Source organism: Lycorma delicatula, chromosome 9, assembly GCF_047948215.1.
Source record: "Lycorma delicatula isolate Av1 chromosome 9, ASM4794821v1, whole genome shotgun sequence".
Taxonomy (NCBI): domain Eukaryota; kingdom Metazoa; phylum Arthropoda; class Insecta; order Hemiptera; family Fulgoridae; genus Lycorma; species Lycorma delicatula.
In genome coordinates this window covers 42377258-42449189 of record NC_134463.1, presented here as the reverse complement: position 1 = coordinate 42449189, position 71932 = coordinate 42377258, and the positions used below count along the sequence as shown (strand labels likewise).

At 28.8% G+C, this 71932-nt stretch overlaps 1 protein-coding gene across 1 annotated transcript; it reads right to left on the bottom strand.

Annotated features, from left to right (window-relative positions):
• Positions 1–21728: 21728 nt before the first annotated feature.
• LOC142329982 (uncharacterized) lies at positions 21729–63224 on the bottom strand. The gene is made up of 7 exons (XM_075374973.1): positions 62900–63224; positions 56757–56909; positions 35097–35548; positions 34386–34521; positions 24500–24856; positions 22730–22955; positions 21729–22174 (listed from the first exon to the last, which is right to left on the bottom strand). The coding sequence occupies exons 1-7, from the start codon at positions 63035–63037 to the stop codon at positions 21873–21875; spliced, it is 1764 nt and encodes a 587-aa protein (XP_075231088.1). The 5' UTR covers positions 63038–63224; the 3' UTR covers positions 21729–21872.
• Positions 63225–71932: the final 8708 nt, after the last annotated feature.

Here is a 71932-nt window from a genome sequence, read left to right as displayed (position 1 = left end):
AGAGATATTAATAAATATATAACTGAATATTTACATAGGGTTGTAAATTATTAAAAATAAAATAGTGACGGGTAAAATTAATCCCTTAATGGTTTATGAAATATTACATGTGCCAAAAAAGGGGTTCAAACATATGATTATGTTCATCAGTTTTTGCCTATTTTGTTTCACTTAATGATGATATATTTTGTTGCTGGCTTATTCCTCTTTTTTCTGTGAAATTCAGAAATGCTATTGCAAACTATAAAGCAAATATCTCAATCTAAAAAAACTGATTCTCTCATCAATTTTTTCATAGTTGATAATGAAATATTTTTAGTTTAGTAAAGTTCTGCCTTGTACAGGTAACTTTGTGTGAGCTAGTTTGTAATTATTTTTGTGATTTGTGTCGTGTGTAATTTCTGTTTTAGTTGTGAGCTACTTTTTGTTTCGTATCCTAGATTTGAGTGTGTGTGAAAGATAGACATTGCAGAACTTTTGTGTCAGCTTGAATCAGATTTTAATGATAGCGATTCTGTTAGTGATGCATGTGTTGTAACTGAGGATGATGAATTAATTGTAGAAGACAAAATAATTGATGATGAAAACATTTCACTCATGGAATATCATATTCCAGTAACCGAGGTTAATCATAAAACAAGGTTAAACAAAGGTTATTTATAGGTATGTAAACTTCCACTATACCAATAAATTTAATGTACCTTGAAGGTTTACTACTGTGTACCTGGTGTTAATGTTTCTATAATGGATTGTAATAATTTCTATGAATTATTTAGATTATTTATAATCGATGAACTTGTAGAAGAAATTATCAGACAAACATATATGCTGAAAAATTTTTATCTTAAGAGTTTAGAGCAAGTTTTTCATGTCTCAAGGCTTTGAGACATGAAAACCGACCAATAGATGAAATATTTGTTTTACTGGTAGTTTACATGATAAATGACCATGTATGGAAGCCCGAATTAGATGATTAATATACAAAGAAAAAATGTTTTTAACAACAATTTCATCTCTAATGCCTCAGCAGAGTAAAATTACTTTCTACATTTTTGCATTTTTCTAATAATTTTTAAATCCCCATAAATAATATCATATTTGTAGACACTTGATCAATTGAATGATTTAAGTTTTGAAGCATGGGCTCTCCTAGATAAGGGTTACTGTGCACAAAAACAACTATTACTGTAGCTCTGAACTTTCAGTGCAGCTGAACCAGAGAAATACTGACCTTGTAGAAACAATGCGGCAAAAAAGAGTATGTGTTCCCCAAGAATTAGTTAAGGCAAAACTTGAACAAAATGAATTTACTGCAATTACATAAAAAAAATAAAAAATGGCAGATTTATGTTGTTAAAGTGCTTGGATAAACATGAGGTTCTCTGTGTTTCAGTACAGTTTATATGGTAAATTGTACTGAAGTATAAAGAAGATTAAAATGTGTTGTGCCTACAGTTAAGTTAACACAATTAAAATACAATGATGCTAAAATACAAGGTAGATCAGATGCTGTCAGCGTATTCTGTCGAAAGAAAAGAGAAAAATTGTGGTATAAAAGTTTTGACATTGATAAATCTATGTATTTTCAATGCACATATGGTACATAGAAAAGGGGAAGATAAAATAAATTTTTAGAATTCAGGGAAGCACTAGTAGAGGTAATCACTGAGAACCACTGGGTACAAAAATTAAGACTACTTGTGAGAGGGTCTTTGAGCTCAGAAAACTCTCTTCGTCTCCAGAAAAGGTATTTTCCAGAGTATATTTACATTACAGGGAAGAAACAGCATCTGAACAGATATTGTGTCGTCTTTTGTTTAAGAATATCTAATTTCTTTTGTAATGTATTTTCTGAAATAATGACATAAAAGTGCCAGAGTATTTTTTTATAAATAGATTATTATTATTATCATTTTCTAACTTCTAGTGCTGAACTGAATTTGAGGCGAAAATAGAGAACAATGTATGGAATGAACATGATGATGGGAAATATATGAAAGGAAAGTTTTATTTTTATTTTTCAGGAAAACGATTTTAGTCTTCCAAGATTTAATTTTAGTTTATAACTGCTCAATAAAAGAGTTTCTCAAAAAGAAATTAAGCAAAATAACATCATCTTTGCCACTTAAAAGTAAACCATTAAGGAGTTAATTCATGAAACCATTTAATAAAGAAAAATACACATAAATGTTGCAATTATTATATTAAAACTTTGGATGCAAATAGAGCAATTTTACAGCATCATAAATATCAGGGATTTTGCAACCGATTTTTATGTTTGAAATAATCAAATATTCCTGTTGAAGTAAGCTGTCATATTTAAAAAAAAATAGTTATAAATAATTTTTATATCAATTAACTTGTTGACAGAGTTAAACAACAAATTAACAAAACTTCAGATGTTTTTAGTGTAATTATTGTTTGATGTCCTGGACAGTTTTGAATTTATATAAACTTGCTTTATTTTTTTCTGTCAGCACATTCATAATTTTATTTGTCAGTTTTTTAGTTTTGTACTTTATAAAGGAAAATAAAAATAATAAACAAAATTTCAAAGTTAAGAGTATAATAATATAAATGTACAGGATAATATCTGAGGTGCACATATTTATGATCATTAAATTTCAAGATCTTTGTTAACAAAAATTACAAAATAATTAACTATTATACACCATATTAAACAAATTTCAAGGAACAACCATTATCTTATTTTTTACTCTCAAAAATTCTAACTAGATTTTTGAGGGTAAAAGTTCAATCCATAACTGTTAAAATTGCCTAGCATCAGTGGAAAGGGTCAAACTAGCCTTTGTTCATTACAGCTTATATCCTCATAAATTCAAGGATAAAAATTACTTATATTACACTTTTTTTTTGTCCACAACAGCTGGTCAAACATATACAAAGACATAGCACCCTAAGTATTCAATAAAAAAAAAAATATATAAATATATAAATAAATGTATAGAATTTATACATTTAGTCAATAGAATTTATCTTATGATAAATTCTATTGACTAAGCAGTTAATCTCTATTACATACCATAACGTAATAGATATTGAAAAAAAATTAATGAACAATATAAAAAAAGTACAATGAAGTATACAATTTTAATTTTTAATTGTATAATTTAATTTTAACATGAAATAAATTATGTTTTTGAGATTAAAATATAATTTATGCAACTAAAAACCTAAAATCAATTAGGCCTTATACAAATACTATTATGAAAATAATTTACATCATGCTACAATTCAGAACTGCAAAGAAAAAAATACTAATATTCAGAAATCCCTCTTATTTCTCAGAAATACTCTTATTTCTGTAACAGACCTTTATAAATTAGTTAAAATTTATTTAAATATGATAGTGTTATCGAATGTCCTGATTGTACATAATTTTTTCACTCATGTACTTAGAAATCTAAATATCTGCTATTTCTATATAAAGAACCAAACTGTTTAATATCCTTTTTTTGACATATTCCTTAAGATTGTTTGAAAATTTATTTATTGATTACTTTTACTCCTAGAATACAGAATACACATATGTTAATGAAAGATAGGTAGCAAGAAATCATGCACAAAAAAGTCACAAATACCTTTGCCAGAAACAAATCTGAAACTAGCAGATTTTACTTCAAATTGACAGATAGCATATCTTAGTTTATTTAATGTATTCAACATTTATTTTAAATCATTTTATTTTCACAGTAAAGAAAGTAATGTAACTTTACAAGCTTTCTCTAAAATCTCACGTTAATATTATTTTTATGTCTAGTTTTTAACTATTCAATGGTTAACCAACAATTGGTGGAGAAAAAATTACTTTAATGAAGTGCAATGGATATGTAGCTACAAGTAAAAATGAAAAAAAAAATTGAATAGGCTTACAAATTTTTATATTGAAAAAAAAATCAGAAGTAAAAAATTAGTTAAAAGTAAGATATGTATAAAAATAAAATAAAATAAATGAACTAAGTATATAAAATTGTATTTTTGAATTTCAACACCTATGATGGAGCTGAAAAATTTTAACCTGTCGACTATAGTACACATCCTGTTCAACAAAATTAATCGTTATGAAAATTAAACTAATTAACAGACTTCTCAATCGATCCAATTTAAATGACAAATAATTTACTCTTTGTTCAGAGCTAGCATTATAGAAATTCTAGTGCATTACTTATTAGTTAAAACTGGTAATTTGATTAAGAGATAAAAATATATTTGCAAGTATACTGGAAAGGAAAAAGTGACTGAAAGTCAAGAAAATCTTATACATGTATGTATATATATGTTTATTGACTCATTTATGTGTATATGTACGTGTTAATCTATAATTTCTTTTTAATCTTATTTTGCATCAACCTTTAGTAAAATTAATACTTAAAAATGGCAATAAATTTTAGATAATTTTAACTTATTTTAAATCTGGCTTCTTGTATACTAAAATAATTTTATGATGCTAAACTTCATGCAACCCAAATAATGTGAATCTACAATTGTACTGATACATGGTTAAGATAATTTATTCAACAATTAAAATTTCCATAATTACATTTAAGAGATGCAGAGTTATTACACTTTTGTTCCTTTGTTCTCAACATGAGCACAAAAGAACAATATTTAGGTCTAGGAATGCATAACAGCTTAAATTTGGTGTGGTACAGTACTTAGAATATACTGATATATTTGTGTTCTTGTTAACGCATCTACATTTATGCAAAGTGTACGATAGTAAATAAATAAATATAATGACTAATAAAATTATAGTTCATGCTGCATAACTGAAAGTAAAATTCAGACTATAATCTAAACAAATTCATCCTATACAGGAGAAGTAGCTTAACTGTTAGGGATGTCCTAAAAACGAATGCAACATTTTCTAAATCAGTACAGAATAAACCTTTCATAAATTAATAATCGAGACTATTATCTTTATGAATAATCAGTAATAAAAAAAATCAAAAATAGATTTGTAACCAATTTCAATTACTATTACAATGAACAAATAAGTAAACCATCAGAAAACAAAATCAGTCGGCCACCTGATAGTAGAAGGTCTAAAACGTTTGAGAAACACCGGTTTGGAATTTAGAAATTATGATTAATGCAAACCAACTATTGTTACAAGTTAGATTCATATAATACCATATGAAAAATAATAAAACTGTAGAATACAAAAAATTAACCATGAAATACAGGACAGTAAGTAAATTACAAGAAAATGATTGTAAATAAATAAAATCCATAAGAAAAAAAAATACTAAGCATAAGACAACACAACACAAATTGAAAATATAGTCATACTGACACAACAGGGACAGAATATTAAAATCTACTCAACTTTTGTGAACTGACAAACTAAGAGTTCCAGCTCCTGATGAAGGTTGTTCGGAACAGCATAGCTGGGTTCAAGTTCCATCACCGGGGGTTTGAGGCAAAGGGTGAAGGAGTAAAGATCTGGAACTGGTAGGCCAACCTGTCATGCAGGACTTACAGCTGGTAGGCCCATTAGAGTCGGAGGGACATCCCCTGGGATTGAGTATTATTAGTTGCTTTGATGCGGATAGAGAAAAAAATAAGTTAGAATGATATACATAATACATACACAATAACGAATAGGAATAAAATTTCCAATTACAATGGAATAGCCCACTTCTAAACCAGTATTTAAAAAGAATTTTTAAAATTTATTAATGAATTATTAACAGATTTTTAAAAGCAAGTTACTCAAGTTGATTTATTCATGAGATGATTATTTTCTTAATGATCATACGAAACACACATTTTTTTTAACATTAAGTTTATTTAATAAATTTTTAATGTAAATTATTAATTTATAAATATTTATTACAAATTAATAATGGAAATGCGAGGAACTTCTGAACAGATAAACATGGGGTACAAATTTCACTTATTCCACGGTACTCAACAACGTAAAGTATTTATTTAGAGTAATTTTTATTTCTGTTTTTTTTTTTTTTAATAAGAGATTCCATCACTACATTATAATCTTATTTTACATAAAAAAGAAAATACATATGCATAGCTTAACTTAAAATTTAATGCAAAAATTAGATCCAATTTAATAAATTAGAAAAAAAAAATTTCTACACAAAAGGAAATATTATTACCAGAAATTTTAAAAGAAAAATAACTATCAATAAAAAAAAAATATATATATAAAATTACAAATAGTTAATTATTTAATAATTATCACATACCCTGAGAAAATTACTAATAAACAAACACAAAAATAAAATAAAAATTGAGTATGAAAACACTAAGAGAGCATATAAATGATTATAATAATAAAATACTAAATGCTTAAATAATATTAAAATAGAAAGTAATAAAAAAAATTAAACATTAACTTATATCATGTATAAATAATAACACTGCAATAAAAAAAACTTAACTTTAAAGAATTTAATAATAATAATTAAAAAAGTACTTAGAGAGTAACAAATAATATTAATAAAAATGTTAAAAATAAATGAGTATAAACGTTAGTATCAAAAAAGCATCTAAACCTAAAAAAATTAATTAAAAAACAATTTATGCACTAACAAGAGATTACATATAATTAATAACTATAATTAAATTGTCATGCAGAATAAAAACAAGATTGCATCACAACCAAGGAACTTATTAACAAAAGAATACAAAAAAAAAAGTAACAAGACTTTTTTTCATATTTCAGCAGCAATAAAATTACAGTAAAATTCCATGCTTACTTGATAAAATACCCTTTGCTTTTTTAACATTTTACATTAATAATTCTTTTCCAGTAAAATATTCTTAGAAAAATAAAACTATGCGACTGAAATCCCTTATCTACTGTTGGCTGTCAGGCTATCAGAAAGAAAATTATATTTCCAGATTCTCCTCAAATCTGGTCGCCTTGTGGTACCAGTTATCCTAGATTAGAAAATTGGAATTTTACTGTAATATCATTGAACGATTATCACTTTCAAAGTATTTACATAAACATCATGTCAGATTGCATGTAGTAAAAGCAACCTCATAAATAAGAAATCAGTAAGTTGTTACTTTTTAAAAATGAATACAATTTGACATAATTAAAAACAGAAATAAAATTTTCTCATTAACAAAAATAAGAGTAGTAGCAGTCAATCATTATGTATTATAATTTTCTTTCTAATACATATTGCTTTTATTTATAATACTAATTATTTTATTAAATTAACTAATTATTAAATAAATAAGTCAACAGTGAGTAAAAAAGTACAATCATATAGTAATAGTAATAATAGAGTAACAAAAAACAGATTTAACAAAGTAATATTACAATTAAAATTATTATTTTTAAGTAATATTTTTAGCACATACAATGTATCAAACCACATTATTATAACAATTTTTTTTTACATTTGAAGAACAAAATAAATATTTACGATAAAAAAAAAATCATTAACTTATTTAGATATGTACCAAATATAATTTTTTAAATATTTATGTTAAAAACATCTTTTGCGATCACTTTTTAATATTAAACTAAATATGTCTTTTGAGTGTTGGTATGAAGTATAAAAAATAACACAGGAGGATACTCTTTTACAAGCCAATTACAGCATGCCTGATCAAATTATAGAACCAGTAAATGTGAAGCAATGGTTTTGGATACCATTATTCGTTCAGAAAATTCAAACATTTTTAGATATGCTCTAAAAAGAATTTTTTGTTTGTAATTTTAGTTTGTACGGGTACTGACATGTATAGGTGATGCATATCACCTATATACAGATATAGGTGTGATACATAAACTGACCTAGTAAATAGATGATAATTTAAAAAAATACTTTGATCAAAATTAGTTACAAAAAGTTTATATCTAAGTATAAGCATCAGGGGCTGAAGAAGATATATTGTACTGGTAATCAAAAAGATACATTAATGAGCCTTAATTGTGTTTTTAACTTTAACAATAAAAACGTTTAGTCTATTTTCCAGTTCATTGTTCTGATTTAGGCAAATGATCGCACAGACTTTGGAAACTTACCTCATCTATGAACATGATACAACTACATTAGAACAGTTTCAATATGAAAAATTCATGATTCAGACAAGTATTAAATTGAGCAAAGTACGTAAAACTGTGTTTAAAAAAATAATGAATAACTCCCTGTTTTTAACAATAAATTTTCCATTAGATTCTTTATCATTTGAATTATACTTGCTTAATACATTTGTATCAAATCACTGACAAAAAAGATCTTAAACAAATGTAGGATGCAAGTTAAAGTTACAGAAACATTTCCAAATGATAGTCATTAAGCCTGTATGAGGATAATGGCTAGAGAAGGAGTGTAATGGAACTGAAAAAAGCTTTCATAAGTCATGTGGAAAAAAGAAAGTATATAAATAAATTATATGAAAAGAAAATTAATCTAACAAATGAGAACACTTCAAGTTATTAGAAAATACAGACGCAATACAATAAGGGAATTTGATTAGGATGAAAGTCGATTTGGAGAAGAAACAATGGAAACAGATGGTGTGAAGGAGATTGACAACACTATAAAAGCAAATTTAGTTTAGTAAAGAACAAGAAATGAGAAAATCCTAAATATGAGACACAGAATAAGTATAATAGTCGATATTACTTTTCAGCAAATAAAATAAATCTGTGTCAACTGTTGCATAATGGAGTTAAAAATTCTCAATAGTTTATTAAAAGGTTTTGTTTATTCAAGTTCATGTATATATGTACATATATTTAAATTATACATATAGATATGATATGGCCAACAATCTGTCAAATTTCTGACTTTACTAATCTTGAGAACATTTTTGGGTCACTAGGACACATTTTCATACATTAAAATAGCTGGCATAAAAAACCTTTGTCAAAAATAATATTTCTCTTTCAACTAGGTTTGAAGACTTTTTACAATCACTGCTATAATATAAAAGAAATTTTAATTAGTTTCAGAGTCTTGGCTATGACTTGTTCTAGGCTAACTTTTTTCAATCAGATTTTTGATTTTTTTTAAATATTAATGGGCTAAAAAATTAAAATTCTGATTCTGTAACGATATAAAAATTAATGTGGTTGATACAATAAATTAAATCCTTAACATGATAATAAACAAATATGCAATTAATTAATAAATAAGCTGCCACAATTAAATAATAAATATAATACAAACAGACAAAAATCAAGAAAAAACTTACAAACTAATCATACTGAAAAAAAAACATATTTACATCATAATGAATCAACAGTATTTATCATTATCCATAATTAATAATTATAACCTTCTGTTTTAATTTATTGCCAAATATAATACCGATTGATGTACAGTATATAATTAATTAACTGCTAATCTAAACTACATATTACAATTATTTAATTAACTGTAATTCTTCTAAATATTTATAATATATATTTATATATATACAAAACACATGAAATGAACTTCATTTCATTTACAGGAGGCACACTAAAAGGATATTGATATTGTTATTAATTTAATTAATTATTTTTTATAACAAAAATAACAAAATTTTAATAACTGTATGGTTGATCTGCTGATCTCATTTTTCAAAATGATAAATAAATATGATAAACAACCTTACACCTGAAAGTAAGACAGCTTACTTTATTTAGTAAACAGTGTGGCCAAATATGGACGGTAACAATATTCAGAACATCAGATTTCTTTACAGTTCTTGACTTAACTCAATTTTAGACAATGAAAAGACGATTCCCTCCTGGAATTAACTTATGCTTATTTTCACAAGTCCTTTAAAATCTCTCTTGTGCAACCAGAAGCTTTGGAAGTACACATACAAGTTCCAAGCTTATCGTTAGTTTTATAGACTAATGAGCTTAAGGTTTGAGGCCATATGCGCAAAGAAAGCACATACTTTCTGAAAATTATTTAAATGAGAAATAATATGAAAGGACCAATTTAAGAAAACATGTCACTTAAAGTTTCACTAACAGCAAAAATTAATTAAATTTTCAACAGCAAAAAGTATTATTCCTGATAAAACTTCACTTGATTCCAAGAATGCTAAATAAAGGACAGATTTGTAAGAATACTTCTACTTGCGTTACTGCAACTAGAAAGACTTAATCCTTTACGGGCCACACAACATAGCAATAATCTTTAAAACCAGTTTTTTTTTAATACGAAAAATATACTTTCAGAGTGTAACTTTATTATTTCTTAATGGTGAAACAAAAAATATCTACATATTTAATACAAAAGAAATATTAACAAAAATTTCACATGTTTTTTACAGTTTTGGATAATTACAGGTATGGTTTGAGAGTTGTGTTCAGATTTGCAGGTAATCGTTCAGTTAGAGACTGTTTTTACAGTTTGTCTCCATTCATCATAGTTACTAAACATAAAATTATAAGTATTTTTTTGTTGGTTTTCTATTCCTCTTTACAGGAATTTGAAATATCATTAAAATATTCTGATAAAATTTTATAGTGAGATACAGTGTTAAAACTATTTCTCTAGTCCTAAAATGTTCTCAATAACAAAACAAGTACACCTTCTGGTGAATATAAAATATGACAGATTCATATGCACAAACAAAAAAAATGTTAACAAGAAAATTCAAAAACTTCTCACTGCATAATACTGCTGCAATTAAAATATTATATTTTATGTTTACTTACTAAAAAAAAAAAATTACTCATCATTACATGTTAGGAAATAATATTCATTTGAGGTGTAGAAAAATATATAAAGTTATAAGATTATACAGAGATAATATCAATTTGGTAATTAAACATATCCTACCTACATGTGCACTAATAATTTATCTGATTTAATTAAGAAACTGAATAAAATCAAAGAGAAATCAAAGAGAAATTGAATAAAATCAAGAGTCACAACGGAGAGATGTTAGTTTAGTTACTATGTAAAAAACACTAAGTAACACTGACTAGTATAAACTAATGCAGCATATAATTAATAGTGTTTCCTGATATAGTTAAGAAATAATTTGTTACATAAATCTTTATGAATAAAGTTATGAGTTTATTTTCATTTCCAATTCTGTAATTAGTTAGAATATATCCTTTCTCATTTATAAAACATCTTATTTTCTTATGTAACTGTAAATTATTGCATGTCAATCTAATAACAAGAAAGTTTCTTATACTACATAAAAAAATATTTTTTGACCAATTCAGCATTAATTTGATATGCACTACAGTATTTTGTGCAAATGATTGTAAGTCAATATTAGTGTGTTTAAACTATTATGTATTTCGCTTATAATTAGAAAAAACACATTATTTGGAGATATTATATCATAAGATAAATTATCACGTATCAATTAAAATGTAATATAAATTTATCTCTTTTTCCAATTAATTACTTGTGATTGTGAATAAATGAATCTTTTTGATACAAATGGTTCATGAATTTATACACCTTATGTTTCTACATTATTAGGCATAATGTGATAAAACAGTATCGATGAATTCACCACATTAATTATGTACTACCGTAGATTCAAATTATATTTCATCTACACAACAGAAAAAACTGTCCTTTATCATAAAATTTATATATTTAATTTTATTTTAATATATTTATATTTGTGTTTTATACACTTTTCCTACGACTACTGTAATAGTAGTGTATACTACTGTAATATGTGTTACAGAATGTTTGTCCTGTCTTATTCTTATAACTAATTTCAACATAGATTTTACATTTCAACATAGTTTTATGGTGGTAGAATTTTTTTTGTGATAAATATCTAAAAAGTATAATTGTAGTCCAACCTATAGATATTTTCTTATCTAATCTGCCATAAAAAAATCATTAAACTATTTTTTTTAAATTTATAAACCTTGTTTGTGTTCTTTTTTAATAATTTGTTACTCGGATAATATTTTATCTGGCTTTTATAATATTTATGTAATGTTGAATTTTAAACAAACAATTTCAATTTCCAGTTTTCAAATACAGATTTTATGTGAACTTACTCTAATCGCAGCATTCAAAATAAAGCAGTGTTTAACAGACACTATGTTTCAGCCATTTAAACCAAAATTATAATTCTAATCATATGTATAATTAAAAAGTATAAAGCAATTTGTATCTTTATAAGCTTATATTCACAAACTATTCTATAAGTAGAAAAAAGCGAATGAGTGAATTTCAATTAGAACCTTAAACACGAAAAATAGGTAATGTGTCAACTAAAATAAAACCTAGATTTTTAATACTCTACTGAAAATGCAAGTTACAAACATCAGAAAAAAGTATACATCTGGTAAACAAATCAACCACACAATATTAAAATAAAAACAGTAAAAAGTTAACTTAATCGTATAATTTGATTTCATAATTTTTTTTTAAAGATACTAGGGAAGTACCCTCAAAAGACCCTGTTTCAATTTGTTTTATGTTGTTATAATCATAACAAATTCATCATTTAAATAAAAATAAGAAAAATAGCAATATTAGAAAAAAAAGAGAGCATACATTAATAACACCTGAGACATGTGTAAATTGTTGTCATATTTACATATCAGCTAACATAATTTATTAGATATTAAAGAAATAATATACATAATGCAGAATATATCAATAATATTTATCCAAGCACATATTAAAAATATTAGTAACTAACAGAAGATATGTGTATTATATTAAAATCATCAATAGAAAATTTTAATTTTAAGTCACAAATCCAGAATATAACTTTTCAAAATACATAAGTTTAAAAAAATACTGATTAAAAAAATCACAGATTAAATATACTGATAGATTACACACAGTCATGCTTTTGTTTTAGAAAACCGCACTCGTGTAATAAAATTAAAATTATGTATAAAAATAAAATACTGAAAACCTATCCAAAATAATACAATCACAAGTACAAACATAATAAATAACACATTAAAGCACAGATAAATACATACATAAAATTCGATAGGTACAATACATAATTTAAAAATATGTTAAAATAGAATTGTACAGCTAGATTTCAATTTTTATATAGAAAGGAGTGACGGCATAAAAATGAGTAAAAAATGTTTTAAAGTTAATTGTAGGCAGAATAATGAAAGAAGATATAGTAATGTTTCATCTATAGTTTCTTAAAAAGGCAATATCTTAACAAGAAAATAAGTAATAACTAGTTGCATACAGGAACTAAATTAACAGAAGGGATGGCTGTCAGGTTTTTTTTTAAATTTGTCTTTTACAGAACTTATGAATGGATAATAAGCCAATAAAGTATATTACTTTTGGTTTCCACTGCTGGTTGGCGATCTTCTAACAAAGTATAAAATTATACTGTGAACCAAAATAATAAGAATAACTGACGGTAATTTTATACAAGATGAGTGATAAAATGGTTCTACTTTTTACAGAATTAAAGTAACATTAATGTCCTTCTAAATAGCTAACTGAAACTTATTGATTATACAACACTAATCAGGAAGCTTGTTCAAATTAAAGGGCATTCGGTTTAGGCAAATATGACTTAATGACAATACTTTATTTTCAGAAATTTAAGGAATATTTTAAATACCAAAAAGAATAAATGTCTTACCAGGTTACAAAATCCTAGAATAACATGCAGGCGATCTATAAAAAAGAGAATTCTAAAGTTAATTCTATAAATTATAAATGGGACTGATTTATTAAAACTATCAGAATACCTTTTGGGATATGAGGATATGTTAGTGAATTCTCAGCGAATGACAGGTACTACAAAAATTAGAGGGCAACACAAAATTTATGTACGAGAATGACAACATGGAAACCAGAGATACAGCCAATGAATTGGTACCACTAAATTGGCATAATGAAGGGGGGTGGTGCTTTAGATAGCTCTAAGATTCATCAAATAACACATAAAGGTCAAACCTTTATGATATAAAATGCTGGAGAGATATTGTAATATTTCCTACACATTTCTTCAAGGCCTAAAACGTTTTTTGTATATGCAATCATAATGAGCTATTACTTAGCTATTTATTTAGCTCATTATTTTTTAGTATACTATGAAAAACTAATACATTTAAATAATGTGTTACACAATTGTGTTTGACACAATTAAAAGTGATAAACATTGAAATTCTATATTTTAAACAAGTTCACTAATAATTTGGTATGTGCAACATATCAACCAACTAAATAAATATAAGTCAGCAAAGTTTTTCACAAGTAAGGTTGAGAAATAAGCCCCACTTTCAAATACAAATGGTTTTTTTACTTTTACATTTACTTAATCCAGTAATTTGCTTTTCTGAATTTAGAACAAGTTTTACAACATGCAAATTACCACACCTAAATCAAATTTTTAATGCAAATGACAATAAAATGAATTCTCTTCCATCCATTGCAATGGAACATATATAAAAGTGCTGCCCCTAAAAAAAATTTCTATTTTAACAATTTTAATTTTGTTGCACTTCAACATACAAATTCGCTAATTATCTGTTTAATTTTATTAATTTTTGGTGCATCCTTCTTAAGAAATTTACATCATATGAATAATTAGCAAAATGTATATTTCTTATTCAAGATATATAAACGAATATTAATAAACAAAACAAATTACAACCTTACATTCAATAAAAAATTTTTAATGAAAAAAATTAAATATTTAAAAAAAAATAAACATCAAATAATAGGTGAAAGGTGTTTCCGAACAAGATGCATATGCATGATTCTGAAAAACATTCTTGCCATAAAAATATACTGTCAACATTATGAGGTGATTGTTGAATAACATCTAAAGATCACAAATTATAATACTGTAAAATGCAAGCAGCCATTAACAAAGTGTAATTTGTATATAATATTAAATACAGTGCTTACTAAATGTCAAATTTAAAACTACTAATGAATGTTACAAAAATTTTAATTCGATGAAACACAAAGAAAAATAATAAAAATGGTAATTACACATGCTTTACAGATACAACAGATTATATAAATTACATATAAAAATGATATTGACTTAATGAGTATTAAACTTTATATAAAAATAGTTAAAACAACAAAATATATAAAAACAATAAGACACAAACAATTAAATCTAAAAAAAAGAAGGAAATATAACATTTAATATGAATATTATACTATTGAAATTTTATAACCTGCAAAAAACTGTTAATTTAAAAACAATTTCTTATAAAGTAATAAAGTTATATTCTGAAGTGAAAAAATTATAATTCATTATAATAAATTAAATAAATGACTAATTAGTAAAACAAAAGTAATAAACACACCACAAAATTATGTTATAAAATACACACACAAAAAATATACAGTAGATATTTTTATGCAGATATTAATTTCATATTAATCATAAAAAGAATACTGCGATAATACTTTTAAAAAAGAATTTTAATTAAATTATTTATTAAGTCTCAGGTGTTAATACTTCAAGGGAAAAACTGCTTAAAAATTATATACATATAAAAAATAAATTAAAAAAAAAATCATATAAAAATTATTAATAAACAATATTAAAAAAATTGCTAAAAAAAATACTCACATGTTAACTACAAATTCAAAGATTTTAATACCAATTCCTTTAATTAATTAATAATCTTATTAATAATAACAAAAATAATTAATAATCATAAGAGTATCTGTCGACAAATATCACAAATCAAAAAGATTTACAATTTTTTTTTTTTAATTTTTTTCTTTTTTTTATAAAGCATTCTATTAATAAATGTAAGTATAATCTTTCTAATCATAAAAAAATTCTATTACATAAAGCTAACAACAAAACCTATCCAGAATGTTACTCATACAGATAATACGTGTTAAATAACTAATATGGTGTTAAATAAACCATAATAAAATCTATTTTTATTTAAAAATATTTCTTCAATATATTTATAATAAATAAAAGTACAACTAATGCATAGTTTAGATTTATTTTTATTTACTTCTGTTTTTTAATTAAAGATTGCACTAAAAACCTTTCATTTATATCCAATATAGTCACTCATTCTTCAAGTTAAGGATGCAGTACTGTTTTGTTTTTTCTAATAATGAAAAAAAAATGTAATCTTGCTTATTCATTTAATGTTGTTCTCATTTTAAAATGTGCGTAAAAAAATTTTCTAATACTATCATTTATGATTACAGTCTTAATAAATCAGCCCACAAAGCCAGATAAAATTAGAATTTATAAAAAAAATCAGAGCAGATGTTAACCACAGCCATTTAAATCACAATAAAGATTACAATTAAAAAAAAAGAAAAACTCTAAGAAGAAAATATTAAAAACCGTCAATAAAAAAATCCAACTAACATATTTATGTTTCCAATTCATAACTTTCTTTAATGAACATTTCTTATTAAAATAAATATTTTTCAGTTTTAATTGTTGTGTATGAAAAAAATAAATTAAAAAAACCAGTACAAAAAACTGACACTACAACTGCTTATTTATCATTTATCAAGAAAAAAGAGGTATGTGATAAAACATGAGTTTATTATAAACAAATCAATATTACAAACAACCTAAACTGTTTACTTTTATAAAAGAATATTAAACAAAATGTTTTCCCAAATCCCTACTACATTTAATTGGGAGGTTTGTGAAAATATTGTTTTACATTGTTAACAGGTAAATTATATTCTCTTTGCTTTTCACACACATTATATAAATGAAATATTTAATTTACCTAACCCCTACACAACTAGTAAACAAATGGATGTCAGAGAAGTAACAGGTTGTGGGCTTGGTTACCATTAAAATACTAACAGTGCAAGTTCAGAAACATAACTAGCATTTTATAATACATAGTTCATTAGATAACCAGAAGACAAGAGAAAAATGATTTAAGCATCTGCTTCGATAACAGGATGATGTTATTCAAATTTAACCATTCAAAGACAAGAGTTCATGTAAGTATTTCCAATCATATACTACCAGAACTGACAGAGTTGATCTGTACATTTTCATAACTAATTACACAGCGATTAAATAGAAAAAAATCTTGTTTACATAAGATTATAGAGAAGTTATCTGACCGAATCTAGATTTGTGCAGTCACATTTATGGATGATACTATAATTATGATAATTATTTTTCTATCGTTCAAATGTTGGATGTTATAAAGTGAGTATGCTTTTTTCTTTTAGAATACAAAAAAAAAAAAATTATTACTATAAATAAATCATTCATATTTCAGTTGAAAACAGCTACAAAAGAGCATTGAGAGCATAAATAGCAGTGTAGCCAGTTAGTTATTTACATTGTATTATTTGTTATGTACATTTACATTTATATTGTTAGTTATGTACATTGTTATTTACATTCTTGTTTGCCAAATTTAATGTAGAAGGTAATAAGATAAAATTTTTTTTAAACAACAATTGTACAAAATAAAGCAAATAAAATGTGTATTATGAAAAACTTTATCTGCTATCTTGCAAAATAAAAAGTATTTACATTTCTTTTGGTTGGTTTTCACTATGATATAGTGAAAATGTAATTTAAGAAAAAATAAAAATTACATTGAATTATTTAAATAATTTACATCAGCGAGTATAAATTGATTACCAGTACAAACAATATAAGTTGTAAACACTATATTAAGTGTTAAGAATTTATCTTTTTTATTATATTAAATATATTATTTTTTATTACGCTTACAGGAACAGGCTCAAATAAAAAATTTACCCTAATTTAAGTTTTTTAATATTATTAAAAATAAAACTGATACTTAAGCAAAAAGAATTCCGTCCAGCTAAACTGCCGTAATGAAATAGAAATTATTAAAATTAGACAAATCTAGAACACTCATATTATTTATCTGAAATGATTGTAATATGCAATAAATATTTAACTTAAATGAGATAATTTAACAAAAAAGAAACTTCAGTGAGTTAATTTTATAAAAAAAAACTTAATTATACATAAAATAAATAAGATTTTTGTTTTACATCACTTCAAACTTTAATTTTATTTTGAAATTTCATTAGTCATGAGTGTTACAAAAAGGGAAAAATAAAATGCTGTTATTTCAATAATAAAATATTAGTAAAAAAACTTAAATTAATAATTAATTGAAAAAAAAACTGATTTCAAACTATACTTGATGTAATAATAATAAAAGATTACAACTACAAGTTTACTGAATAAAACAATGAAACTAATAAGATAAACAAATACATACTGGGCTTCTTGTACAAAATTCACTTCAAATTATATATTTATATATATATATATATATATATCAAACAATTTACACAGCTTGCAAATCTACACACAACGATGTAACTTTGGTATGGCTACGCTGCTATCTATACTGTCAAGAACTAATAATTTTGGTAACATAATTCATTCTCTATAACTAGAACTATTTTAATACAGTTAATAAAAACTTTGTGGAACTGTTAACCATAAAAAAATATCTGAATAATACATAATATCCATATTTTCAATATTCTTACTAGTGTTACTCTATTATTCAACTGGATTTAGGCGCTATTTGGACAGACTTGTTTTCTGTGGGCATGTTTTCTTACAGAAGTTGACAATCTGAAACTAATAATAATCCTATCAAACTGTTAAAACTGAAAATTAAGTTGAAAAAATGTAGTCAGAATACGGTTTTTGTTTTTTTTTCTAATGTATAAACATGGTATACTTTTATGTAACAGATAAAATGTAAAATAAACAATTTAAATAGTGTTCAGCAGCATAGTATTTATCTAGTACTTCAATTAAACTGTTAAATAATTTGGTTTGAGTCAATAGTCTCCTTTTTTTATTTAAATTAATAAGATAATATAAATAAGTACTTACTCTAAAAATTTGTGAAAACTAATTTCACATTAGTACGAGTTTATCAGAAAAAAGTATATGCTCTACATGTGTTTACGAAATTTTTAAAAGGACATTTAACTTGATAAAAGAAAAAGTAAATTACAGAACAGAAAATTATTGGAAAAAATCATTGTTACCGATGATTAAATTATAACCAGTATATAAATTTAGCAGTTGGAAGTTATTATGAAGAAATACTAATAAATTAAAAGGAAAATTAGACTACTTTGATGTATTATCCGTGTTCATCTTTCCATACATATTAAAAATAAAGAATATTATATATACACCTTAGGCAAATAAATATTAAATCATTAACTTAATTTATTTTGCAAATATTCATTCTTTATACTTAATAAAATTCATTATAAGTAACTTAACTGATATCAATGTAACTACCTGAGTTAAAGTTCATACTATTTAGTTAAACTTTTCTTACATGACATCACATTGTATGTATATAATTAATATACCGGGGCATTACACAACAGTAAGCAAACTGCAGATGTTATCAGCAATTTGTATTTTAGATTAATTTTACTTATCATTGTTTAAAATTTCTATTTTACTTTGAAAATTGTTAATATTTTCATTAATAAAAATCAATCGTTAATATTTTTTTTTTTTGTCTTCAGTCATTTGACTGGCTTGATGCAGCTCTCCAAGATTCCCTATCTAGTGCTAGTCGTTAATATTAATAAAATTATATTATGAAACATAAAATTCGTTTAATAATAAGTTTTACAGAATATTGGGAATATTAATATTATGTAGTTTCTATTGAAAATATAGATAGTTAATAATGAGATTCACTTGTTAACATGATACCCATAGAATCTGTAATGTAATATTGGGGAAAAAACATTACATCATTACTAAATAAATATTGTTAATCAATAATTTAATGTATTATTTTTAATATTTAGCTATTTCTTTTAATGGCTTTAAATAGTAGTCGATAAATAAATGTTAATATATATTACAAAATAAATTTCAAATTTTATAGATAATAGGCCTTGGTGAGTTTAGAAATTAAATATTCCTAAAATCAAATTTCAAAACAAGCACAAATTGCAACTTTTTTAACTTATAATAGTACTTCAAAATTGTTAGCTTTACTTTAAAAACAAAAGTAAACTTTTTTGGTTTACAACAATTAAGAATTATTTTGATATATAAAGAAAAAGTAGGCCTAAATATGGTGATTTAAAAAAAAATAATATGCTTCCTTATCTTTAATGTTTGAATAATTTATATGTAAACATTATTTGTAAAATTTATCCTACAAATACATTTTTACAAGGAAAAATCTAATTAAATATATGATCATACCGAACCTTAAACTTTGGGTCTTCTTAAGAGGAGTAATATCTAATAACATTTTAAATCCAGAAAACTGATATATTAAAATGGATAGTTTAAGTAAATGAAAAAAAAAAATATTTTACATAAATCAGTTTTTTTCTCACAAAAGTGATTTTTTTCATTAATGTCATGAATTACGCTTAAAATTTCAATACCGAATAACATTCACAGGCAGCCTAACAGCAGCAAACACACTTACTTATTGTTCTTTATTTAAATTAAAGAGTAGAAAAACTAAATAAAAAAAAAAACCCGATAATGGTAAAAATACTAATAGTGATTCTAAGCTAGTTTGGGCAGCAATGGTTGGGATATGGACTCCACCACACATTTCTTAACAATGAGTTTTTTCCTACTTATTGTAGAGATATATTATAAGTTTACAATAGATACCTTGTTTTGAAAATTACTAATTTTAGAACAACTCTACGTTTTATTTAACCAAGGATGTAAAAATCAGAAATGCTAAAAAAAATTAATATATGCATAAATATCACAACCAGAAAACACTAGCGTGAATAAAGATTGAAGTACAAATCCTTCATTAAAAATTTTATGATGTTCAAAATCATAATTAATATAATGGTGAATACTAATCAAACATATGCTATTTATTTATATTTAATACTTCATGTGGAAAAAATACTAAAAATACATTAACAATACTGAAAAAAAAAAACAACAAATAATTATAAGTTAGACATACAACACAATCAAACCCTGTTCAGCAGGTGTAACTGACATTACTACTGGACCTCAATTAAAATCAACAACAAAACCCTGAAAAGTCCTATACTACCCTTCAAATAGTGAAGCTGTAATTTTTACAAATTAAGCGTTAACTGTTAATTATTTTTTTTGAATTCTATTGTGATTATCTAGAACCGATCAGTAACATATTAATATTTAACTGCAATAAATAATTTGGTGCAAAATAACAAGATATAATCGTTCAATAAGTATGTTATTTTAATGTTATATCCTATTTGTACAATACATTTAGAAAAAACTTGTTCTGGGTACAGATAGAGTTAAAAAAGAAACCCCCCCCCGCCCCTAAAAAATCAATGGAAAATCAGATGTACTTGAAGATTTGAATTAAATTTTCAAGTACAATACAATAAAAAGTAATTCTTTTCAAAACAGTTAAAATGAGGTATTTTTATATTGAGTTAGTCCTCACAGCAGGCTATAAATTTCATCAATTACATCTTAATGTAACTGTAATGTTCTCTATAGAAAAACTTAAGGTACACATTTTAATGAAGTACTTATAATCTCTGAATTAAACAAAAATTAATGTAATTATTAAAAATCAACTTCTCTGTTTCTATGAATATTAAATTGTAAATAAGCTTTCCTAGTAGAATACAGCTAAAAAGTTAAGGCATTTATTTAACAGGAGAAAGATATTGTAAAATCCTGCTCCGCTAAAAAGTACTACAATATTTATTTCATTAATTAATAAATCGCTCAAATAACTATGATATAATTAATTTACATTAATATATTTTATGATAGTCTCACTCATAAAAAACGTTTTTATTACAGTATTTATTAATATTAAGTTACTTTCTACAATAGTCATCATCGTTAGCATTATAAAATTTAAATCTAGTAATTGGATATAGATCATAATTATTGTGATTAATTTGTCGACAGAATCCCTGTAAAGAAACCCGCCGCTACTGTCCCCCTGCGACCAAATTTAAAGGAGTCTCTTCATTATTACCGGATCCGGGAGGTGTATCTTTATTATTGAATGTATTTTTTGATGAAGGTGTTTGTGGAGATGATTGTATATAGTTTTCAATATCTGTATTCGAAGAGATTATTGTCGAATTTGGAAATGAAGGCGACTGTTGCTGTAAAGCTGCTAACATAAGGTGGGGTTGGATTTGTCTACGCAATGCTGCCAACATATCATCACAACATTCTTCACTGCCGCTGTTACCACCACTTGTACACTCACTACTGTTTGCCGATTCTAAAAATAAATACAGATTTGTCGATTAATAACAAATAATACAGTTTAAATTATCATTAAAAAATTAAATTAAAAAATCAAAATATTAAGACAGAATGAAGATTTTGCTTAACATTTTGAACACAAATAAATCTGTCTTTGCGAAAGTGAAACATTATTCTCTTTAATATTTTTCATTTTTTAATGTTAATTTTTAATGAACCTTAGATAAATAAATTTCAGAAAAACAATAACCCTGACAGAATACATATTATTCCGTTTACGGTTATAGGAAGTATGCAAGAAAAACAATTTGTGAAATGAAGCTCTGTCAGAAAACAGAAGAATCAGGCTACAGATGTATCATAATTACTGAATAACAGAAACAGAAGAATACATGATACTAACATAAAGATATTATTATGCATTTAAACTTTAAATACTGGAGAAACATCAAGCTAAACCGAATAAAGAAAAGAATGCCAGATAAGGCTGTTCATTTATACCTTACAAAGTTAATTTGAGAATGAATAATTATACCTAAAGAAAAATCACTAAAGTAAATATAAAACTTACTTTTACTGCTACGCTGTATGACCATTTTATCTCCTTTCGGTCGCCTCCTACGCGTGTGTATTGTATCCCTTCTCATTGTAGCTGGTCTATTTACATTATGTAATTTATAATATAGGCCACAAGCATTACAGACCATTTCACCAAGTGGATTTCTTCGCCATATAGTTGTCGTTCTAGTTCCACAATTACTACAAGCTAAGTCCACCCGTTTGGCCAAAGAAGGTTGCTGTAAAAGTAAAACATATTGTATATAAAATTTAACACCTATTATGTCATATAATATACCTATAATTATCATTTTTAATAAAGTAATCCTGACATAGTTAGCAGATACATTAAGAATGCTCAGCATAATAGATAAAAAGATTATCTTTTAACTTAGCAAAGAGTTTTAACTCTTTACCTGATCAGTATAACAAAACGTTTGCATTGTACTGCAAAATTTTGAGAGATCCAATACACTTATCTGAAAAAATGCTCTTGAACTTGACTGCGATAATTTCTGACAATCATTGGTTTATAATACTATTCACTGTCTCTAGTCCAACATCAGAAGCTGTGTCATTATCATATTGGTAGGCTCAGAAAGAGAAACAATTTTTGAATGCTTTCTTGTTATGTCCATAATTATATATTCAAGAAAACAAAAAATACAAAAATATGATTTTGTAAAAAAGAGAAAAAGAAATATTTGCACAAAACAATACTTATAACATGAAAATTGCTAGAATGATTGTGATCAAGCAGTGTAGCCACAATACAGAAATTAAAAATTTCTTGTGTTCTGATTAATTTGTACACAACTGTATTTCTATTTTTTAACATGAAACATTAATCAAAAGGCATTTTCCATTAACAATTTTACACTTGAGCCTACCTGCACAATAAAAATTGTATTTTTTGTCAATTTGTCACAGATTTTTTTTGGGAATAATATTAACAATTTCTTTGAGTGACTGTGGTACATGACCACCACCTGCATGAAATCATGTATTCCTGTTAGTTAAAACTTAACAAATTATTTTATGCAGTGGGTGTCAATTGCACCAGGCACAGACATTTACTTTTTCAGTCAAACAAAAGTGTCATTTGTAAAAAAAATGAATAAAACATGTTATAAGGTTATTGAAACTAGAAAATTCAAAACATTTTATCACAGGAGATGAATGAATATATTGTGTGCTAGACAGACTTTAATGTGAATTTAAAGCATGCTTTCTCAACATTAAATATTTGTTTTATGTGTTATAGTAGTATCACTGCTTTTTTAAGATAATAAATAAAAATAGAGAAATATAAATATAACTGATTTTCACTTTGCTTTCATTACTGTTTCGGCAGATTTGTTAGGGAATTTTTAATAATAGTAAACCATTATAATAAAAATAAATTAATAGCTGTAGGAGTGTCAGATCATTGAATTTGTACGTGTTAAAAAAAAAATTGTAAATAATTTTTTTTTAAATTGTAATCCTAAAAAGATGCACAGATAAGAAAAAATTTTAACATGTTATAAAAATAATTAAAAACTTCTCAACAAAATAAATAATTAAAAATGTTATAATTCTGAAAAGCATATAAAGCAATGTCTGTGAAAACAAGATTGAATTTAATAAAACAATTTTTACAAAGTGACAAGCACGTGTATAACATATTGAAGACAAATATTGACATATGTATGTGGATTACTTAGAAAGGGTTAGCGTACCACAACTTTCTTTTGACATGCAGTACAGTACTACATTCTGTAAAAAAAAATCATTTACTTACCCGACTGCTTCTAAAAACCATAGTATTACACCACTGATTATTTCCTTCAGTCTCACCCTCAGTCTCTCCTTCTCCTTCTACTTCAACCTCTTCAATATCTTCATCACCTACCTCCATATCCATTAATTCACCTCTTTCTTCACGTTCGGTATAATGTGCAGCTTCTAATAATCTACTAATGGCCTCTGTCGATCTGTTCACTGGACGTGATTCAACTGGTGTTATAGTCAGTCCATTATAATTTGGTGTAGAATTAGGCATTGATGATACATTCAGGAATGGCACTTCTGTTGCTCTTAGAGGGCAACTCTGTTTCCGCCTGCCACTACTTTGTCTTCCACCATCAGGACGGTTCGGCTGAAATTTTATATTAATCATTACCACTGCAATTTAACAAATTATTTGACGATAAAACATATTTTAAAATCAAATAATAAAACATTCTTTTATTAAACAAAGGGTTTAAAGAACATATGCTAAATGACCAACAATGAAACCATCAACACATTAACTTTTCCTGTAATCACACGTCCACTATTTATAAAAAATCACTATTACTTGGTTTTGACATTTAAAGAACGACAACAAAGTTTGACTTCACTATTAAAAAATGTTTTCTGGCTGTAGAGTTTTAGATAAGAACTGGGCCTCGCAAGTTTGCTGTTCCACCTGTGTCAAAACGTACAACAGGCTTGTCTGGGGGTAATCAACACGAGTTTTGCCATACCAATGTGATGTGGTGTGAACCACAAGAACATCTGTTGGTGCTGTTATTTCTGTATTATAAATATAAAAGAAATAAAGGAGTAAAGTAAATCTAAACACACAATGTAGCAGTACCCAAATTTATTGTCTGCTATAAGGCCAGTACCTCATGGTAAGGAGTTACCTGTACCGCACCCTCCAAACATCTAATAAATCATTCTATATATATAATATGATTCATCTATTTAGAAGATGAATCAGAATTGAAACAGCCAATGTTCATAATAAGGTACTACTTTTGAAGCAGAATCCTCTTCTCATGAATCTCATTTGATAACTCAAGGTGAATTAAATGATCTTAGTCGGAATTTAAATCTGTCAAGCCAAGCTTTTAGGATCTAGACTGAAAGGCTGTAATCTTCTCTATAGTAACACTATGTTTCTGAAAGGCTGGAATCTTCTCCATACTAACCCTAAGTATGTTTCTATACTGTAATAATATTTGTACTGTCAAGGATACATTTCATCATGAACGTAACTCTACAGAATGAAAAATCCCTGCTGTCCCATTCAATCATTATATCAGGAAGGAATGGCTAAAGAATGAAGCACTTATCCCCAAACAGAAAAATGTTATACATCTCCCACTTGTTAACTCAGAAATAATTCTTCCATCTCCACTATAAAATTAGATCTTTTCAAAAACTCTGTTAAGGCAATTGATAAAAATGGTGCTAAATTTGATTTCTTGAAAGAAAAATTTTCTTGTATTAATGGTGCTAAAATCAGGGAATTTTTGTGGGTTACCAAATAATAACTTTAATTAGACAGACAAGAACTAAAGCCAAGCTGAAAAGTCAGCATGTTAATAGTTTTTATTTATTTTTTAATGAATTGATTTACCACAGAAGCTTTGAAAAGCTTATACATGGGATATAAAACTAAATTTTGCAGCGAATCAAAAATTCCATTCCTGAATAGGATTTGAACAGAGGACCTCAGATGAAAGACTGAGCTGCTTCCAGTCTGCCACGAAGATCAGCAAGTTAAAAGTGTTGTGCAAAGTGTTTTAGGAAATCATAAATTCCCCAACAACTGACACAATAAAGGTGAATTATCATCAATCATACAAACATATGGGGTATAATATCCCTAAACATTAATTTCTTAAATTTCTTTCCAGACAGTGACAAACATGAGGAATGCTTTAATCAGCAAATCTGTCATGGAAAACAGGTACCATTAACAATGGAGTAAAAGAATGCTCACAGATTATTGCTGGTCACTGAAGAGGATGTTTCAAATGCCAAACAAAAAAGAAAACAACCACCACATTTTAAGTAAGTTGAATAGTGCCCTACTTACAAGTAAATTCTTACATTTCTTTCAGGATTTTGCATGTAAAGTCCTATTAGGATCACGTATGTTGTTCTTTGTGCCACAAAACATTTAATTTCGTTCTAGTGTTAACAGTTTAATGCTTTAATTGGTGTTGAAACATTTTCTATCAAATTAATAAGCTTGATAACAATGATTGCTCTCTACAGTATAAATATGATATTATAAACAGTATTAACATAATATAAACTCAATCCTTCCTTTATTGTTGTCCATACCTTCCTCTGTACTAACTATATTAAAAACTAAAAGTAAAACTCAGCAATCCACCACAGTACAGAATATAATATTTCTTACCTTATTATTACTTCCTTCATTTGTATATCAAAAGTGCTTTTGAGGATTTTCCCTTATCGTCAGTTCATCAAAAAATTATTGCATACATATTGTAAAATAAGCAATCAAAATTAAAATGAAAAATTCTTATATCAAATTAATTTTTTTTTAAATTTCCTATACATGCCTGTGGCTAGCCACTACATACAGTACTGTACTAATATTTTACGAATTTTACTTAATATTTACAAAAGTTTGATAAGAAAATCATCATCAAACTCTGCAGATTAATCAAGCTGAATTATTGTCTATATTTATATATATAATATTTTTCTAATATGTCTAATTTTTTATCATTATTATCATTTTCTTTTGTAATTTCAATTATTTTTAAATCTGTTACTAAATTGGTAATGGAATGTTTGATATCTATTAAATGGTCGGGAAGATTAGAAAATCCTAATATACTGTTTTTATAATGTCTAAAATGTTCTGCAAACCTTGCCCTAAATTATCTATTTACATAGTTGACATGTATCATATAGTATCCTATAGCTCAAATTATTTCTATAATAAAAAAATAATCAGAAATATAATAATGATGACCCAAAATTGATTGATAATATTATTGCCATCATTAGGAACATTTGTCAACAGAATTACTTCAAATTTAATAATGTATATTACATACAAAAGAATACTTTACTGATGTGATTTTCTTTATCGGCCATTATGTTTGAAATTTATTTACAAGGATTTGAAAATAAAATAGTTTATGGTATTATTCATATAACAGAGTTCAATTATGGGTTCGATATGTTGATGACATTTTGGTAAACTTTGAGCCTGTTATAAATGATTAACATCTTACAGTTTTGAAAAAACTTAATTCATATCATGATAGTTTAAAATTGACATTTTAAAAGGATAAGTGGAGAAAAATAAGTTTCTTGGATGTTAACATGGTAATAAAAATAACAAAATTATAACATCTGTATATAGGAAGCCAACAGCAAGTAAAATAATTATTAATAAAATATAAAATCATCCTTGGTCAAACAAAATTAATATATTTACAAACAGGTTGAATAGAGCGATACATTACACACAGAACAACAATGAAAACTTAGATACAGAAATAAACATCATAAAAAGGATTGCAGTAAGAAATGAATATACCACCTCATTAACTGATATTTATAAAAAATCTGATGTGGGACCACATGACTTCCTTGCACACCTATTAAATTACATAAACACATTTTTTAAACGAAAATTTACAAAAAAATTTATTTCATTAATAACTTCTGATATGTTTTTCATATATTTTTTATTATCATTATTAAATAATTATTTATTGCAAAATCTTTTTACAATCAGAGGTTAACAATTATTTATAAATCAGTACATTTAAATTTAAAAAAAAAGTGAAGTCTGATTTGAACCAATGTGCCTCCCCCTGTAAAATCCAGATATTTCATTAATTAAAATTTTATTTGGTTATAACTCTGGAACCAATAAAAATAAGTACCACTTAGGACCAGTTGATTTCAATAAAAAGGGGAAGTACACATAACTAGATATTACAACAGTCCTAAATCCAAAATTTCAACAACCTATGACTTATCATTTTTGAGTTATGCGAGATATATACGTATATACATACAGACATCACACTGAAACTGGTCAAAATGGATATTGCCATTGAAATCTGAAAAGCAAAATTTTTTGCGATCACAATAATTCCTTTACTTCAATTAAGGAAGTAAAAACAAAAGTTAAAATCTAGTAATACAACACTGAAACCTACTTAATAAACATGACAGTGACAATATTTATATAAAATACTCACATTAATAATGTTATTGAAAGTTTGATTAATGTTTATAATGATGAAACATATAAACCAGCATACAAACCAAACAACCATATACGATATTTAAAATTCCATAATGAAGATTATATGATTCTAATAATTTATATAATAATAATTTTTATTATAAAAACAATATATTAGGATTTTTTAATGTTCCCGACCATTTAATAGTTAACAAATATTTCACTACCAATTTAGAAATTTAAAAATAAATGAAATTACAAAAGAAAATGATAATAATAGTAAAAAATTGGATATTTTAGAAAAATATTATATGTATAAATATAGACAAAAATTCAGTTTGATTAATCTGTCGACAGAGTTTGGTGATTTTCTTATCAAAACTGCTACAGATAGCAGCACTTTTATAAATATTAAGTAAAATTCATAAAATATTAGTACAGTACTGTATGTAGTGACTAGCCATAGGCAAATATAGGAAATTAAAAAAAAAAATTTATAAAGTTTGATGTTACTAAAAAAGTTTAATTTTTAATATTTAATTTTTGACAGCATATTTTACACTATATATGCGATAATTTTAATTTCTCAATGTATCATTTTTAAATGTGTAATTTTGAGGTTTTTAATTTTTTGATCAACTGACGATAAGGGAAAATCCACGAAAGCACTTTTGATATACAAATGAAGAATAAGGTAAGAAATATTATTAGATTCAGTACTGTGGTGGATTGCTGAGTTTTACTTTTAGTCTTTAACACACACGCCATGTGCGTGCACACACTAATATTTACATTAAACACATAATTAATTTTTTTAAAGAATATTAAGCTAATTCTAATGAATTATGTAGCACTAAAATTTCTGCATTAACAAGTAATAGACATAACTTTTGAGTCTGTTAGTAAAGTAAAAACAAAATGAGTGCTGTTCAAGATTATTGGTTTACAGTGAGAGTGATTTTCATTAAGTATAAAAGAATGTGAGTGGACAATTTTCTCACTGATTCATAGCTAAATGCCCACTGGGTTCATCTAGTGATTAACTCGTCATCGCAAATCAGATTTTGAAGTCGAGAGGAGTTCTATGGTTCAAGTCTAGTAAAGGCAGTTACTTTTAAACGGATTTGAATAGATCATGGATACCAGTGATCTTTGGAGGTTGGGTTTCAATTAACCACACATCTCCAGAATGGTCAACCCAAGACTGTACAGGACTATTAATGGTGGTTTTGAGGCTGAACAAAGAAAAAGGAAAAAAAGGTTCATAGCTAGAGAGCACCATCATTATTTTTTATAATGAAAAAGTATAATGCACATTAAGTGTTGATAAAGGCGTAAGAAAAAATGTATTGCGATTATAACAATGAAATTAGTTAGTGATAGTGAGATAACAAACATGGTCTGAAGTTACTTTTGGTTACTTTTTTAATGAATGAGGAATTACAAACACATAATGATTAAACAGCAATGACACATAGAATTACAATTGCAGATAAAATACCTAATATTTCATAAAAGCACCACATCATAAAAGAAGAAAATCCGAAGTATCATTCAAGTTTATGCACAGAATTTTGGTTTTAAATTTCAATTAAGTAAATAATAACAGTACATTAACAGTGACAGACAAATACAGTCACTTACGAAAGGATTAACATATACAATTAACTAAACTAAAAGCAATCTTTTTGTTATAATTTTATTAAACACTCAAATGTAACTTTCTGTACTGCAGTACACTACATACTGTTGTATACATATACAACGGTATTAAGTCAATGACTTTAAAAATAAAGAAACACTTTATACAAATTTATTTTATTTTATTTTTCTACATAATTCTCTTTTAATTCAATGAATTGCAGTGATTTTCTAATTTTTTATGTCTTCCAAAAACTACGATTTGTCAAACTCTCCAAAATAGTAATTTGTTTCAGCAATAACATTTGATGAAATTTTCTTTCCACCAAACCACTTTTTTACGTTTGAAAACAAAAAGATGTCACACGGTACTAAATCTGGAGAATAGGGTGGACAAGGAAGTAACACAATTTAGCTAATGTAAAAAGTGAAACTGCAGATGAGTGAGCTGGCACATTGTCGTGGTGAAAGAGCATTTTTTTATCGAAAAATGAGGCCACTTTTTCTTCAGTACCAAATCGAATCTATATAATAATACAGCATAATACTCTACCATGATTGTTTTTCCTTCTACTGGTAATCGACTAATATACCATGTAAGTCCCAGAAAACCATGGTCATGACCTTACCAGCTGATTGAACCAGCTTTTTGCCTTTTTCAATGTGAGTTCACTTTGCCCAGTCCACATTTTTGACTGCTGTTTTGTTTCCACAAAAACTCATTTGGACTGCGCTGGTAAAATTGCTTTGAAGTCGTATGTGACAATGCTTTTGATCAGGTGTCAGTAATAGCTTCTGCATACCAAACACACATGTAAAATTCGTCGTACATGTTCAGTTGAAATGTTTATGACCTCACATACCATTGTTCGGCAATCTTCCCGTACGATACCATGGATTTTATCAATCATTTCTTGAGTAGTTATCTATTTTGAATGTCCTGAACACTCAGCATCCTTGTACTCATGACCACAGAGCAATTTTCAGTAAACCACTTTTGAACCATTCAATGTGAAGGAGCAGACTCTGTACAATATTTTTGAAGCTTTCCTTAATCGTTTTTCCTCACTAGTAGTAGTGTTTTACAAGTATGCAGAATTTATGTTTTTCCATGTATTCTTGACACATCAACTTACAAGCGTTGTCAAATATCTACTTATCAGAATGACTCAAAACTTTGTATGCAAGCCCAGATAAGATAAGTAAACGATACAGCACCACCTTCTGAGAAGTCACTGACTTATCAAACCTCTCTTGTTAAATTTTCTACAACAAAACACTTTTTAATAAGTTATTTTACCATTTATCTAAAAAAAATTACAGAATTCTCTAAGTCACACATTTTTAAATTCCTAATATGTAACAAAAGTAAGCAGTAATTAATGTTATTTCGAGTTCTTTTCTGTTTCTTTTAAACTTCCGGATTCTGATTTTTATGAATAGCTTTTGAAAAATACTATTTGATAGTTGTTATATGGCTTTTCACCATTGGTGTCTTATGAATAATAAGACTATTTCAGGATACATTATTGGATAGTAAAAATGTAACATAATGTAATGCAAATTAAAATATAAATAATGTAATGAGACCGTATTGAAATTCTCAGGGCAGAAATTATAGGGAAAACTTTTATGCTTTTGACCTAAAAATTAGGGAGTGGTTCCCAGAGGTGTACCTATGTTTAGTTTTGGAGAATACTGTGGGTCAAAAAATTTTAGTAACATACATTTCACTGTCCAACATAGATTTACTTTGTCAAATTGTCAACAAAGAAAAAAACAAATTTTGTTTCAGTCATCTAAAAAAAAAGTCTTTTGACTTCACTTATACAACTTACTATTACATTCTCAGCAAATTTTGTGCAATTTTTTTAACGAATAAAAATTTGGTCAAATCAAAGAAGATATGTTTTTGCTATTTTCTCCAGTAGAAACAGTTAAAAAAAGTTAATTTCTCAGGTTAAAAAACGCATAAAACTGCCAATTTTGTTACATAATTTTAATATAAACAGTAAGTCTGAAAAGTTCCTGAATTAAACTTCTGTAGTCGATACATGTAGCACCATCTTTTGGACAACCAGGGAAATATGAAGTACAATGTCTGATGAGTATGTGTATAAAATTTCATCACATTTCGTCACTCCAGTCTCGAGATATATTTGGCCGTGTACATTGTGTTCATGTGACTTTGTGCAAGCTCATGACATAGAACAGAGAAGCACAATAAAATGTTGTGTTAAGACTTCAAAAATCTTTCGTTGAAACTTATTCTATGATACAGCAAGCATTCGGTGATGAAGCCCATTTCATACTACAACATAATGTGGTGAAAGTGGTTTAAAGACAATAGAGAGTCTTTGGATGATGATGAACAAAGCAGGAGGTTGTCAACAACTGTTCATGACGAAGACGTTGCAAAAGTACATGCTCTCCTGCTCGAACAACCATGAATGGTCAAACTGCGAATTCTAAATCCTATTTGGAAATAATGAAATGCTTGATGCATTGCATTCGTCAAATTCACCCTAAGTACTGGGATCTGGGCAATTAGAATCTCTTGCACGACAATGCCCTGGTACACATGACAACAGTTGTAATACATTATTATGTCACAAACAAATCACCGTCTTATCCCACCTGCCCTATTCACCTGACTGTGCTGCAGCAGAATATTTTTCTTTTCCTGAAACTTAAGTTGAAGATGGAAGGCTAATTTTTCAATGACATTCTGGCCATCCAAAGGGCTTGCACTGAGCAATTGAAGTCAATCCCACAAGGTAATTTCTCCAGTGTTTGACCAGTGCTGCAACGAGTGTATAACTAGGGAAGGGTTCTGTGTAGAGGACTGATGTGAGTAAATTTGTTTATCTTTAAATCTGTATTTTTATTTAATTTAGTTCAGGAACTTTTCAGACATACTATGTAGTTTCATTTCAATTCCGCTGTCAGAACAGAAACCAATAATTTTTTTGTTTACTGCAACACAATTATCCAAGACTGACTTACATGATAAAATTAAGATAAGATATTCTTAATTAAATATTCAGTACTATGTGGTTTATATTAATATAATTCAAAATATAATTTAACAATGCAGAGGAATAATATGAATCTTAAAAGAATTAATTTCAGTAAAATAGTAATATTTATATGTACTATTATTATATATATGTACTATTAGTATACATAAGTATGTTTATTTATATATATATATAAACTTTACTGAAATTAATCTTTTAAGATTTATATTATTCCTCTGTTCTGTTAAAGTATATATTTTATTAAATAAACCATCAAGTACAGAAAACTGAGATAAGGCATATCTTACCTTAAAGTACTTTTACGGGATCCCGCACCCTCAGTCATGATTGAAAAATTCTGTTATTGTATAATAAAAACACTAAAAATAATGATAATGCGTATTAATTTACATGAATGCTGCTATCTGTTGCAATTTTTATAATGTCTCCCTCAAACACATAGAATGTTTATTGTTATTACATCATTATATTATGAATTATTAATAAACAATAACATTTTATTTCTGATATTAACACAAATTTAAAATTATTATATTAGAAAAATACTACATATATAAATAAAATTTCAATTTGATAAACTATCAGACAGTGCTTGAAAGAGATGTTTTTATAAAAAAAAACTGCAGAAGATAGCAGCACTCGTGTAAATTAATACACAATTATCATTATTTTAGTATTTTTATTATGCAATAACAGAATTATTGACTGAGGATGGAAGATCCCGTGAAAGTACTTTCAAGAAAAATTAAGGTAAGAAAGTCTTACTCAAAATAATCAGTACTAGGTGGTACTATTAACATCTAAAAGTTCATTAATGAATACAACTTTTATAAATGAACATCTACAATTTTTAACATTATTTATAGTAAAACAAGAAAAAAAATTCCAATTTAAAACTGACAAATATTGATATGACATGAAACTGTAATTATAACAGAATTTTTTTAAATTATACTTTAGAAATTAATAGTATAAGAAATACTTACAGAAGTATTTTTTGAAGAGGGCGAAGAAGGCAAATTGGTGCAATTTGAAAGGACATCCTTATTAACAGAATTATGTGATTTCTGTCGTGGCAACGAAGATGACATTAATGATCTTAATAAACTATGAGAATCAGAGCTATAACAAAAAGGAAAATAAAAAACACTAAAACATAACAATGAATACACAAAGATGCTACAAATCTAAACACCTACATCTAGTTAAACTAGTTCTTCATTCTAGTTGGTAAATAACCACATAAAAATAGTTTTTTTTTTTTAGTTTTTTTATTTCTTAATTAATTCAATTAATAATCCTGCTTAAAAAATGCATAAATTAATGTCCTCTTCACAAAGGTGTATGACCAGTCCTGCAGTTCACTCTATTCCTATGACATACACATTAGTATCTGTATGATAAAACCTTATTTAATATTTCTGCTCAAATTTTTTAGCATTTTTAAAAAATGTTACAATATCTTTAATTTGATTTGATAAGCTAATATTAAAATAATTTATAAATAAATAAAACTCCTAAGGCTTACCTTTTTTCAATCTTTCTTAATGATAACTAGATATATCGAATCTGGCAAAATCTGCTGACTGCAGAATAGATTATCACATAATATCAATAAAAGAAGGTTAAAAAATTGATATTATTAACGAAAAAAAAAATATATAAGCATACTACTTAATTAATCATAAAAAACTTACTTTTTATTATGTGAAGAACTGTCACTTCCTCCTTTTCGACGAGATGACGATTCCTTATGATTTGAAGCATCATTAATGCCATTTTCTGTAACTTTTGCACCATCATCGTCGTCGTCATCATCATCATCATCATCATCCTCCTCATTCTCTTCATCGGACATCACTTCTGTTCTAGAAATAACAAGTTCACATTCTTCCTCCTCTGGTTCACATTTAATTGTTATATTACCTGTGGTAAAATCATTTCTTGATGTAATGCGTTCTTTTTCTTTTTCATCTCGTTCATCTTCTTCAGCAGCTTTTTCCTTTTCTCCGGTATCAGTTTCTTCTTCAGTAGAATGAATTGTCACACCGTTCAGTTTATCTTCCAATAATTTTGTTTTTGGAGTAACTGAATCAAATGGTAATTGACTGTTTGACACAGCTATAGTAGCTAAACTATTGAGGTTTTCCTACAAAAAGAAAAGAAATCGAGTTTTATTTTCACTAAATGTTTATCTCTAAAAGCATGACAATTAAAATGTAACATTATACTATTTGAGCAAACTGATGATGCTATGTGATCCAGTCGAGAGATAACCGTTTTACAATAAGTAGAGTATATACTAGGCTTATAAAATATTAGTGATATACAGCCAGCAGTGTGAGAGATGTTTAGATAGTTAATATTTGCTAAGATTGGGTTCAAGTAGTTAACTAATTTATTAGGTTAATATTATATTATTTTATAGAATTTTATATAATATTTGTTTGCATTAGCCTAGCTTTTAAAAGTAAATGAAATAAATATTTAAAACTATTCTATTAACAATTTTAAATGGGTTTTCAAATGATTATTGCAAAACAAGGAGTATTTTTATAAAACTAGTAACTAATAAATACTCTCATTTTATAATCCTGGTCAAAAAAGCTGTCTGAAATAATTTCATTAAGCTAAACCACTGCTTTTTCCAAAGACACTTTAAGTTTAAACATTTTACAAATTTCTACATAGAAAAATTAGTGTTTTTCTACAAAGAATCAAAACAAAGCAAATGTTTTTGAAATTTTGTAATTATTAGAATTATTTATTTTATTTTTAATTTTAAAAATCGTACAGAATTTTGCTAGGTTAAAAAAATAATAAAATCTATTTAAAATTATACTAACAGCAGAAATAACAAAAAGTTATAAACCACCATCTGGAAGAATAAATTCTACTGATATCAAAAAGCTTAAAAACTTGTCAGGTAGATGCAAGACATATTTCACTATTGCCAAATTTAGCCAAAATATAAATTTTATTCTCCGGGTGAAGGCCTCAGGGAGAAAAATTTCATTTATTTTAATCAAAATATAATATTTTGATTATCAATAAAAACTCTATTCAAAATTATGAAAAAGATCCTAATCACATACCCAGGAACATTATTTGAGGCCAAACAAATATTTTTTGGCCTTTTTAGGCCTTTAAGGTAAAACAATGAAATACAGAGTTTATGTAAATACAACTTATAAAGAATATGATTTATTACATTAATTTTAAACTACAGAAATTAATGGTCTCAATATAGAAAACTGTATGCTTTATAAAAAAATATTTTAAAATGGACAAATGTTAATTTTTCTAACATTTGTCGGAAAAACATTCATCACATAAAAAAAAAATTAAGTTTAATTTGGAACAAATTTGAGCTAAACATTACTTGAATAAATAAGTTCTATTTTGCAATCAAAGTTCAACAGAAAAATTATACTGAAAATCTCCTATAAAAACAAGTTAATGGCATTTCTACCACAAATTATCATTATTTAATAAATAATTAATTTAATTACCTAACAGAATTAAATTGAATATCATTAAATTGCATTCTCTTAGATTCTAAGGTTGATTTTGATTTCTGATCAATCGTTCCTTTTAGCACTAAGTCCTTTTTTTAGCATTGAAGTCGATGGGGATCTTAGTCTCCTATCTGCAATCATGCAATCCTTCAATTGACACTCCTTCATCACCAAATCCTCTCAATACCTTATTTGGAAGCTTCTTACAGTAGCGTGCAAATTAATCTGAACACAGGGAATTTTTTGTTTATCTCTATTTTTTGGCTACACTGCTTGACAACACACATTCTTTAAGTTTTCGTGTAACGTGAGGTTATTGTTATTTGGTTATTTAGCAATTCTCATGTTATAGTGTTCTGTGAAAATTTATTTCATTTTTTATTACAAAATCATATTTTTTGTTCTGTATCTTGAATCATTTCTTTGTGAGCTACCAATACAACACAACAACAAATAGGTTCTTTTTTTTTTTTGTTGTTTGTGGGTGAAAAACGCCTGGGCGTTATCATCGCCCGGTAGTCATTAGTAAAAGGGTAAAATAACTCCGAAATAATTAACTAAACAAGGTGTAAACGTAATATCAATCATATAATAAAAATTTACTAATACAAGCCAAGAAGGCAAAGTAAAACTCAAAACTAATACCACAGACAAAGTCAATAAAATATAAAAGTTAAAATAATAGATTAAAGAAAGTATATAAAACTTACCTAACTCCGATGGGTTGTGTAAAAATCCCCTCCCCAGATAGTAAAATTAAATACATAGAACCAAAAAATCAAATTGAAAATAAAGGTTAAAATTATTAAAAAAACTGTCCTTACAAAAAAAAAAAAAAGCATATTAAATCCTTTGCAGTAACCCAGTACTATGCAAAAAGAGAAACACCCATTCCAAAATCCCGCTATTGTCACACAAGATATCACGGATGTTTCCGGGTATATTAAACTGACGATGCAAAGCCGCATAACATATGCAGTCCACAAGAAGGTGGTGCACAGTCATGCGGCAGTTGCATCGTGTGCACAGGGGTGGGGTCTTATCCTGACATTAGGTATTTGTGTGTGATCCTCGTATGTCCCAACCGTAACCGGCAGAGGACCACTTCCTCACGACAAGAGTTTCTGCAAGAGGAGCCCCATGGCAACACCGAATCCTTAACCCGTCAGAGTTTATTATCGATGGTAACCGTCCAGTCACGTTGCCACCTTGCTTGTAGTGATTGTTTTATATCATTGATAAAATCAAAGGTACTAACTCAAAGGTGGTGAAAGGAGGCTGAATACACGCCTCCTTGGCAGCAGAATCTGCTCTTTCGTTACCTAGAATTCCAATGTGGCTAAGGATCCAGCAAAAACCTACCTCCTTGTTGCGTTTATCTAACTCTGCGATTTTATCATAAATGTCAATGACGACAGGATGTTTGGAATAAAGGTTTTCCAATACCTGGAGAGCACTGTACGAGTCACTGCAAATAAGAATGCTCCTATATTTAGGGCCAATGATACTTAGAGCCCTATCCACAGCGAGTAGTTCTGCGGTGAACACACTCGTAACACTGGGTAGGCCAAACATATAGGTCTGTAATAACTTTTGAGTGTTGTGTTGGGCTAGGGTCAGTGAATGATATTTTAATCCTTTAGGTGCCAAGGGGTGAAAAAAGTTAAGTTAAAAATAATGTCATCCAATTTTCTTCTAAAATACATAACAAAAATGGCAGGCATAAAGTATGTGTGCAAGAGAATCTGGAAAAAAACATTCATTACTTTTTATTTTTGAGGATATTTTTATGAAAAAAGTACCAAAATGTTTGCAACAACATAAAAAACAAGGAATCATTTAAATGACTGATTAAAAAAAAGTATATGTACTTAACCTACTGAAAAACTTAATTTTTCTTTAAAAAACCAACAATTAGTTTTTTATTTGTGATTTTTTACCAAAAAAAGGAGAAACCATATCTGTGGGAAATTAGTTTTTTTTTTAATTCGTTGTAATGTTTTCTTCTACAAGAAAAAAAATTGTACCAGTATGTGAATAAATACTAAACCTCCTTACATAAGTGTTTTTAGTTTCATCCAGTAACCAAAATGGACCACATTTTGTATTATGTGTAACTGAAACTAAAATTTAGTAAAAAAAGAAAAATAACATATATGTCTCTTTTCCAGGAATAACCTGTAGTCTAAATACATGTTTACAATTACCAAACAGTTTAAATACACTATTCAGACCTATATACTGAGCCTGATTAGTGACATTTATGTTTGGGAAAACAGATTGCCATGGCAATTTTCCCCACATATTGTACACTGCTCTTATTCTTTTCTTCCCAGTTTTTTCTTGTAGCCTATGTAGTCTTTGTGTGCCTACGTCCCTTGGTGCAGACCCAGCATGTTCTTTCTCTTTTATTAAGCAGTTTTTGAATGTCCCTTTTTCACTGTTGGTTCCACCAAGCCCTATGTCCTTTTCTGCTCCAGTGCCAAGCCACTCATCTGTTACTGAATCAATGATACTGACAACAAATTCATAAAGGGACAGTGGTTTTTGGTTATGAAGCATCGTGTTCTCTTTATAAATTACATAAGAGTTTAATATAATTCTAGAAAATATGTTAAAAAACACCTTTTTACAATATTTTAATGTTTTTAACTCATCCAGATAAGCATGTAACATCATATCAAAGGCACAGATTCCACACATATGTTTATTGTAATCTTTGTGGTAACCCCACCATGTCTCCTTTTTATATTTTCCTTGCTTCAAAATTTGTAGAAACAAGAATGACTGATATTTTTTATGACTTTTTTTCTCTGTAGGCTAATGCTATAATTTTATTTTGTTTGCAGTAAACCTTTTTATCAACATTAATTAACCTTTTACATTAACAGGAAGCCCTTTTTTATTTTTGAGTTGTGCCATTTTGATAAAATATATTTCATTTAGATAAAACAATTTAATTAAAGGAAGACTGATAAACAAAATTGTCTGTAAAAATGTGATATCCCTTTTTCAGGTAGTTGAATATTTAAGGAAGTTTCTTTACAACATATTATAAAAGACAAAATTGTTTTATTTCATCCCTGTTTTCCTGAGAATTTTTCCCCTTATAAGCACGCTCAAACAATAATTGGAAATGGAGTCATATAGAACTCACAGCTTTATCCACCAATGGTGGTTGTGTTGATATTGCATTAGTATTAATTGTGTTTGGTCTTTGGTTCCAATTAATGATTCATCAACAGAAAGTTATAGGTGGCCTACCATAGTAACATAGAAATATTTCATTACAGTGGTCTGTAATGGGTTGAAATCATTGAGAAGGATCATAGCTAATTTCATTATGTTTGGAAGCTTGCTATTGTCAACGATGTGAAAAAATTTAATATAGCCTGAAACATTGTGTATGAACATTTTTCAAAAACATGGTGTGGACTGAGATTTATTTACTGTCCAATAAGATGTTATTGTAGGTTTTTTATCAGACCCATGCTTAGAATGACAGCAATGAATGCCCTTATTGGAGTAGGTGACAGAAAACCGCCCGTTAAAGTGACTATGAGGGGAAATATTTTGTCTGCCAGCAATTGTTTGATTGGCGTACCTATTTGTTTCAATGAGAAATATGTTCTGCAGAGCTCGCGTAAAAAACAAATTAAAATAATCAATAGGAGACACACTTACAGCAAGGGTCTGTTTGGGACCAGGTGTCACATTGTATGAAAAGCTATAGATAAAGTTGGTTTCTCCCTCATTAATGACCTCCAGATTTCATCATCGCCATCATCTGATTGAAAAGATCTGTCACTGAATACTTGCCTACCTACGTGCCTTATAGAATTAGGACTTATTAGCATAAGTTTAGTTGACAGGCCAGGTTAACGTAACACGTCATCAACATCTAGGCGTAGATGGTGATTATGATTCACAAAGACCTACTTTGTGTTCCTCCTTCTGGTGTGTATGTTGGGTCTTTATCAAATAAATCGGACATCAAAATGTCAGAATAATTATCACTATCACTAACAGGTAAATCACTAAGTAATTGTACGTCAATTTTACTTAGGGTTAAATGATCACGAACCATATTCTAAAACAATGTGTATTTCATCAGTTATTTAGAACACATTCACAGTTATAAAAACAAACCACTAACAAAAACTAACTAATCATAACCTCCACAACACGTCGAAAACAACGAAAACAAAATGGTAAACAGAATGAAATGCACTGACTGCTGTTCTGGACAACTGGTATTACAACTCTTGTATTCATTTATTTTTTCTTTACCATTATTTTATTTTTATATAAAATATTATATTTCCAAATGGCTTTTGTTACAAATCAAATAGTTTTAAAGATATAATCACTTTTAAACTAAATGTGGTAAAAACCAGTTTTTACTTACAAAAATATACAGTGATGGTGGATTGTCGCTGTGGGATTTTTACATAATTTTCTAGCGAAGATAAATAATCACTGTGGCAATCAAAGGGTTAAAACAATTTAAAGAAACTGGTTCCTTTTCACCTCAAAGGAAAGGCAAATAAGCCATAAAGAAAAATTACTCCAATACAGGATCAGTGGTTATTAGCAAGAAGAAATAAAGAAATAAACTTGATCCAAAATTATTTGCTGCGGACTTAAATCAAGAATTAGCAGTCCGTGGAACACACCTGCATATTTATAATAGTTAGATGCAGACTTCTTGCAACTGGACAGAAAGCTATCAGCAAGCTAAAAAGCACAGCTTTTAACACCAGCAATGTGGGGAAAAAAGGCTCTTGTGGGCTAAAACACATGCTAACTGGACCAAAGAAGACTGGAGAAATTTTATGTTGTCCGAAGAGTAACGTTTTATGTTCAAGGGCAAAGGGTTCCATTGAAGAAAAGCATCAGATGAAGATACATTACCAGCTCATATTCAACAATCAGTTAAAAATGTCTTAGGGTTGTTTCACATTTGAAGGCCCTTATTCATCACTTCCAGTAGACGGTGTGACGTTGAAAAGTGATGGATTCTGAAGGAAGAGTTATGACACAACTTCAAAACAAATTCCCACAAGGTTATGAAGTGTTCCAGCAAGATTTTGTGCCATGCCATACTGCCAAAAAAGTAGAAAACTTTTTCAAAGAACAAAACAATTAGAGTGCTCCGGTGGCCAGGTAATTCCCCAAACTTAAACCCAATTGAACATTTTTGGCAATAGTTAAAAAACAACAAAAATGAATTGTACCATAAAAATTAACCTCATTAAAAGCAATAACATTGGTATGGTTTCATGATGAAGAAATCAAAACAAAAAAAAAATGTATGTGAAGTGATTAAGAATAGAGGAAGACATATTAATATTACACATTCACAAATTGTACAGGTAGTTATGATTTTTTTTCTAAATAAAGTTACCTTTTATTAAACAGTATCTGTGTTTGGATTAATTTGCATGCTACTTTTGTTTTCATATAATCACACTATCTCTTTCACTATTATTTTTGGCATTCCTGATAGTTCCATCCTCTCTACCTGTCCCATTTGCTTAATTGAGGTTTAATAAATAATTTTATTTCTACCACCAATTACCTCTTTTTATAATTAATCTCTTTGGTATTACCTCCATTCATTTCCATCCTTGATGGTCTACAGATATTAATATCAATAGATTTCAGTCAACTGATTACAATAATCCTTATTTTTTTTAAATCTGCAGGAAGTGTGCATCTGAATTATTTAATATTCATAACTCAAAGCCATATGTTACTAGAGGACAAGCCCAACTACTATACATTTTAAATTCTATATCCTGTGGGTGAACAGACTATTGAACGGATATAAATTTTAATAAAATGCCCCACTTTCTGCTTCCTCTTCTCACATGTACTGCTGTCTCATTCATCTTATTCCTACTGTCCACCATTATCTGAAGGGTTCATTATCATTAACTGAGGGGTTGCCCTCAGATAATTAAACTGTGTGATTAGACAAACTTTCAAGTAACCAACTGCTAAGTTCGTTGACAAGCTACTTCCAGCTTTTAATTTAACCTACATGCATTTGATTTTCTCAAAATTTATTGCTGGCTTTATATTTTAACTGTGGCTTCAATTTCTCATGTATTTATTAGTGAGGCTATATTTCTTAAATAATTTCATCTTATCTGTATTGCTTTCATTTGCTTTATTAAATGTTGTAAAAATAGTATTGAAATACACCATCACCCTACCCTATTTCATCCAAACACTGAAATATAAAGTAATATAAAATTTTATGTCCACTGAAGCAATTATTTTTCTGTGTAGATATGTGGCTGCTTCCCATAGACATGCACTCTTAACATCCTCTCTTCAATCTCTCTTTTTTTATGTGACCACCATTTCATTTCCTTCCATCATTTGAGAGTAGTTTAATTTTCCCCCAATTTTTAAGCTGATTGCAAGTGAAACCAAGTTTTTTATTCAAATAAAAAAAAAAATAGTAATCTAGCAAAATTAAGTGTATTTTAAATGTATAACTCCACAGCATAATAATAATAATAACTAAAAGCTAAAATGAATCATAAAAAATTTTGGAAATAAGGATTAATTATTTTATTTAAAATTTATATATATCTATGGTATTATCTCCATAACCTAGTAAGTTAAACTGCTTATTTATTTTTTTGTAATTTGTAACTATTATTTTAGCTTACTTTCCCGGTTTTGATAGAAAGTTGTAGATATTTACATATAACAATGCCTTGTAATTTTTTTTACTGTTATTTTTTTATATACAAAGAGGTAGAAAAAGTTCCCAGAATTGTCTCATAAAGATTAAATATGCAATTGCAATAAGGAATCTTTTTGATTTTATTTTGGCACCATTCAGATATCATAACATAGCAGCATCAACTGTTTCCTTTTGCGTTTACGAATATTAAAGCTGTTTGTTACATACTGTACATGTTGCAGTGAAAAATGTCATCAATTGAACAGCATAAAAATAATAAATTTTGAATTTTGCTTAAAAAAATCAAAATCAGATGATTTAAAGCTGCTTGAAATTAAAGCATATGGAGAATTAGTAATGAAAAAAAACAGCTGTTTACATTCTCATAAACATTTTAGTGTTAGCTGTATAAATGTTATATTCATTTATCTATATATATAAAAATGTTAAGTTCGTTTGTGTATGGCTTCAAAAACTCAAAATATTCTGCACCGATTGATCTCAAATTTTAGCACGAGATATAACCCCCGCATCAAAGATTGTTTTCATCTATTTTTAATTTGGAAATGTAAACAAAGGAAAACCAATCAGATCAATGCAAGATGGCCACTGTCAAACACAACGACCAAATTTCTTTGAATTATATTTAACAGCTAAAACATCTGTATTTTATTAAAAAACAATAAAAAAAAATTTTTAGCACGATATATAACCCGCATCAAAGATTGTTTTCATCTATTTTTAATAAATCTATCTATCTATTTTTAATGTGTACAGTTTTTTAATAAATAAGAGGCTAATAAATCAGATGGAAATGTAAACAAAGGAAAACCAATCAGATCAATGCAAGATGGCTGCTGTCAAACACAACGACCAATCACAAAGAGCCTGTATGGCCATTGCCAATGTAAATAAAATCACAACTGATTTAGTAACATATTTCTTTGAATTATATTTAACAGCTAAAACATCTGTATTTTATTAAAAAAAAAAACACCAAAACAAAAAGAAAAGCCACCAAGAAGGACAACTGCAGTTGGTGATTATATGAATGATTTATGGCGTATGAAAATGCCATGCCTGACCGGGATTCTAACTCGGAACCACCGGATTAAAGTCAGAGACGTTACCACTCGCGCCACGGAGGCCGGCAAACATATTCGTTAAGAGCCGAATAAAAACACGACTCTCCAATATGGCGTTGTGTGTCAAACCAATTTTATATGGACTATAATTACTTTTAATACGCGAAACCCTTTGCAATGATTGAACATTAACCTAAACCTCTTCAAAATGATGCCTTTTGAACTAAGCCATATTTTGATATCATTGTTTTTCTACAACACGGCTGGAATTCTTTTCGTTTAATGATAAGAAGTGTTGTCAAAGATTCTCTTTCAAAGGACATAATACACCGCTTAACTATTTCTAAATAATTCAAATTCGTGTAAATTTTTTACGAATCGCATTTTTATAAAAATCTCATCTTTTGCTCAATTGGCCTGCAGGGTTTTGTTTTCTTTGGAGACCGTAATTCATTAGTAGATTCATACTCGAGAATTACGTTGTATACTGAAGCAACACAACTTCTACTTACGTTAGCAGTTTATTAACATCTGAAATCAACGCCGTTTGATTATTCTGTAATTTGTAAGCATTACTCTGCTTTTGTAAGCATTTAAAATGATGTGTTTTTTCGCACGACTTAAGGGGTTTTTTTCGCAGCCCACAAATCTTTATATATAAAAATGTTAAGTTCATTTGTGTACGCTTCAAAAAGTCAAAATGTTCTGCACCGATTGAGCTCAAATTTTAGCACGATATATAACCCGCATGAAAGATTGTTTTTATCTATTTTTCGCATCAGTCACATACCCGCGACCGCGAGAAAACAGCTTTTTTAACGGTCACTGTGTACCAGTGACCGCACCATCTGCCAGAAGCGAGGGGAACACTCACCATACTAGCTAACGACAACCGCAGTCACATGTGAAACAATACCTGTTCCCAACTACATTCTTTATTAACGAAAAAAAAACGTATCCACTTGCAACTGATTCAGATTATTATACAATCTGAATTAAATATTCACTTTAATCGAGGTACTTTCGTGTGATCGTGTCGTGATTGAGCTGCGCCTTTCACGAAGCTCTGAATTTATTAGAAAACGACCAACAGTGGGATATATGTTTTAATGACGCGTGCAACACTGCACAGCCTTTATATCTACACAGACAGTGGAAAAACAAAAAATATTGTATATCCACAAGTATTGCAAAATTAAACTTCTATGAAACGTATGCTTTGTTTTGTTTCTCATTTCTCATCCATGCAACCACAATGTGCCACAGCGAAGCGTGGCGGGTAAAGCTAGTAGTTATATAACTATAAACTACAGTAAGTTAGGTAGTTAAACTATAGTTTTATTGTTTTAATATAATATTCAAAATGGATACTCAACAATCTAAATAAATGGACAAGATATAAAGTATGATGAAAATATTCAAAATGATAAAAGTAAGACTGTCAAGGAAATAGCGTCAATGGTTGGGATATGTCAGAAGTTTCCACTGTATTCTCAATAATGGTTTAAATACATCATGGTTGTCAAAACTGTTGTCTGGAAACCAGAAAGAAATTTGCATGATAGTAGCAGAAGACCTTGTCATTATAAGTAATCAAAATTGACTGAGCACGATCATTTCAGGATATGAGACTGGTGGTTTTTTTTATACAATTTACAGGGAAAATACAAACTGTCAAAATGGAAATCAACACAATTTCAACGATTGATAAGACCAAAGGAAAAATTATGTTGTTTTTTTATTTATTTGTAAGGTATTGTCCACTACGAATTTATTCATTATAAGCAGATAGTGAACGTGGAAATTTAAATCAATATCCTTTGTCATTTATAGGATGCAGTAAGAAAGTGTTTCTGATAAATGGCACACAAAGAACTGGATTCTTTTGCGTAGTAAAATATAAACACACACATTCATGCTTGTCAAATAGTACCTGGCATGACACAATCTAACAATTCTGGAGCATCCACCATTCTCTCCTGACTTCTTCTCCTTTTCTACTCTTTCTCCTGAAAGAAAGATGCAATGGGCAATGCAACAAAGCAGCTGAGGGAAATATCTAAAAATGAGTTCCAGGAATTTAAAAAACTTTATAGTGTTGGAAATAGTGTACAGCTGCTACAGAAAACTACTTTAAAATTTACCCAAAAATTTTTATAAGCAGTTTTAGAAAAATAAACTAATTCCAGGAACTTTTTGAACCTACCTTGTATTTGGCTTTTGATTTAGTTATGTATATATGAATGTATATGTATTATGGATGGCTTTTTTATTTTATATAAATGTGACTTTGGTAAGTTTTTTTTTTTTTTTTACAAAACACTGTAACCTCAAGCTTAAGATATTGAAAAAAACACGAGGGCTATCCAGAAAGTAAATTATATTTCACTATTGTTCACGAAGGAGTGGGGCTACCAGCTTTGTCTTGATGTTGTAGATAGCCTGAGTCAGTACACATCAAGCTGGTGCTACAAGGACTGTTACAGTTTTGTTGATTTTTACAAGCACTTAAAATGTCTGTTGTTATAGAAAATCCCCAACAGGTGAAAAGTGATGTCAGTTATTAGATTTCTTTCAGCAAAAGAAAAACTACAAACCCACTCAGATTTAACAGGAACTATATAATGTTTATGGAAAAGATGTAATGAGTTAAGGTGCAGTGTGGTGATGTATTACATTTAAAAATAGCTACTCAAATTATCACCAAGAAAATTAATGTGGCCATCCTAGTGTTCTGTCTGACATAACAGGAAGTGAAAGTTGAAAAGACTAACATTTATTGGCACTTTACCATTACAGAGCTTTCACTTTGGTTTCTAAAAATTACATGCAGTGTTTACGCCGTTTGCGTAAAGTCGTTTTATTCCAATGAATTCAAAGCTAGGGTTGGGTCATGTTGTTATTACAGGCATGGTAAATTTATTACTATGTTTTGCTTTGGGCTTGTCATATTTGTATCTGTTTGTTTATATTTGTTTTGGTTTATTCTCAACCAATTTCAATATTGTCATAGTTCCTAGAAGTCTATTTCTCTTTGTCAGCCCTGATGTCATTTCTTCAACTTGCGTATTCAGAATTTATTTTATCAGCCTTAAGTGACTCTTTAGTGGTCTGCTTGCTTGTAAATTATTTTTGTTATGTCTTCGTTCTTGAATTCCGCACGTTTTCTCTAATCGTTCTCATACTAACACTAAGACACTACTCTTGTTGCCAACACACACTATCTCCTGTCCACTGTCTAGGCTTGGTTTCCCCCTCTTTTGTCGTACACACCATCTTTTCGTCAGAGTAGATCAGACCTTCACCATGTCAAGTTGCCTATGACTTTTCGCTCTCCAACTTTGTACTAATATCTTCATCGCATTCATACTGGCATACACGTTGCGGTATTTCTCTGTCGAAATTATCTCTAGTTCTACCCGTCAGTGGTTCGTTATTTCACCGATCTCTTTGTTTTGTTTTTGCCTCGTTTCTTTGTCAAGTTTAATCTTCAAATTCTGTATATTACTTCTATGCTGAAAGTGCTTCAATTACTACAAACTGCCATTTCTATCGACGCCGAATCTTCTTGAGCTGCTGATTACATTTTCATCGATGCAGAATCTCTCCCAACTCGTTGCTACATTTTTGAGACGCCTTGTCCTGCTCAACCTCTAAATCACATCTCACCCTTGCATTCCTGATACACCACTGCAGGCTACGCCCAGGATTACTGTATGTATTCATTTACCTTCATTCACGAGTTCGTCTCTTGCAAAATATTTGTGTGCTACAGGCAAGTTCAATTTTCATTATTTATTACGTTAAACAGTTATTTTATCATTAAAATTTGTGGAACATTCAGTTCATCATACCTTATGCCTTTCAAATTTCATTTTCAAGTTTAGTTTTTAAAAAACCATTTATTCACTTAAGTGCAATCATGATAGGTGACTTACCTATTTTACGCGCTTTATTATTGCAATTTGTTGTTATGGTAATTAACTCTATAATTTAATCTTGTAACTTGTTAATCGCCGAGATTAATCTTTCTCTATTCAGGAACTGTATTCATAATACTTCTCGAAAATTAACCTAACGCAAATTACTCCTGATGTGCAGTTATGTGTTAGGACTTTGTAATTTTATATTTTCCAGAATGCTTATGTACCAAAATGAACTCTATTTATATATTATTACTTATTTTTAATGTGCTTATATTGTAATTAACTCTTTTTTATACTGAAATTATTGTAATTTATCTTTCTAAGTTAATGACATCTGTTCATTGCTAATTTTTCAATATTACAGCATTTGTCAGTAATGCAATAATTTTCCAGTTTTACTATGTTTATTGATGTTTTGTATTTTTTAAGTATATTTTTTGTAAATCTCATTTAATATTATTATTACTGATATGCTGATACTTCTTATGTAAAATTAAGTTATGTTTATTTCCTAATTTCATTTAATTTAAGGTTATGTTCAGTTGTTTTACATAATTAAAGTCCAATTTCTTTTGGCAAATACGAGCTGTGTTTTTTTTGTTAACTTTACCCAACATGCAGCCTTTTGCATGGTGTGATGAAAAAGTTGGGTCACCATAAATTTTGGACTCAACAGGTTCCAAAACTTCTTTCAAAAGTTTTCTGGGACAGAAAAATAGTAATTGGGTAATTTCATAAGAAAGCTACCTATTGTAATGGGTACCATGATTCGACTTCCGGAAAATTTTGACATATCTGCCCATATCACATACCTCAGACCCCAAAACCATTGTCAGTTCAAAAGTTTATATATTCATTTATATCTCCCTCTAAGAACCATGAGACCTTGCTGATTGTAAGGGGGCTTAAGTGCTCAGTGACACAAAGCAGCTGGACTGAAGGTGCAACCACATCAAACAGGTATCTGTTGAGACCAAGACTAAGGAATGATTCCTGAAAGAGGGCAGCAGCTCCTTCGGTACTTGTTAAGGGCGTAGCTCAGGAGGACTTAAATGGCCATATCAACATCACTCAATCTTCTGAGTACTGTGCAGCTGAAAGCAGTGGAATACAGCTGCTTTTTTCCAAGAAAATGTAGCTCTCTGCATATTCATGTAACAAAGATGGAGACACCTTCTTGGTAAAATATTCCAGAAGTAAACTAGTCCCCTGTTCAATCTCCTGGAGAGTGGAGACTACTAAGGAAGGGATTAAAATTAAAAATAACATTCTACAACTCGGAATGTGGAATGTTAGAAGTCTAAAAAAGGTTAGTAGGTTAGAAAATTTAAAGAGGAAAATGGATAGATTAAATGTAGATGTAGTAGAAATTAGTGAGATTTGGTGGAAAGAGGAAAACGACTTTTGGTCAGGTGATTTTAGAATAATTAGCACAGCTTCAAATAAAGAGCAGGTAGTTTTTGTAATGAACAAGAAGACAGGGAAGAGAGTAGAGTATTTCAAAATGCATAGTGTAATAAAATCATTGTAATAATGATAAAATCATAACTTAAGCAGACAACTGTTAAAGGCTATATGCTTACAAGTGCCCATGATGATGATGATGATGTAGTATGTATACAAAGAAATTGACAAAGCAATTAAACACATAAAAGGGGATGAAAATTTAATAATAGTTGGAGATTGAAATGCAAGTACTGGAAAAGGCAAGGTAATATTGTGGGTGAATGTCAGCTGAGAAAAACGAATGAAAAAGGGGACTGACTTGTAGAGTTTTTAATTTAGTAATTGTCAACACCCAATTTAGAAATCATAATAGAAGAATATAGACATGGAAAAAGCCAGGTGATACTGCAAAGTATCAGATAGATTATATCATAGTTAAGCAAAGAATTAGAAATCAACTCATCGACTGCAAAGCTTACCCTGGAGCAGACATTGATAATGACCATAATTTAGTGATAACAAAATGAAGACTGGGGTTTAAAAATCTGAAGAAAAGGTATCAGATGAATTGGTAGAATTTAGAGTAGCTTGAGGAAGAGGAGGAAAAGATGATTTTTGAGGAGGACGTCACAAGAGGTCTGAGTAAAAAAGAAAATGCAGAAGAAGAAGTGGAGAATACTAAAAAGGAAATTCTTAAATCAGCAGAAGCATACTCAGATGGAACAAAGAGAACTGGTAGAAAACCATGGATATCAGAGGATATATTGCACCTGATGGATGATCATAGAAAATATAAGAATTCTACTGATGGAGAAAGTAAAACGAACTATCGACAATTAAGAAATACTACAAACAGGAAGTGCAAACTAGCAAAAGAAGAGCAGATTAAAGAAAAGTGTTCTGAAATGGAAAGAGAAATGATCATTGGTAAAATAGATGGAGCATACAGGAATCTTAAGGAAAATTTTGTGGTACATAAATTAAAATCTAAAAATGTGTTAAACAAAGATGGTACTTCGATTTATAATACAAAAGGAATAGTCGACAGATGGGTGGAATATATTGAAGAGTTATATGTAGGAAATGAATTAGAAAATGGTTATACAGGAAGTCAAAGAAGATGAAAGGGGAGAAACAATTCACAGATCTGAATTTAAGAGAGTATCAAAAGATCTGAATGACAGAAAGGCTGCTGGAAGACGGAATACTTGCAGAATTACTGTGCAGTACAGGTGAGGAAGCGATAGATAGATTACACAAACTGGTGTGTAATATTTACAAAAAAAGGGGAAGTTCCATAAGACTTTACAAAGAGTGTTAGTCATGATAACTAAGAAAGCAGGAGCAGATAAATGTGAAGAATACAGAACATTAGCTTAACTACTCATACATAATAAATCTGAACTAGAATTCTGTACAGAAGAATTGAGAGGAGTATGGAAAAAGTGTTAGAAGACCAATTTGGTTTCAGGAAAAATACAGGGACAAGAGAAGCAATTTTAGCACTCAGATTAATAGTAGAAGGAATATTAAAGAAAAATAAACCAACATACTTGGCATTTAGAGGCCTACAAAAGGCATTTGATAATGTAGACTGGAATAAAATGGTCAGCATTTTAAAAATATTAGGGTTCAAATACAGAGATAGAAGAGCAACTGCTAACATTTACAGGAACTAAACAGCAACAGTATAAATTGAAGAACAAAAGAAAGAAGCCATAATAAAAAAGGGAGTCTGACAACAAGTATGTTCCCTATCCTACTTTTTTTAATCTTTACATAGAAGTAGCAGTTAATGATATTAAAGAACAATTTAGATCTGGGGTGACAGTACAAGGTGAAAAGATAAAGATGCTACGATTAAAGATGATATAGTAATTCTAGTTGAGAGTAAAAAAGATTTAGAAGAAACAATGAACGACACGGATGAAGTCCTACACAATAACTACCGCATGAAAATAAACAAGAACAAAACAATAGTAATGAAATGTAATAGAAATAATGTAGGTGGACCACTGAATATAAAAATAGGAAGAGAAAAGATTACAGAGGTAGAAGAATTTTGTTACTTGGGAAGGATAGTTACTAAAGATGGATGAAGCAGGTGCGATAAAAAATGCCCAATAGCACAAGTGAAACGACCCTTCAGTCAGAAATGTAATTTAAATGTCAGGAAAACAGTTTTGGAAGTATAAGTTTGGATCATAGCTTTATATGGAAGTGAAAATTGGATGATCGGAGTACATGAGAAGAAAAGTTTAGAAGTTTTTGAAATGAGGTGCTATAGGAAAATGTTAATCAGATGGGTGGATAATATTGGCAAATGAAGAGTTGTTGTGGGGCAAACTGATAAAGAAAAAAGCTTTTGGAAAAATATAGTAAAAAGAAGAGATAGACTTATAGGCCACATATTAGGCATCCTGAAATAGTCGCTTTAATGTTAGAGGAGCAGGTAAAAGGGAAAAATTGTGCAGGCAGGCAAAATTTGGAATATGTAAAACAAATTGTTAGGGATACAGGATGTAGGGGGTATACTGAAAAAATGAAACAATTAGCACTAGATAGGGAATCTTGGAGAGCTGTATCAAACCAATCAAATGACGGAAGACAAAAAAAAATACATTTATATCTACATTTCACTTTCTTGTGGACACAATAACTGCCATAATTTTGCACCAATCACTTTCAAATTGAAGCATAAAATATAACTCAAAATCTCAGTCAAGTGGGGGTGGAAAAGGGGGGGCTTTTTTGAAAAAACAAAATATCACCACTATAACTTTCTTATTAAGTAAAATATCAAATTCATTTAAAGTTCCTACTATTCTTTGGATAAGGGCCGAAAATTTATCTAAGTAAAGTTTTTTGATATCACCAACCACTAGCCAGGGGATGGAAAAAATGGGGTTTTGAAGACAAAAAATCATACTTCCCTTAATAGGCACATTATCGAATTGGTTTAAAGTGGTTGTTAGTCCTCTAAATATTACCTAAAACAATTTTTGATATGATCAACCCCTATGGCAAGGGATGACCAAAATGTTGCTGGAGTTGTAATACAGGGCTTGTCATACCCTAAACATGTGAAACTTTTTTGACATGCAATCATTGTCATATTGAGTAAATTTTACATTTTTCTTAACTTTAAGGAGGAAATCTTTTTCATCCCCTACTTAGCACCAGCGAAATCTACCTCTGCCTTCTGACATGCTGAAAGGGATTTTTTTTTTTTTTTATTAAATTCATGGAGCTTGCTTGGCATTACAATAAATCCAGAAATGTATTTTGAGACCCTAAAAAAAGCTACAGAGAGCAATCCAAAACAAGCAATGCAACATCATATTGACTGGTGAGATTTTCTTTACCCATGATGATGTATGGTTCATCATACACAAAAACTTTTGGGAAAGTTTCGATGTGAATTTTTTATTATCCTGCATACACCCCAAATCTGGCATTGAATGATTACTACTTAGTCACTCTCGTGAAAAACTGCGTAGTAACTAATTACTTTGATGTCACAAGGCTCCAGGAAGGTATCAATGAGTACCTGAAAAACCAGAAACTTACCTACAGATAAAACAAGCATTTCAATTTATTTGGTGAATTTTCAAATTGTAAGTAGTAGATTTTTTTTAACAGTTTTTATTTTAAAACAAAACCTAAATTACTTTCTGGACAGCCCTTGGCCTCGTAACTGTTTTTATTATTTACTATCATACCAATGCCCAGAGGTATCTTACTGATCCAACAGGAATGGGCAAACATATAACCTTAGTTACGGATTTGCAGCATTTTGCAACAAATAATAGCAACTGAAAGAAACTACAATATAATTTAATAATGTAATAATAGTAAACATTGTTCTTAGTTTATAATCTATTTTGTTAATTTCTTTTAATTCAAAATTCTAAAAAAAATTGCATGTGTTAATGATATCGAAAGTTTACTAAATATTTTAATAAAATTGTTTAGTGGAATATTTTCAATCTATAACAAGTTTTTAATATTAAAAGTTCTTTTTTTATTTCACTGATAATTTTTGTTAAAATTCTTTGCATGTATTGTATTAAAAACTACACTAATTCTTCTTTTAACTGATAAGTCAGTCCACCAAATCATCTCTGACAACAATTGCTGTCAATTTAAAAAATATATATATTTTTTTAAGTAATAATTAATTGTGTAAAATGGCAAGAAGTATTTTGGGACACCTCAACAATTAAAAATTATATATTCATTTTATACAAAGAATAATTCAAAATGATAAAAGACTCAATTTCATAACTCTGTATTCCAAATTAAGAGCTAATGACAACTGTGAAGTAAATTACATCTGATAATACTCACACTAAAGTTTGCAGATATAATTCATAAATGTTCAATGTGCCCCCTCTGGATAAACGGCTCACATCTAAGTGATAGATGAACTCGTCCCATACACGAGGAAGCATATATTGTTTACTGAGTTCACTGCAGCTATGATACAGTTCTGCAGATTGGCCAGATTTGTTGGTAGAGGTGGTACACAAACTACATCTTTCACATACCAGAAAAAATCACAAGGTGTGAGATCAAGTGATCTTGGAGGTCAGAACTGAATAGTCAGATCTTCATTTCTGGTGTCTCATCCATCACTGAGGTAGATTCATTCAAATTGAATCGAATATCTAGGTGTCAATGGTGTGGACTCCCATCCTGTTGAAAGATGAAGTCTTGTGAATCTTCATTTATTTGAAGGAAAAGCCAGTTTTCCTAGCATGTCCTGGTACAATATTCCAGTAATCGTGTGTTCCACAAAATAGTCCATAAATTTTTGTTTGTGATAGGGCAAGAAACAAATTAACTTGGTAGAGAAATGTGTCATCCTCCATGTTTTCAGGCACTTATAAAAAAATTCAACAAACTTTGGTTTGTCACCTCTGTGAAGAGCTTGTAAAAAGTTATAGGCAGTACAGCTTGAAAAGTAAAAGATGTCTCAAAATACACCAGAGTTAGTTGGTTGGGATATTCCAAGTTCTCTGCTCTCTCTATGGGTTGACTTTCTTGGGCTTTGTACAAAACTTTCTTCAATTTGCTTTATGTTCTCCTCTGCCACATATGATCAGACTGTGGTCTTGCCTTTACAGAGACACCCTGTTTCTTCAAACTGGTGAAACTAACAATACATGCTCTTCCTTGTTAGAAGATCAATGTTAAATCAGAAACAAAATGCACATTGCATTGCAGTTGCAGACCAAGATTTGTCATACTCAAGAACAAAGAAAATCTTATGTTGCACTGTAGCCATCTTACTCACAATAACAAGTAGTGGTGGCACAAGCACTCTAATGGTTGTTTACACAATTACATGCGCTCTAGTAATGTTATTTGGAACTTTTGGATTTACTCTCTCAATTATTATGTAGATCAGAAGTCATATACAACATATAGTTCATGAAATATATATTTATTAAATTGAGTCCATCATTTTGAATTGCCCTGCATATTAAAAAACAATTATTATTACATATATTTAATAACTGATTATATATATATATATATATAAAATGATAAAGTAATAATAATACCAATAATGAAGTAATTTTAAAATAAAAGTAACTTGTCAAAGTGAGTGAACATCATTGTTTATTTCTCTTATTTCATTTTATGCTCAACAATTGTCTATATTGGCCTTTGGTCTTGCGCTTCAGTACACTATCAATGTTTAGATGTTCGTACATGGCAAGTGTCTTGAGTTGCAGCTAACAACAGTTTTGACAGTTCATCATCCATTTGTTAATATAAAATTATGAAAAAAAAAATCTTTGAGTAGTTCTGTTGACTGTTTCCTGGCTATATATAAGAAAGTAAGATAATAAATCAAAAAGTCAACTATTGGGATTTCCCTCACAACCTGAAGAGTCCATAAAGATAAAAAAAATCCCGATAGATGTACATAGGTATATATATGAATGTTTCAATACTTTTATTTTCACAATAGATTAACTGTTTTTGTTCAAACTTTGTCAGTAGTTATCAATATATGGGGCCTTAAAGTGTTAAAATTTTGCACAAATTTTCCAAGGTTATGGAGAATTTATACATTTTTTGTTTTTCATTTTTAGTTTAGGTGGTAAAAAACATTCTCACAAAAACAAAAATGTTACATTTAGTTAATACATTTATTTTTTTTACAATACAATTTATTTTTTTATAAATAATAGTTTAAACAAAAACAGTTGTAAAAAAAGAATCTTGAATCTGTTGACGAAAACTGTTTTCAAAATACAACTTCAGTAATCCCATGCCAGAAAAGAATATCAACTCTGTTGTCAGCTTTTTTAATGTTTAGTATATAATATGTGTTTATTAGTATTCTAAATTAAATTAAAATACTATAGTAGTAACTGATAACTAGTATAATAAATATTTTAGTTTGTATATTTTTCACATTCGTGATGAAATAGAGCATTGAAATTAATAATCAGTAGCCTTACAGTTTCTCTTAACAGAAAAATGAAGCTAGAATAAATCAATAATAAAATTAAATAATTAGGCATATTATTAAATCATCATTTTATAAGATTTCTAGCATAATTCTTTTGTTATATTGTAATTTTTTTTAAAGATACCATGAAGTCCCCTCAAAAAATCGTTACAATCAAAAAACTTAACAATAAAAATAAATAATACATACATGAGCATCAGCCGACAACATTTCAGATGTACTTAAATACTGCTTAAGGATAGCATCTGACTTGCGAGACACTTCTCTAAAATCATGGAGGACATCCAGTTTGTAGACACATCGGTGACATATAGAAGACGGAAGCATATCCTGCTCAGAAACCTGTAGAATTTAAAAAATGCTTTTAATTTTACTAACTTACTCACGGCCTTAAAATTCGCTGGTAACGATAACATCATTAAAATGCATAAAGATGTATACACACACGGGCGCGTGTGCATACAGACACACACACAAAGAGAGAGAGAGAGAGAGAGAGAGAGATTTCATCAACTTACTCCTAATCATTACCAGGTGTGTAAATATGAAACCGGAATTTGCCCATTAACAGTCCTAGCTGTCAATGTAGTAGTTACCATCAAACCGCATCTTTGGCGCAATTTCCTTTCTTTGAAAGCTGACAAAGATTTTCAGCTCAGAACAATACAAGTTTCATGCAACAGCATAGTTTTAATTAGCGTTGAACATGTAGAGTTTTGTACCTACAATTAAACTACAATTTGTGGACAGCAATGATTTTCTGTTACCATTTAAAGAAAACTGCTGCAAAATCACATCAAATGGTTGTTGAAACTTAAGGTGAGGTTAAATCACAGTGCTTTGAGTGGTTTAAAAAATTCAGAAGTGACGCTTTTGATGAAAAATAGCGAATTGAAAAACTGAAAATCCTTACGTTTTCTATTCTGGGTGAAATGTAGCATGCATCATTTACTACTTATCAAATTTGTAAATATGAAACCGAAATTTTTGTACACAAATACACGTTTATTGTATGATAATGAAAAAAAAAAATTTTATTCAAAAGATTGTCTATCGCTAGCTATACATTTTGAGGTAAACCAGTCATCAAGCCATTTTCATAAGAAGTGAAACTCTGCTCAGCAAGTATGTGTCCCATTGATGCAAATAAATAGTAGTTGGAGGGAGCCAAGTTTGTTGAGTAAGCTGCATGCGAAAGTATTTCCCAACTGAACTCCCTCAATCGTTTCCTTAACCGATTTTACTATGTATGATGGTGCATTATTATGAAGCAAAATCACCTTGTGTTGCCTTTTTTTATATTCTGATCGTTTTTCACACAAAGCTTGATTCAAATCGATCATATGTTGTCGGTAGCGCTCAGTATTAACGGTTTTGCCAGGTTTTAGTAGCTTATAATAGATAACACCCTTCTGATCCCACCAAACATAGAGCATTGTCTTCTTTTCCATAGCGATTTGGCCTTTAAATCGATGTCAATGGTTTGCCTGTAGTTACCCATGATCTTTTACATTTATTTAGGGATCTTGAATTATATCCACTTTTTCATCATCACCTATCACAATTAGATGGAGAAATGACTTTCTTTTGTAACTGGCAAGCACCATTTTGCAAGTGGTTTTTTTGTTATCATTCATTTAGTTCATGTGGAACCCATTTTCCCATCTTCTGGATCTTTCCCATGGCTTTTAAACGTATGGAGACGGTTTCTCACATTACATTTAATTGATCCGTGAGTTGTGTTTGAGTGCCATCATCATCATCCAACAATGCTTGCAATTCGCTGTCTTACAACTTTTTCAGTAGTTTTCCACATTCTTCATTTCTCATGTCAAAATTGCCACTTCTGAATTTTTTAAACCACTCTAAAGCACTGTAATTTACCAACAGCATGCTCACCATAAGCTTTGACAAGCATTCAATGCGATTCTGCAACAGTTTTCTTTAAATGATAACAGAAAATCAATGCTGTCCACAAATCGTAGTTTGTAGGTAAAAAACTCAATATGTTCAACACTAATTAAAACTATGCTGTTGTATGAAACTTGTATTGTTGTGAGCTGAAAATCTTCGTCAGCTTTCAAAGAAAGAAAATGGCACCACTGATGCGGTTTGAAGGTTAACAGCTTGGGCCATCTATGGGCAAATTCCATTTTCATATTTACCTGGTAAATATTTTTTCTTAATAAAAAAACTATACTGACAAACTACCACTACTATTACAAGGTAAAAACTAAGTAACTAACTAAATAGGTAACACTTACTACTACTAGGTAGTAACACAGTGGTCAATATATTGACGAAATGTTTGCATTTTCATAAAAATCATATATATATATACATACGTATGTATGTGTGAATTACTTTTAAAAGACCTAATTTTATAAAGAACTACGCCAAAGAAGAAATTAAGAGTAGCTGAAGAATAATGGCACCCTTTCTGTTAAATAACATTTTTCAAACTGTGATGCACATTATGCAGATGCCCTAAATAAGCATGCCACCCCCAGCAGTATTATTCATAAAAAATATAATATCCTGCGTCACATCATTATCCACTGCAATGTTCTTGTTGAATTTCAAAATTATTTTAATTGATCTTTTTTTAAAAAACTTATTGAAAACATAGTCTAACTTACACTTCCTAAGATAATTAATCATAAATATTAGAAGCAGCTTAAAATTATGTTTTTGTGTAATGAAATATGTGTAAATTAGGTTAAATTAAATAATATATAATATTGTAAATATATTGGTTAATGTAAATGCAAAATTAATAAACAATAAACAGTGAATAAATAAAAAAAATAGCAATAAATACGATTCTGTATTTAATAGTAGAGAACACGATGACATTGGTGATCGGCAAGGGTATGCCACAGGTGTATTATTATAAGTTTTAAAAATGTTGTCCTTAACTGGAAAAGATACAAAACGCAGTCTCATTTATAACTTGCCAAGCTCAAATGTGGCATTCAGTTTATGAACAGTTTGAATAATGATGTAAAACTTTAATTTTGTTAATCAATTAATTTATAAAATAATGATTCGTGAAATTATTTTTATACAAATATCAATAATTGATTTTTAGAACAAATAATAAATTTAATATATTTTTTCTTAATAAAAACTATAACGATGAAACTACATAGTTAAAATAAGAAGTGGTCCGATCAGTACACTGCACTTCTTAGCAGGTAAATAAAATCATCTTATTGACAGTATAAGGGGGATACAATTTCAACATTTCATCACTAATGAATTTTAATTTTATCCATGACTATAAATTTGGTTTAAATATATTTACCTAATCATTATGCAGTTTATTTTACACTTTTATAGTAAAACAAATAAATATTTTATTTACATCAGTACATAGCAGTTATATTGTACAATTCTGCATAGAAATGGGAACATATGATACTCCACAGGTAAAAAAGAAGCTGTATTGACAAGAGAAAATTTGATTGAAGTGGAATCACCATACATTAAATCAATAAATAGGAGAGAAACGGTTATAATGTATGAGAAAAAAGACATTATATAAATTAGGAGTCATGAAAATGTATGAATAATAAACACAATCGATAAAAATTTTCAAAATTTTAACTGAAAATAAAAAGGTAATTAAAATTAAGTACACATCATAATGTGTACTTACTTTTAATTACCTTTTTGCAGAACTTCCAGATTTATTTAACGGATCAGAAAATTACGAAAAATGCAATGGAATCCACAACAAGGCCTATTCTTGAAGGACAAGATTAATATGCTGTCTTAACACAAAAATACATCATCTGTCAAAAACAGGTTTTTTGGCAAAATTAGCACGATTTATTATTAAAAGTAATTAATTTTTGTGAGAAAACTATATATACCGGCAATAAACAATGATCTGACAGTCATATTAAAACAAAAAACCATTTGATTAATTACAAGTACTGTACTTAACCATAATTTATAACAGGATAAATTTTGTAGCATATAAAATTCCAAAGCCTAACAAGAATTGAACCCAGAACTAATCATATTCTGAAAACTCAACTTTTTATATAAATCCAAAATATCAACATTCTTTAGATGACATTTTATCTCAGAAAAATATCACCAAGAATATTCTTTAGTGATTTTTAAAAATCATGTTCATTATTACTAACACAATAACAAAAAGCAAATGACTGAAGTGGGAATGGGTGTAAAAACACTTATAGTGAGCATCAATGTCGAAAAGAAATTGAATTCAAACTTGCCAACAACAGAATTACTAACATATTAGTTTCAATCTGTGGCCTACAACTTAATGCTTTTAATCAAATTTTTAAAAAGCATATACAACCGTGACTACATGATCTGTGTAAGTCAACTGATTACATAATTCTTTATAAATAAATTTGCTTGTTTTACTGTATGGAATTCTTCTGCAGTTAGAAATTGGACATATGTAACAAAATTCTTGCAAATGCCAAAACCTGAGACACATGCATGTATGATTAAAGTTATCGGATGAATGATAGAATGAGTTATCAGAGGAAGGTTGATGATGCATTATATAAAAATTATCTTGATTTACTTCTACATAAATGTACTTGATGGAGTACTCAGGGCCAGATTAAATTAGAGGAATCTTCAAAATAAACTTTTATAACTACACGAGTAAATTTCATGTATTCTATTTGTTGAATGGTAATAAATAATGCGCTCTCAATGTTAGTTACACACAGCAGATGAAGTACCCTTATTATGCTACTACTTCCTCTTCAATATTTATTTCTTTGTGTTATGCTGGCTATATTGTTTCCCAAAGAAACATTGAAGTTTGAAGAGACCACAAAATACAAATCATACTTCTCATACAAATCTTTCAAACATATGAAGGATGATCTGCATTTAAAATTACATCTAGGAGAGTGGGTTTTACAGATCACATAATTCATAATAGATAAATAGCAAATGAACATAAAAATAGGTAAACAGAATTGTCTACTGAACAGAAAATGAAGTGAAATAAAGCAAAGTTAAATTTAATATTTACAAATCAAAAAAATTAACTTATAAGAAATAAGTCAAAAAAAAATTAATTTTATGGTTTCTATAAATAGCATAAAATATATTTAAACTAAAGATTTTATTTCAATGAATTGAAAATACTACAACTGCTAACCATCAAGGTGGAGTGGTAGTATCTCTTCGTTTTACCAGAAAGTTTCTGGGTTCAATTCCTGAATAAGCTTGACACTTTTCAGATACTACAAAATTACTTAATTGAAAAAAATGTTAAGGTTAAGTTTACTATTATTATGTACAGTTATTAATGGGAAATAAATCAATCACCAGAGTTAGTTTTTTAAGTTAACATAAATGGTTTTATGGAACTGAAACTGAGTTGGCTTAAATTAAAATACATAATTATAAACATTTCTTTTAATAGCTTCTCTTGGGATTGTATTCTACAGTTTCAGAAGCACTGACTCTTCAATCTAGATTTTTAACTTAATACATGTTTTAACTAACTGAATATTTATTTTAGAAATTTCAAGCAATTATAAAACTATCCATCACAAAAAAATTTTTAAATAAATAAATGTTTAAAAAAATAAGCAACTAACTAAATATTATTACTTTTGAATTGGATATTACAAGGCATTTAATAAAATTATCAATAAACATATGAAAGCTAAAAAAAATGAACGCATCATAGTGCAATCAAATGTTATAAGCTTTTCTAATTAGCGTGTAAAAATAATTTAAAGCAGCATCAATAAATATGCAATGAATTTTCAGTTAATTTTTATTCAAAGTAATAAACAAATGCAAATACTTTAATTAGGTAATTTTTGTTGCTTTAGCCTCAAAGCAAAAACAAATATATACATATAAACAACAAAGCAAAAACAAATATAATTAAAACACAAGATAACTAACAGAAATAATAATTTAAAACCCGGGAAAATCGTAGTAACAGATTGGGTAATCATTATATACTGCATTAAAATCAAATACTGCATGGCCTTTCAATGATGTGTCATACCTAAGAAGTAACCGTACCTAATGCCAAGCATGGCAACATCAGAGCACTACATTTGCCCACACATAACGAGAAGATAAAACACTTAGTCACTAAAGTTGTTAATGTAAACAATATAATCGTAAATCTAGACGTAAAACTGTTAAAATGTGGCCTTGGCCTAGGTAATAACAATATCGAATTGAAGGGGATGTCTTATCACAATATCTTATCTCACAATGCATTCAAGTAGGCCAAGGTATTGAATACTAGCAATATTGATAAAAAAGCATTCATACTAATTAACTTCATAAAATAAATAACTTACCAAAATAGAGAGACACGTCATTATTTTTAATGGATAGTTCCGCTGAGATCCAGGATCATCGAAAATAGACAACTTCGCACCGTCGCATGATAAACAAAGGCGACAAAGTTCGTAAAACTTCGGAGGAACGTTGCACATAATGGAAGTCAAAACAATTAACTGACTCAAACTATATAATAATGTATAAATAAAACTTCCATCTAAAACACTATTTCATTCTCAAAATAACTGTATTAAAATAAAGAGAAGTGTTTATTTCTATCACAGTCCATTGTCGGAGCACAACATGCTACCCCTCTACCTTACACATTTATTCTTCTTCTTCTCTCTTCTAAGCTAATCATCATACTTCATTCCATTGAAGATTATAAACAAAGAGACTTATTAATGAAATTATGATAGCACAGAAAAGAGGAAATGAATGACTAATATTCTCTTCTCTCTGTCATCAGCTGAAATGAGATTTTCTACGAACATAAACGAAATCAAAAAACACTAATCATTAAGAAAACATAAAAGGTTTTTTTTAGCAGCCTCTTTGTTTGAATGTTCCATCGTCCATTTTGAAATGGCAGTTATTAAATAAAATGTATCTTAGTAGTAGTAAAAAAATGTATATTGTTAGTAGAAAAAGATAATAATAAATAAATAAAAAATAAGTAAGTTCAGCTTGAATATATTATTTCTGCTTATATTTCTAAAAATTTCAGCTTGAAATATTAGCCACAAAGGGAAATTTTTTATTCATGATTATACTTAACAATGAAAATAAAACTGATATAATTTGTTTATGTTTCCGCTTTGAAACAAAGCGAATGCGAGTTATTGGTTAACAAGAGCTGTTAAATTCGAAGCAAAAATAAATGAAATGTCTCAATTTAAATTATGTAGTTCATTTATTTTTGTTTAAAACTTTACATCAATGGATGTAAATTACATAAGCGATTTTAAAAATTTAAAACAATTATTGTTTTATAAACAAGAAATTGTTAAGACATACGAGAATTCCCACTTGATAAACATACTACTACATATCCCGAAAATGTTTACAGGAACTAAACAAAGAATGTAAAGACTATTTCCTAACCTGTTAAAAGAATGTTGCCAATATGTAAAATAGTTTTTTTTTAATTTGACTATTTACGGTGTAGAGGGGGTGCAACATCGTAAACTTTAGTATTATTTTGGAAACCAAGATTTCATCATTTCTTCCATTATATTTTTTATGAGCTTATACGTTTAGTTTTTTTCTTTTGGGCGATTCTCGTTAGTAAAATTTATCAGATGCCCAGCATCATAAAGTAACATTTTTTTATGTATCTTACTAACAGATTCTAAAACTATTTTACTGGGTTAAGTTTGTGAAGACATGATTGTAACATTATTGAGCCTTTTTTTTTTAAATACTTTATTGATTTTGTATTTTTTTCTAGTGTAATTGAATTAAATGAAATTGTTACCTCTTAAGATATTACTTGTATTGTGTTTATAAGCCACTTGTGTATGTCATTTACACATGTACTTAATCTTTACTACTGTGGTACTTTACATTGTCAAGATCAATTATTGAATTTGTAGCAAATTTGATAGTAGTGCTATTATAACCATTTGATTACACCTTATCCATTTATTTCATTGTGTCCATTCATTTGGTGTACCTGTAGAGAAATGTGAGTGATATATTCCACAAAATTATTTTAACATCTGCAAAAACAAAATTAAAATGAGTACAATAAACATTAAAAGCCTTGTACAATGGTTTGACAATCTCGGTACTCTTAATTCTTCCACAATATTTTTTACTGAAGTTACAAGATTAGTCATGATTCATCTGTGACTAGTACCACATTCATTTTGCTTTCTTACCTTCTTAACTGATTTTAAATATCAGTGACAATACATTTTTCTCTAAGAAAGTTTTAATTCCTGTGATTCTTAAATTAAAAGATATTTTTTTGACAGGGTCTGTGTAAGGTTTATATCAGATTTTTGGCAGATTATTTTTCTGTTCATTAAAATCTGGTTGAATATCATTGTGAAAATAATATTTTGTTGTAGTTGTATAGTAGTTATTTTACTAAAACTGGACTTTAATTTTATTAGTCTTCATTGTTTTTGCAGGAGATATGAGAGTGTTCTAATGCAACTTTTAATCTGATCAGATAATCGTGTTTTTTATTTTTTTTTTTACATTCCTGACTGCTATTACAATGACATTTCTTTTTCCATTTCCTTTCGGTTTTTAAAATAATTATTATAGCTTCTTAGAAAAAATAAGTAGAGAGAAAGAATGAGACTTTCTCCTCATTCTTTCTCTCACCTTATTTTTCCTAATTGAGATAATCATTCTTTCTTTCAAGACAGCAACTTAATACACACCTAATGTGATTTTTGTAACAATAATAAATTTAAATAGACAAATTCAGAGCAAGAAATTGTTGAGGAATTGGCACCTCAGGGAGTAATAAGAGTGTCGCCGATTGAACATGAGAAGGAATGGCGAGGTCCTACCTTCAGCCTCTCATGTCCTCACATTTAACCGGCCTACTTTGCCAGAGAAGGTAAGAGCGGGAATACATCGATTGGATGTGTTCCCATCGATGGGAACGATCGTCTAATCGTCCCATTATCGTGCAGCAGAGCGACGCCGTCGGTCAGCCACCCACGTCACCGATTTTGAATGATGCGCCGTAACTTACGTAGAGCTTCGCAGTAGACTTCTGAATTTTTTATTCCACATAGCATGAAATCATTCAGCAGTATGCTAAACCGATCCCAAAAGACTAAAGCCATCAGTTTGCGTCCAAATGGCTGTGGCTTGACCTTTGTTGGTCTGATTGGTGATTGAGGATGACTCTATTAACTTGGCTGCCGTTTTCTGTCTGGCGTGTAATACGAAATCCATATTGCATTGCCGTTAAAAATTGATTTAAGGAACTCATCACATTTTTCTGTGTAGCGCATCAAAAATTCCAAAGCAGATCCCATTCGGAGTTTTTGTGACATTCCGTTAAGACGTGCGGCACCCAATGTCCACAAACCTTTCTGAACCCTAAATGGTCATGAATAATACGACCGATAACAGCTCTTGAAACATCAGGAAAAAGAAGGGCCATGTCGGAAATCGTTGAGCGACGATCTTTTCTGATTTCATCATCGACGCGTTTCAACAAGTCCTCAGTTATTATCGAGGGCCTCCCCTAACATTCTTTATTATGCACATTAATCCTGTTATTTCTAAACCTTTCACACAATTTTCGGACGTTTCTTTCATCCCTTACATTATCACTGTACACAGCAACCAACTGCCTATGAATTTCAGCCGGCTTAACGTTTTGATGGTTTAAAAAACCTATGACCACGTATTTCACAGTCGGCGGCAACATCGATTTTCCTATTCATTTTATAACGTAATAACTCACACGTAATCAAAGATACTACAAAACAACTTATAGACAACAATGCAGTGTGTACATTATTAGCGTGGCCATGAACGACTCAGTTTTGCCAACCTTAATGAGAGAAATTTCCCTGCGGTCATTACTTTAGAAAAATCCCTCGTACATTTAACTTTAAAAAAAAAAAACAGATTTAACACACTAGTTAATAATAAACTTCAAATATAACTGTAATCCAGTTGCTGTAAACAATATATATTTCATATAGAACCAATAGCAAGAAGTTGGCTTGAGTAGACAATATTTCTTTTCTGTTTCTTGGAATCTTTAGACATTCAATTTTATCTAGTGATTTTTGGATGTACACTCGTTTAATGAACCATGAATATTCTGATACATGATAAAAATTATTTTTGATAAGCCACAGATGCAAAGACCAAAGACAAAGAATATGACACATGAGATTCATATTTCAGCATTTTGTAAAACTTATTCAAAATTATGGAAAAAGCAATAAATAAGGTTATTATGGAAAATGGCCAAGCAATATTTTTCATTAAAACATGGCTGATACCTGTTAGAAACAATCAAATTATTACAAATAAATAAATTTTGAAACATGACCAAAATGTAGGATGAGGTAAAAAATTTCTGCTTTATCTATTTGATTGGCAGTATTGTTTCATAATCACCCTCTGAAATATAGAAATACTGGAATGGGCACTAGCGTTAGAAATCCGTGCCAACAAAGATAGCTGATTTAGATGTATACCTATCTTTGTCTACAGTCCATTCAAAATTTTGTGACGATCTCCCCCATCACAAGTTATCTTTCATAATTCAAGTTATTGTAGAAAGTTTTTATAAAAACATTTATATGATACAATGATTAACTCAACATTTATTTAATATACATAAGCATTGAAATTTTTCTATTAATTAAATAGAATTATGAGATTGTATCACTTAATTTTAACTTCTAAATAAGCAACCAATAAATAGTGATTTAAGAGTAAATTTTATAAAAATTATTGACGGATATTTTTGTTTGCCACTCATTGATCTTGTTTGATTGTTATTTTTTACATTCATATTATATGTAAAAGAAAAATAATATAAAGCCCAATTTGATTTGATAGAAAAATGTTTTTTTTACTAAAAAATATTTATTAAGATATATTACATTTTAGTATTTTCTTCATACATAAGAAAAACTGTTTGAGGGAATTTGGGTAATTTGTTGAAGTTTATTTTCATTGTGTTGTGTTTCTTTCACTGTAAAAATAAAAATTATTAAAATCGTAAACAATACAAAGTTTTATGGAATCACTTTCTGAAGGGACGGTACGTTAGGTACAATGCGCATGCGCTGCACTGTGCAACAATGAAAACTACACCTCTAAATCAATCTGTCTCACGTTCGTTTTCACGTTGTCTCACGTTGGACATAGGCAGTGCCAATTCCAGTATTTCTATATTTCAGTGTAATCACCCAAATGATGTGAAAACTTATCCAGTAGTACGTCATTAGAACCCACCGGGTTGGTCTAGTGGTGAACGCGTCTTCCCAAATCAGCTGATTTGGAAGTCGAGAGTTCCAGCGTTCAAGTCCTAGTAAAGCCAACTATTTTTACACGGATTACTAGACCGTGGATACCGGTGTTCTTTGGTGGTTGGGTTTCAATTAACCTCACATCTCAGGTACGGTCGAACTGAGAATGTACAAGACTAACACTTCATTCACACTCATACATATCATCCACATTCATCCTCTGAAGAATTATCTAAACGGTAGTTACCGGAGGCTAAACAAGAAAAAAAAGAAAAAAGTACGTCATTAAGGCAACATAATGAAAATATAAATAAATATTATCAAGAACAAAAATTTATAACAAAATAAAGAAAATAATAAATTTTAATTACCACTATTTTTTTTTCAAATTTGTTTTTACAAACTAATCTAGTTGACAAATAATATTTATTGGGTACGCCAAAACTACAATATAACAACAATAAAAAAAAGTTATATATTTTTTTATTATTGTTAACGCTGAATATAATTTTTTAATATTATTGATTAGAAATTCTTTTTTCCTATAAATTTTATTTTGTAATAATTTTAATAATTTATAGTCTAAGCATTTTTTTCAGAGATCATAATTTTGGAGATGCCATTACTCTGGCAAATAAAGGAAATGAATCCAATAAAGATATTTGAAAAATAATAATTAATCCAAAGTTGCCCACAACACTGTGCTTATAAAATATAGGCTATACTCATACTTTCAATTGATACAGAGTGAAAGGTTCATTAATTACTTAGAACAAGCAATGATGTGAGTGAAATTGTGACTTACATATGATAGCTTAAACACATCTTTTTAAAAAAGTAACAATATAAAAAAACAAAGGATATCGAAAATTGAAAGTCTTGTCGATTATCTAACCGATATAAAATTTATAGATGTTGAAAGACAATAGAAAAAATAAAAAATGTCTAGATAAAAAAAATTATAACAAATGTTTGTCAATCTTTCAATCTTACTGTAACAAAGGGTAATTGAAATAATTATCATATAAGGGGTCACAGGAAAAAAACAAAGAATGTCACATTAAATTGGACAGTACGTGCTACCTCTGTCTTTTTTCTGTTTAGCCTCTGGAACCACAGTAAGGCATTACTTCAGAGGATGATATATATGAATGCAAATCATTTGTAGTCTTGTGCAGTCTCAGATCGACCATACCCGAGATGTGTGGTTAATTGAAACCCAACTACCAAAGTACACTGGTATCCATGATCTACTATTCAAATCTATATAAAAGCCTTTACCAGGATTTGAACTTCAAAACTCTTGACTTTGAAATCAACTGATTTGCAATGAGTTAACCAGTAGAACAGCTCAGTGGGTTATTACAGTGCTACCTAGTAGCTTATTGCCATACAATTTCTAGGTTTTTTTTTTGTAAGCATGAAATATAAGGAATATCACCGGTTATAGTTTGTTTTATAGGTAGCAGTAGGCAAAATAAAATAGGAATGTTTATGTATCAGTGGAATAAACCACCTATGACCATGTACTGCAGACATACTACTCAGCCTGCCTTTGTTCTTTTTATGTGTTGTGAGCTACCTTTATAGCAAAGTTTATCATTTCTGCTTATTTTTTTATAGTTTAGTGTTCATGAGTTTTTTAAAATTATTATACTTATGTTTATTGATGATTCTGATTCAGACAGTATAAAAATAGTTTCATTTGATGAAACAGAAAAGGACTGTAACAGGATGTTATTTTAGAAAATACGGTTACATTCTCCCTGAAAGTAGGGAAAACTAACAGTAAAAGCCTTATTTGCTTTGAAATGTTAATCCTGAAGAACTTAAAATTTTACTATTTAATTTTAATACTGTATGATCAAATGATGAACAAAATTCACATTTAACTAGTATGATTACTATTATCTCAATTCAGAAAAGATCTTGTTTGTCTGAAAATTTAACTAAATACAACAATATTACTTTCTCACACAGAGTAAAAGTTGTACTGGAAAATGAAGGTTGCTCTAACATCGTTAAAGTCCCAGTTTGTTGTAAAGGTTTTTACCAATTTTTAGAATAACTAAGAGGAAATTAGATCATATACAAAAAGCTGTAAAGACTGCTGGTGTTTCATCGAAGGATGAAAGAGGTAAATTCCAGACATTCATATAATCATTGACACTGATTTATTAAATTAAATGAAATGAGTTTTACATAATGAATCACGTAAAATCTTTAAAGGTTTAGGTAAACCCAGACAGTATGTCAAAGACACCAGTAAAACTTACTTGCCAGAAGATCTAACATAATGAAAATAATTTGTTTAAAAATCATGATGAATATAAAAATTTTAACATATAATACAGTTCTTATAGAAGAATTTTAAATGAAAAATTTAATATATCATTCAAGAATTCACATTTAAACTTTTGAATAACATTCATGTCATAGCACAACAATCAATAAATCAATAGCACAAACAAACAATCAATAGCACATAAATCCAGTTATTTTGTGAAACAAATTTTATAATATTATAATAACGTGAATCCTGATCTTACAGTTTATACGGATGGCTCTAAAAACATTAATTCTGTTGGTTCTACTTTTGTGATAAGTAACAGAAAATACACGTTTGCCTTCACAGCATCATCACTATCTTCGTTGCTGAGCTGCATGCTATTACTAAGGCCTTAAGTATAATTAGCCCAACATTTTGACATGTACTTGTTTGTTTGGATTCCATGAGTGCCTTACAGGCTATTAATGATGTGTACTCCAGACACTCTGTTGTTTGAGAGATTCAGTCTGTTGTTTTGTAAATGACTAGACCTAATACAACAGTGAGCTTCTGCTGGATATCCAGCCATATAGGAATTCCAGGCAATAAGTGTGGCTTCTAATGATTTCAGGCAATGAGTGAAGCAATCAACTGCATTGCTTCTAATGATCTTGTCTGTTTCCTGAAGAGGTTAGTTCACAAGGAACGACAAAGTCAATGGGATGCTACTATTAATAATAGACTTCATCCAATTCAGCACACCATGTCATCATGGAGCTCCTCATGCAGAAATACATGTCAAAAGGAGGTTATTATTTACTGTTTACAAATAGGGAACACTAGGCTCACTCATGGACATCTGATGATGCAAACAGATGCACCCCTTTGTGCTAACTGCCAACTAACAATGCACCACATCCTTGTGGATTGTATCTGTTATATGGCATTGCATCGCACGTTTAACCTAGAAGCTAACATGTGAACTATTCTAGGGGTTAATGAAATGTTGTTATCTTATGTTTTACTATTTCTTAGGATCATCTGTTTATATTCAAGTATTTGAATTACTGTAGTATGTTTCAGCTATTCATGCCATTTAACATAAAGCAGATAGTAATTTTATTACTTTAATTTAGATATATAATGTGATATACCTTTTTCTCATTACAACAAATACAGAGTGATTCAAAGAAACGGGAAATTAAAAAAATTAAATAACGTTAATGAAAAAGTTTTTTTAGAAAATTAATTTTATTTCATGTAATTATAAAAATGTTGCCATTTTAGGATACATATAATTTAGTTTATTTTTTAAAGATGACATCTTGCATGTGACCTCCTCTTCTACGTAAACACTCACGAAGTCTTCGTTAAATTGTTCGTGGTTTGACGTAACATCTCAACTGGAATTTCTGCAATTGCTTCTCGGATCTTTGCCTTCAGTTCTTCCGTTGTAGCAGGTCTACTGTGGAACACTTTGCTTTTAAGGTGACCCCACAAAAAGTAATCGCAAGCTGAGAGATCAGACGATCTGGGAGGCCATCTAATGTCACCATTTCGTGAAATGACACGTTGTCCAAACAATCGGCATACAGCTGCCATCAATATTCGTGCAGTATGTGACGGTGCTCCGTCTTGTTGAAACCAGGCTGTGTTAAGAATTGGTGGAAATCTCTTTTGTTGTTCTGCAAAAAAGGTTTCAAGCATGGCTACGTACTGAGCCGACGTCACTATAATCACAAGACTGTTGTCATCCTCAAAAAAATAAGGGTCCTTAACACCGTAAGATGACATAGCACACCACACGATAACTT

Excerpts from the sequence above, each read along its gene's own strand:
- LOC142329982 (XM_075374973.1), bottom strand. The coding sequence starts at position 63,037 with ATGTGCAACGTTCCTCCGAAGTTTTACGAACTTTGTCGCCTTTGTTTA. Across the intron at positions 35,549-56,756 it reads TGTTGTCGGCTGATGCTCAT|GAAAACCTCAATAGTTTAGC; the intron begins GTATGTATTATT and ends TTCTTTTTGTAG. Across the intron at positions 22,175-22,729 it reads CATACAGCGTAGCAGTAAAA|AATCGGCAAACAGTAGTGAG; the intron begins GTAAGTTTTATA and ends ATTTATTTTTAG.